Source organism: Crinia signifera, chromosome 9, assembly GCF_055691185.1.
Source record: "Crinia signifera chromosome 9, ASM5569118v1, whole genome shotgun sequence".
NCBI lineage: Eukaryota > Metazoa > Chordata > Amphibia > Anura > Myobatrachidae > Crinia > Crinia signifera.
Window position 1 is genome coordinate 33,070,765 of NC_139225.1, and position 72,089 is coordinate 33,142,853.

General features: G+C 46.0%; 2 protein-coding genes and 1 long non-coding RNA gene across 6 annotated transcripts; 1 reads left to right on the top strand and 2 right to left on the bottom strand.

The window, feature by feature from the left end:
• The first annotated feature begins 14,845 nt into the window (after positions 1–14,845).
• On the top strand, positions 14,846–60,347 carry LOC146035363 (uncharacterized). 4 transcript variants are annotated; one of them, XR_014460624.1, is made up of 4 exons: positions 14,846–14,924; positions 16,735–16,799; positions 26,031–26,301; positions 59,356–60,347. It is a non-coding gene; the product is annotated as an uncharacterized LOC146035363 (long non-coding RNA). The 4 variants fall into 4 exon arrangements; XR_014460623.1 differs by lacking the exon at positions 14,846–14,924 and adding an exon at positions 14,933–15,020; XR_014460625.1 differs by lacking the exon at positions 14,846–14,924 and adding an exon at positions 14,935–15,080.
• LOC146036447 (cyclin-dependent kinase 5 activator 1-like) lies at positions 35,354–36,178 on the bottom strand. The gene has a single exon (XM_083160445.1). The coding sequence runs from the start codon at positions 36,176–36,178 to the stop codon at positions 35,354–35,356; it is 825 nt and encodes a 274-aa protein (XP_083016571.1).
• LOC146036448 (cyclin-dependent kinase 5 activator 1-like) lies at positions 47,868–48,692 on the bottom strand. The gene has a single exon (XM_083160446.1). The coding sequence runs from the start codon at positions 48,690–48,692 to the stop codon at positions 47,868–47,870; it is 825 nt and encodes a 274-aa protein (XP_083016572.1).
• Positions 60,348–72,089: the final 11,742 nt, after the last annotated feature.

The window sequence follows — 72,089 nt, forward strand, 5'->3', positions numbered from 1 at the left end:
ATAATTGCATACAATGCCACAGGCACAATATTGTTACCCGACATGTAAAACCATTGACATGTTCAAAACAGCTCGCTGGTGAAGACAGCCTGGAGGAAAGAACACCCACAGAAAGGGCTACATGGTAAAAGGGACTATGGGCTGTTCGTGGTTGTGCGCATTCGTGCAGCGATCCATCAAGACTCTAACGCGCATGCGCAAGGCCAAACAGCAGCAAAAACTTTTTTTCTTAATCGCAATCCCCTCGCAGCTTGACTGGGAGTGTCTGGAACACGCAGGTTGTTGTCGGGGAGGGTGTGGGAGGTCAGTGCCGGCCTCGGCAGCCTGTAGGGTCAGAGTTCCGCACACACTGCACAGACTAGGAGAATAACCTGTGGTGAGCTGTGTATGTTCAGTCACACACTTCCACAGAGCGGGATTTCACTCTGGATATTTGGTCATTAGGTGGACCCATATCAGGTAGACATGCATTGGGTCTTCGACTGAAGGTCGACATGGCTTAGGTCGACACATGAAATAGGTTGACATGGCTAAGGTCGACAGGGTTGGAAGGTCAACACAAGCATTAGGTCAACAGTCAAAAGGGTGACACAAGTTTTTCACTTTTTTGTGCCGACATGTGCCGACAGGCAGTATATCATGCCTTAGGGAGAATACAATAGTGTGCTGAGCGCAGCACACTTTGATGGTGTCCATGTCGGCTATGTCGACATTCGGGGCAAAAACGTGAAACACTCATGTCAACCTTTTGACTGTTTACCTTGCCATTGTCAACCTTCCAACGCTGTTGACCTAATGGCCCATACCCTCACTTTGTTGGGGCGGCAACTATCTGATCGCAGGGCTCTACAACCCCCCCCCCAGTCCTGGGTTAATGTATGAGAACTGCACCGAGATTCACATGTTCTCTACCACAGGTATAACATATATGTATTACCTATTTCACCTGCTACATGCCTGTTTATCCATGACTAGTCTGACATTATTTTGTTACATTATTTTCTTTTTTTCACTACAAAACTAATGGGAGAAGAGATACAGTGTGTTCATTTCAAAGTGATAAATGAGATTCTTTTTTAAACCAAGTGATTGGCTACACTGAATAGTCATGGGATCGACGCCGAGCGTTACACGGTTCCTCAGGGCCGGCTATTAAAATCTAAAGATAGAAGACTCATATACATAAGGGCAGGTTCTACGTTTTACAACGTGTTCATGGAGGGGATCACCGGTTACATGTGCTCCCAATTGTGTAGAAGCAGAATCTCAGCTCTATTTCATGGATATATTCCCAGCCACGGTCCCTAGTGCAGGCACTTCATACTGGGGGGGGGGGGTTGGGGGGGCGCGCATTTTCTATATAGTACGCTGTATAGGGCTGCCTACATGCTGCACAATCAGATATGGAAAATGGGGAAAAAGGAAGGTTATTTTTTGCTTTTCACGCTAATTTTTCATGTTAGATACGATGGGCCAAATGTAATAGGTGTGAGAATCAGAAAGTGAGAGGTTTGGGGAAAGTTTTACAATTATTTTTTTTTTAAAGCGGCAATCATTTACACTGCAATCCAGGTTGATTTTGCCATGTAATTGATTGCTGCTTTAAGAAACAGGGAATGGAAAACAATTCTCCAACCACCCGCTAGCGCTACTATGGCAGCGGAATTGTTTAAAACACTGGGCTGCCCTCTGACTGGCTGAGCTCTCTCAGCCAGTCAGAGAGCAGCCCAGGGTTTTAAAAATTCTCCCACCACCACTGACCCCAGCTAGCATTATGCTAGTGCTACACTATACTCAGCCATTCCCTGCCCGCCCTCTTCCAGCACCCGATGTGCCATCACAAGATGGCATGCGACATCGGGTGCTGAAAGGGCATCCAAAGGTGCAATCAGATGCGATGGGACATCGAATCTGATCACATAAGTGTATAGGCACCATTGGGCTACGGTTAGGGTTAGACTAAAGCTGTGAATAGGATTAGGGTAATTCTGTGGTTAGCGTAATGCTGTGGTTAGGGTAATGCTGTGGTTATGAGAAGGGCCTAGGTTAGGGTAAAGCTGCGGCTAGGATTAGGGTAAATCAGGGTGCACACTGAGACAATGTGGTTGGTCCACAAATGATAAATCAATCGGAACAAATCATGCAGTGCGGATGCCAATGACGTCGTCCTGTCAGTCTTGTTGCACAGCTGACTGGGCAGTAGCGCTAGTGACTTCATATATGTAAATGAAGGACAAAGTGATAGGTCGCTCCATCCATCATTACTAGTTCTGGTGTGCACCCAGGATGAAATATGCCAGCCCACCGGGGCCACGTTACATAGTGTGCACCCAACATGAGGCGATGCGCCCCGTGCTTCTTGGACTAGATTGCATCTAGTTCAAAACGCATGCCCAATGCTAAAGCAGCGTGTGTTTTGAACTAGATGCGATCTAGTCTAAAAAGTATGTGCTGCAAATATTTTTTTGTACTTTGCGATATCATGTGCGCAGGAGCGTGCATCGCAAGCGCCAAAAACGTACCGTGTGTAAGCACCTTTAGGGCTGGAAGCAGAATTAAGAAATAATTTTTATAACATATCGGGGCCAGATGCATTAAACTTGAAAAAGTAAACAAGAGGGACAGTGATCAGCAACCAACCAATCAGCTCCTAACTCACATATCACAGGTTGGGTTGGAAGATGACATGGATGAGAGATTAAGAGAGTGAGAGATTTGGTAAGAAATCTCCAGTTTTTGAAGTTTTTGATATTATATGGTGTGGCGAGCGCAGTAATCCGCGTCCGCTCGCAGCGCTCGCCACACTATATAAAATCAGCTCCATGTGTAATGGATAGTGGGGTTATGAACAGGTAAAAAACGGATCCGATCGGCTCGGCCCATTTATCCTCTTTTTTACACAACATTTTTTACTTGACTTTATATAACAAATGTGAGCGACGCTGGCATCTTTAGCAGATATTTTGCACATATCTCTCAGAGTTGTTGGCACTCACAGGGTTAATAACGGTGTGGTTACAGGCTAAATGCTATTAGAACAATTATGTCATTTCAGGCTCATCCGCGGACAAAGGGCTTAGCAGAACTGTTTAATACAAAGAAAACAACCCAAAGCTGTTCATATGAAGAAACACAGATTGGAAGATCATTAGTGAGAGGAGATAACGACGACAGAGAAAATCACCAAGAATTACTTAAAATGCTACATGGAAACGTCATGCTGAACACATGCAAAGCACACGTAACGTCTATGTATGTATGTGCATCATTCATGCGCCCCGACGATTCCATGAGATTGACACGTGTGATATTCCTTTATGAGGGAGAACTCGTACATACAGCTACAGCAGGGAACCTCAAACTATTTTGCTCTGGGACCCCATCAGACAATAGGACCCCAGCAAGTTACTGCGGAAGTTCAACACATCGCATGTGTAGTCAGCAGACAGGACATGCATGGCGCAGAAGCATTGTGGAGGCACAAAATGATGGGAGGAGTCTAAAATAACAGACAATTCAACAGATTTTCCAGAAAAGTCATCAGCCTGATGGTCAGCAACATGGAGACGTGACCCCATGCTCAGCAGGTCGGGACCCACTTTGGGGTCAGGACCCACAGTTTGAGAACCTCTGAGCTACAGTAATGCATATCTCCCAATCTCCCAACTCTGCCAGGTCTGCAGGCGGGACGCTGCTGCTGCGCGCCGCAGGCGGCCGAAATTTTCGGAGGGGCTCTCCCGCGAGGCCACGCCCCCATTTTGCCGCTATGGGGGTATGACCCAGAGGCTCTGTGAGACTCTAGCCATGCCCCCAGCCCCCTGGCTGCCGGGAATAGACGCTGTGCGCATGCGCACAGTGTTTATTCCCCGCTGCTTAGCAGCTGACAGGGGGGACTCCCAACAGCCCCCCCCCACACCGTGGGACACTGCCGCCCGCGGGTGGGACAGCGGGACAGGCCCTGATAATCGGGACTGTCCCGCTAAAATCGGGACTGTTGGGAGGTATGATAATGTATCTATATAATTTTCCTCTAATATGAGCACAGCAGATATATATGGCATTAACTCAATTGTAAAGTGCAACAGAATATGCGCAGCGCTATATAAGTAACTGTAAATAAATAAACTCACTCATATTGGACACAATGCATGACTTTCTGCAGACCACCGGGTGAATCTCAGGGTCAGTTCCTTGGGCCTGGTCTCTCATATGTTGGCAGACAGCACAAGGGGCCTAATTGATTGCAGGGCAAATTTGTTCACAAAATAGGCAAAACCATGCTGCACTGCAGGTGGGGCGGATGTAAAACGTGTGCAAAGAGATTTTGATTTGGGTGGGGTGTGTTCAAACTGAAATCTTAATTGCGGTGTCAAAATAAAGCAGCCGGTATTTACTCTGCACAGAAACAAAATAACTCAAATCTCTACACGTTACATTTGCCCCATTTGCAGTGCAGCATGGTATTGTCCGTAATAAGGTCTGAATTGGGCCCATGGAGGGTGAAACAAATCAGTTTAACGACCATTGTAGGGCTGTGCTGTCAGCATTAATGCTTAGGGCACTTACTAACACCTTATTCATGACTTTTATACCCCTTTTTCCAGGGGGGGAGCAGTTCCACCCGGGAATTTCCCAAAATACACAGGTCCTTTTTCTGTGTGAATGGGTCGACCCGGATCTTAAACTCCCAGTCTCCTAACCCTGCAAAAAAACTGGGCCGGAGCCCCGGAGTTTAAGATCCGGATCGACCCTTTTACACAGGTGAAAACCCTGTGTACTAGAGCAGTGGTTCCCAACCCTGGTCCTTAACCCCTTCCTGACAGAGCTAGTTTTTGCGTTCCTGACAGAGCCATTTTTTTCAAATCTGACATGTCTCACTTAAGTGGGGATAACTTTTTTTTGCTTTTACTTATCCCAGTGGTTTTGAGATTGTTTTTTCGTGACACATTGTACTTCAAATTAGTGGTAAATTTGGGTCGATACAGTCTGTGTTTTTTTGTGAAAAATACCAAAATATCGTGAAAAAATGGAAAATTTAGCGATTTGCAAAATGTTAAATTTTCTGCTTGTGAGACAAATAATCTTACCACTCAAAATAGTGAATAACTAACATAGACCATATGTCTACTTTATGTTGACATCATTATTTCAACTTCCTTTTCATTTTTTGGGACACTAGGAGGCTTACAATATGAATAGCAAATTCTCAAATTTTCAAGAAAATTTCAAACACTGATTTTTTTAGGGACCAGTTCAGTTCTGATGTGACTTTGAGGGACTTGTATGTGAGACACCCCCATAAATGATGCCATTTCAAAAACTGCACCCCTCACAGTATTCAAAACAGCATTTTGGAAGTTTGTTAACCCTTTAGGTGTTTCACAGGAATTAAAACAAAGTGTAGGTGAAATTTCAAAATTTCTTTTTTTTTGCAGATTTGCAATTTTAATACATTTTTCTAAGGAACACAGTACATTTTACTAGAGAAATGTGACTAAAAATTGATTCCCCCAATTCTTTTGTTTTCATAAATATCCTATATGTGGCCCTAGTGTGCACGGTGACCAAACCACAGGCTTCATAATAGAAGGAGCACCTACTTGATTTTGGAGCCTCCTTTTTATGAGATTATTTTTTAGGCACCATGTAGGTTTCTAGGCACCATAAGATGCTAAAAGTTAGGAACCCCCCCACAAGTGACCCCATTTTGCAAACTACACCCCTCAGGGAATTCATCTAGGGGTATAGTGTACATTTCAAACCCCCAGGGGTTTCACCAATTGTGGTACAACTGGGCAGTGAAAATGAAAAATTATTTTTTTTACACAAAAATGCAGTTCTGGCTCCAAATTTGTCATTTTCAGAAGGTATGAAGGAGACAAAGCACCCCAAAATCTGTGCCCCAATTTCTCCCGAGTACGGCAATGCCTCACATGTGACCAAAAAATACCAGTTGGGTGCATGGCAGGACTCAGAAGGGAAGGAGTGATTTTTGGATTTTGCAGCTCAGATTCTGGTGGAATTTTGGTGGGTGCTATGTCGCATTAGCAAGACCCCCCAAGCACCAATACAGTGGAACCCCCCCACAAGTCACCCCATTTTGAAAACTACACCCCTCAGGGAATTCATCTAGGGGTATAGTGTACATTTCAAACCCCCAGGGGTTTCACCAATTTTGATACAAGTGGGCAGTGAAAATGAAAAATTACATTTTTTTACACAAAAATGCAGTTCTGGCTCAAAATTTGTCATTTTCAGAAGGTATGAAGGAGAAAAAGCACCCCAAAATCTGTGCCCCAATTTCTCCCGAGTACGGCAATGCCTCACATGTGACCAAAAAATACCAGTTGGGTGCATGGCAGGACTCAGAAGGGAAGGAGTGATTTTTGGATTTTGCAGCACAGATTCTGGTGGAATGAATGGTGGGTGCTATGTTGCACCAATACAGTGGAACCCCCCCACAAGTCACCCCATTTTGCAAAGTACACCCCTCAGGGAATTCATCTAGGGGTATAGTGTACATTTCAAACCCCCAGGGGTTTCACCAATTTTGATACAAGTGGGCAGTGAAAATGAAAAATTACATTTTTTTACACAAAAATGCAGTTCTGGCTCACAATTTTTCATTTTCAGAAGGTATGAAGGAGAAAAAGCACCCCAAAATATGTGCCCCAATTTCTCCCGAGTACGGCAATGCCTCACATGTGACCAAAAAATACCAGTTGGGTGCATGGCAGGACTCAGAACGGAAGGAGTGATTTTTGGATTTTGCGGCTCAGATTCTGGTGGAATTTTGGTGGGTGCTATGTCGCATTAGCAAGACCCCCCAAGCACCAATACAGTGGAACCCCCCCACAAGTCACCCCATTTTGCAAACTACACCCCTCAGGGAATTCATCTAGGGGTATAGTGTACATTTCAAACCCCCAGGGGTTTCACCAATTTTGATACAAGTGGGCAGTGAAAATGAAAAATTACATTTTTTTACACAAAAATGCAGTTCTGGCTCAAAATTTTTCATTTTCAGAAGGTATGAAGGAGAAAAAGCACCCCAAAATCTGTGCCCCAATTTCTCCCGAGTACGGCAATGCCTCACATGTGACCAAAAAATACCAGTTGGGTGCATGGCAGGACTCAGAACGGAAGGAGTGATTTTTGGATTTTGCAGCACAGATTCTGGTGGAATGAATGGTGGGTGCTATGTTGCACCAATACAGTGGAACCCCCCCACAAGTCACCCCATTTTGCAAAGTACACCCCTCAGGGAATTCATCTAGGGGTATAGTGTACATTTCAAACCCCCAGGGGTTTCACCAATTTTGATACAAGTGGGCAGTGAAAATGAAAAATTACATTTTTTTACACAAAAATGCAGTTCTGGCTCAAAATTTGTCATTTTCAGAAGGTATGAAGGAGACAAAGCACCCCAAAATCTGTGCCCCAATTTCTCCCGAGTACGGCAATGCCTCACATGTGACCAAAAAATACCAGTTGGGTGCATGGCAGGACTCAAAAGGGAAGGAGTGATTTTTGGATTTTGCAGCTCAGATTCTGGTGGAATTTTGGTGGGTGCTATGTCGCATTAGCAAGACCCCCCAAGCACCAATACAGTGGAACCCCCCCACAAGTCACCCCATTTTGCAAACTACACCCCTCAGGGAATTCATCTAGGGGTATAGTGTACATTTCAAACCCCCAGGGGTTTCACCAATTTTGATACAAGTGGGCAGTGAACATGAAAAATTACATTTTTTACACAAAAATGCAGTTCTGGCTCAAAATTTTTCATTTTCAGAAGGTATGAAGGAGAAAAAGCACCCCAAAATCTGTGCCCCAATTTCTCCCGAGTACGGCAATGCCTCACATGTGACCAAAAAATACCAGTTGGGTGCATGGCAGGACTCAAAAGGGAAGGAGTGATTTTTGGATTTTGCAGCTCAGATTCTGGTGGAATTTTGGTGGGTGCTATGTCGCATTAGCAAGACCCCCCAAGCACCAATACAGTAGAACCCCCCCACAAGTGACCCCATTTTGCAAACTACACCCCTCAGGGAATTCATCTAGGGGTATAATGTACATTTCAAACCCCCAGGGGTTTCACCAATTTTGATACAAGTGGGCAGTGAAAATGAAAAATTACATTTTTTACACAAAAATGCAGTTCTGGCTCAAAATTTTTCATTTTCAGAAGGTATGAAGGAGAAAAAGCACCCCAAAATCTGTGCCCCAATTTCTCCCGAGTACGGCAATGCCTCACATGTGACCAAAAAATACCAGTTGGGTGCATGGCAGGACTCAGAAGGGAAGGAGTGATTTTTGGATTTTGCAGCACAGATTCTGGTGGAATGAATGGTGGGTGCTATGTTGCACCAATACAGTGGAACCCCCCCACAAGTCACCTCATTTTGCAAACTACACCCCTCAGGGAATTAATCTAGGGGTATAGTGTACATTTCAAACCCCCAGGGGTTTCACCAATTTTGATACAAGTGGGCAGTGAAAATGAAAAATTACATTTTTTTACACAAAAATGCAGTTCTGGCTCAAAATTTTTCATTTTCACAAGGAATGAAGGAGACAAAGCACCCCAAAATCTGTGCCCCAATTTCTCCCGAGTACGGCAATGCCTCATGTGTGACCAAAAAGTGGCAGGACTCAGAAGGGAAGGAGTGATATTTGGATTTTGCAGCACAAATTCTGGTGGAATGATGGTGGGTGCTATGTCGCATTAGCAAGACCCCCCAAGCACCAATACAGTGGAACCCCCCACAAGTGACCCCATTTTGCAAACTACACCCCTCAGGGAATTCATCTAGGGGTATAATGTACATTTCAAACCCCCAGGGGTTTCACCAATTTTGATACAACTGGGCAAAATTACATTTTTTTACACAAAAATGCAGTTCTGGCTCAAAATTTTTCATTTTCACAAGGTTTGAAGGAGAAAAAGCACCCCAAAATATATGCCCCAATTTCTCCCGAGTATGGCAATGCCTCATATGTGACCAAAAAATACCAGTTGGGTGCATGGCAGGACTCAGAAGGGAAGGAGTGATTTTTGGATTTTGCGGCTCAGATTCAGGTGGAATGAATGGTGGGTGCTATGTGGCATTAGCAAGACCCCCGATGCACGGTGAATTGATGGACCTAATAATCCATAGATGTGTGGTATATTTTAAAACACTCCTTTATGCAAAGGCCGGGTTTGTCAGGGCAAGTTTCACAGTGGAAAATAGTTTCCTTTCTTATTCCCCTTTTATAACAAACTTTGCACCTTTTTTGTGTCCTGCCCTTTTTTGCAGTGGAGGGGATTTCGTTGGGAAAATGCTGCCCTGGTACAATACGGGGGCCAGTACTAGAAGTACTGGGGCCCTCTGCCTGCTGGTTCCCAAATATCAGGCCCTTTATGACTTCCTCTTGAAAGTGCATAAATGTCCCCCTCTGGCCGGTAGAACGGAATAGCACGTAAGCGTTATACAGTGCCATCTGGATGATATACACGGCCACCTTCTTGTACCAGATTTTTGTTTTCCGCAGGGCACTGTACGGCTTCAGTACCTGATCTGAAAGATCCACTCCGCCCATGTACCTATTGTAATCCAGGATACAATTAGGTTTTGAGGTGTGGGTACTGGTACCTCGTACAGGGACGGAGGTGGTACTGTCTCCGTGAATTGTTGTCAGTATAAGGACATCCCTCTTGTCCTTATATTTGACCAACAACATATTTTCAGTGCATATTCCCCTGCTTTCACCCCTTCTCATTACTTGGGCAATGTGCGTTTTTGGGAGGCCTCTTTGGTTCTTGCGCACAGTACCGCAAGCTGCTGTACCTCTTGAACCAAGGGCCTTAAACAGGGGGATGCTAGTGTAAAAGTTATCCACATAGAGGTGATAACCTTTATCCAGGAAGGGGTGCACTAAATCCCAGACAATTTTTCCACTAACACCTACGAGGGAGGGGGGGCATTCTGGCGGTTCAATACTTGAATCCTTCCCTTCATATACCCTAAACCTGTGGGTGTACCCTGAGGTGCTTTCACACAGTTTATACAATTTTATGCCATACCTTGCCCTCTTATTGGGAAGGTACTGGCGGAATTTAACCCTTCCTTTAAAATGTAAAAGGGACTCGTCCACACAAATGAATTGTTGGGGGATGTACATCTCCTCAAATTTGGCGCTGAAATGATCAATGACCGGCCTGACTTTGAATAGCCGGTCAAAGGTGGGATCATCTCTGGGTGGGCACTGTGCATTATCGCTGTAATGCAGAAATTTAAGGATCATCTCAAAACGAGTCCGGGTCATGGCCATACGGTAAAATGGGGTACTGTACAGAACATCTGTACTCCAATATTGCCTAATTTCTGGCTTTTTTACTATGCCCATATGAAACACCAGACCCCAAAACGCCATCATCTCTACTGCATCTACAGGGGTCCACCTAGCAAATGATGACGTGGGGTTTTGAGCAATAAACTGCTGGGCATATAAATTAGTTTGGTCCACCATTAAATTTATAAAATCATCAGAGAAAAATAATTTGAAGAAGTCAATTTCTCTGAGACCTGTGGAATCAAATTGGATTCCTGGGATGGCCAAAAACTCAGGAACCTGGGGCTCAAAATTGGCTGGTGGTGGGATCCATACGGGATCAATCATTGGGGGGGGGGGGTCTCAGCTGCTCTACGGGGGCGTCTTTGAGGGGGTCCCTCATCACTAGAGGAGGAAGATGAGGTTAACACAAATCCTTCAAATTCCCCGCTTGCATCACTGTCTGTGTCACTGTCAGAGGCAAGCATGGCATATGCCTCCTCCGCTGAGTACATTCTTCTGGATGACTGGGATGACATTTGGGATGACCTTTGGGATGCCATTTTTATTTTTGTGTTTGTGGTTGTGAAATGTTTCAACACGTGTATAGTGTAGGGGGGGGTACAAACTTTATTTCAACCAGGTAGTGTGTATGTAGTGCAGAAAAAAAAAAAAAAGGTCCTGCACCAAAAATTGAGCACAGATGTTAGTCAGTAACGACCGTCACTGAACAGCGCTCAAAGGCAACAGGAATTTATTAAAAAAAAAAAAAAAAAAAAGGTCCTGCACCAAAAATTGAGCACAGATGTTAGTCAGTAACGACCGTCACTGAACAGCGCTCAAAGGCAACAGGAATTTATAAAAAAAAAAAAAAAAAAAAATCAACCCTGTGCCGAAAAAGCTGATCAGTGATGTACGTCACTGATCAGCGCACAGTGGCCACAGGACACCCACAAAATCACAGTGTGTGTAAAAATACCCACAGCACCCTCAAAAAAAAAAAAAAAGGTGAGGGGCAGCAGGTGCACAACCTTTGGTGCAACTGGCAGGTATATATTTCCTGCAGACACAAAATATAGCACTCTATCACTCTCTGTCACTCTCTCTCTCTATCTCTCACTATCTATCACTCTATGACACTGCAGCACTGACAGGAATTTAAAAAACAAACCCCTGCACCCCCAAAAAAGTTGCTGATCACCTCAGATATAGTGATCAGCACAAAAGGCGGGGGCAGCAGACACAAAATTTAGCACTCTCTATCACTCTCTCTCTCTATCTCTCACTATCTATCACTCTATGACACTGCAGCAAACCCCTGCACCCCCAAAAAAGTTGCTAATCACCTCAGATATAGTGATCAGCACAAAAGGCGGGGGCAGCAGACACAAAATTTAGCACTCTCTATCACTCTCTCTCTCTATCTCTCTATCTCTCACTATCTATCACTCTATGACACTGCAGCAAACCCCTGCACCCCCAAAAAAGTTGCTGATCACCTCAGATATAGTGATCAGCACAAAAGGGGGGGCAGCAGTCAGTTATATAAAAAATATATATCACAATCTGTCACTATCTCTCTATCTCTCTCTCTCTATCTCTCTCTCTATCTATAACTCTATTACACTGCAGCAAAATATAGCACTCTCTGTCACTAGGCCTCTCTATCTCTCTCTATCTCTCTCTATCTCTCTCTATCTCTCTCTCTCTAGCTAACTGCAGCAGCACAACACAGCACAACACAGCACAACACAAGTAGCAAGATCCAGGCAGTGATCAGGTAAGTATTTTGCACGTTTTGCACGGATCAGGTCAGTATACTGCGGCAGCCAGGCACGGTGACCACACTGCACGCAATTCCAGACCGGAATGGCGTCTGCAGTGCAGTCACCGTTAGTTTAAACCCCCCTCCATGGCTGTGATTGGTCCGTCGGTCCGACGAACCAATCACGGCCTTTGGGGGCGGGCGGGGTGAGGTGGGGTGACACCAGTGTCACCCTTACACCCCACGGTGATTGGTGCTGTACTTTACAGCACCAATCACCTCCGATCCCATGTCACCGGCGAACGTTATTCGCCGGTGACACAGAAAACGCTGTAATTGGCTGTTCACACTGAACAGCCAATCACAGTGATCGGCGACGGGGGGGCGGCATCGCAGCCCCCCCCGGGCACGCAGGGACATGTCTGCTGTCAGGGACAGCAGACATTGTCCCTCTGTCACTGCGTCTCTAGACGCAGTGACAGTTTTCAGCCATGACGTATATATACGTCATGTGTCGGGAAGTACTTCCCGACCATGACGTATATATACGTCAAATGTCGGGAAGGGGTTAAGTACCCCCAACTGTGCATGTTTTGCAGGTCTCCACACAGACTCACAAGTGACATAATTAGCTCCACCTGTGGATCTTTTAAAATGTGCCTGAATAATCTGTGCACCTGCTGGTGACCTGGAAAACGTGTACTGTTGGGGGTACTTGAGGACCAGGGTTGGGAACCACTGTACTAGAGCAGTGGTTCCCAACCCTGGTCCTCAAGTACCCCCAACAGTGCACATTTTCCAGGTCACCCGGCAGGTGCACTCATTATTCAGGCACATTTGAAAAGATCCACAGGTGGAGCTAATTATAGCACTTGTGATTCTGTGTGGAGACCTGGAAAACATGCACTGTTGGGGGAACTTGAGGACCAGGGTTGGGAACCACTGTACTAGAGCAAATCTCCGGGTCTAAAGAGGTCTGACAGCGGCGACCGAATTACCCCCTGATGCATTATGCCACACACTGCAATGCCCATGATACTATGCTGCACATGGCAATGCCCCTGCACAATATGCTGCCCCTGATACATAATACATACCTCCCAACTTTGCCGGTGGACAAAGAGAAATGCCTGCGTCACCCGATACTTTTCAATGCTCATTGCCAAGGGGTCAATGCTTGTTGCCAAGGGGTCAATGCTTGCCGCTGCCGCCACCATGACTGCTTCACAGGTGTCAGGGGTGGAGCTATACTCAGTGTCCTGTACCCTTGGCGAGGAGAAAAAAACATCTATTCGTTATGCTTGCCATCGATGAAGGGAAACCCTCTGGTTCTCCCCCATCGATGGCAAAAATATTCTACATCGGTCATAAACCATCAATGATTTTAAATCCTCAATGCTCATCTACACTCATTATTTGCTCCTATTCACGATTGCAGGACTTTCTTTAGCTGCACACACTTGATTTAAAATCACCGATGGTCTATAACCAATGGTACTGTAACTACTTTTACCATCGATGGGGGAGAACCAGATGGTATGATACAGAGCTATTGAATATTTTAAATTTTTCACCCGGTGTTCCACTCTTTCACTGCCTGACTGACAGCCAGTTGCATTGAGGAGGTGGGCAGGGGGTGGAGCAAGGACAGTGTTCCTGAAAATGCAGGCGTGTCACCAAAGAAATGGACAACACATGAAATACTTGATGTGAGTTTTTCTCATTATCGACACCTGAGCAAGTGGATCTCCAATTAGTGTACCCCATACCCTCACATTGCCTGCCATGACATGGGCAGGTGTCCACTTGTGCGCGTCAACCTTTTGACTAGACACTGTTGGCCTATCATCCGGATATCAGCAACCGCATGGTATTGGACCATGTGGCATTCAAAAAACACCACTGCTTCTGGTAACACTTACACAAACTCAGCTGTGCGAATATGTCCAAATCCCGTCGTAACAGGTTCACCATCTAATGATTGTTACACTGGGCACCAGTCATTGCAGGAACCGTATAGCCCTGGACTTACTCAGCGGTGGCCTGGAGTGGACGTCACACACCCTCCCCTGTAGCGCTCAGGCATGCCGTTTTCCATGCCGCTCCCATCGGTTTCCTAGGCACACCTGCATTTTTCTCATCACTCCCAGTAAACGTCTGACTTCCACCCCCAGACATCTACTTCCTGTCATTCACCTTGCGAATGGCGTGCAAATAGAAAAAGTAATACGGCCTCACTCATGCGTACTGCGAGCGATATGCATGCGCAGTGTATCGATACAAATTCATAGCCGTGCAAACAGGTCTGAATCAGGCCTTTAGCGTGAAAGCTGTGACCCGAGTCGGACCCAGGTTTGCGATGTGAAAGCGGTATTATAGGGATGTATACAATATGTGTGTGAGTATATTTCAAGCAATAACTTCTGTTCTCTCTATATGACCAGGGTTTCAAGCATCACTTTATTGAGCAGTATATATGAACTAAACCCTCATTATATTACCATTATTGTTGTGAGTGCAGAACCTCTGCATCTATATAAATATCTATATATATAGATATATCTATATATCTATATATATATATGAGGGTGCAGTATAGGAAGCCTCCACAGGCAGGGATACAGGCCATGTGGCCGGGTCAGGGCTGCACATCTCCCTCCAGTGTATGATGTGAGATCTGTCACAGGAGCAGCAGTAGAGTTGACTGAGACGCACATCCCTCAGCGTCCACGCGGACTAATGACAGGGCCCCCACGCCACGTGACCTGCCTGCCCCTCCCCTATGCGGGTCGCGCCTCGCTGTGAGCCACCGCTGACCCCGCTGCTCTATAACGAGGCTTGAGTAAGTGAGTGCCATAGAGACTGGTGTCCCGGGGGTGAGGGCGTACGTCCTTCGCCGGGAGCGGACCGACCGACCAAGCAGCTGCTGGAGGAGGCGGTGTGTGTGACATGGTAGCCGTGTCTGACCGGGAAACTGACGCGTTGTTGCGGCGTGGGGGTACTAGCTACTAGCTAACTAGCATAGTCTCTCGTCAAATTAGGGATGGCCATCGGGGCGATTACCATCGATAACTGTAACCATTATGCTATGTAGTTGGTGGCCATCAATGGTTGTCCTCTGTGCCTTTAACATAAGTGGACATTAATGGCAGCATCCCATGAAATCGATGACCATCGATGGTGACACCAAAGCAAGGATCTGAAGTGACCTTGAATGGCAGCATACTATTTAGTGGGTGGCCATTTATGGTTGACTCCAGTGCCAATGGTGTAAATGACCATTGCTGACTGCACACTATGTACTGGGTGACCATCAATGGTTTCATCAACCGATGGCGATCACTTTTGTTTGGCTAAGTGGACCTTAGACAAGCAGAACTTGTGGTGGGGCTGCATGGGTGTCAGGGATAGAGCTATGCTCCACCAATTGATGGCAAATGTATTCTGCATCAACCATAAACCATGGATGGTTATGAAACATGATGGCCTTCCCTAGCGTGTAGTGTAGTCCCTTACTGGTAGGGTGGCCAATCCCGGGATCGGGATCGGCGGGATCCCGGGATTTGGCCCCCAAAACGCCGGGATTTCAATCCCGGGATTGGAGTTTCCAATCCCGGGATTTCTGGATTAGACTGCGCATGCGCGCAGTCTAATGCCGGGCAGCGTCTGAGCATCGCTCAGACGCTGCCCGACTTCTCCCGGCAGCACTGTGTGCAGCGAGACCTCTCAGCGTGAGATCAGGGGTCATGCTGCGCAGGCAGAGGACGCGCCCGGCATTGTAATGCCGTGCCGGACAGCGCGCCCACCCGCCCAGCCCAAGCACCCACCCAGCCAGCCAGCGCGCCCACTCGCCCAGCCCAAGCGCCCACAGCCAGCGCGAAGCCAGCACGCCAGCGGCATGGACGACCCGTCCCCCCACAACCGGCAATCATCAAATGTAAGTTTGTGGGGCAGTCTTTTAATTAGGAAAGCCAATCCCGGGATCCCAGGAATCCCGGGATTGAGCATTTTTCAATCCCGAATCCCGGGATTGAAAAAATGCCCCGGGATTGGCTTCCCTACTTACTGGTAAGGTGGCCCCTCAGAATTAAAAAATCCTATTTAAAAGACTGGTCAGCCGCTGATTGGCTGAAAGCTCTGTCAGCCAATCAGCGGCCTCCTATTCAATCAGCTTTTGAATAGGATTTTTCAATTCTCTCGCCAGACCCCGCCTGCTGCTCGCAAGACCGGCCCACCGCACCATATCAGATGCAATACATCGTGGGTGCCCCTGGTGGCTGCACATAAGATAAGATGCTTATAGGCATGCTATACGACCCCTGAGTCTGTTTCCATGTGCACGGGACCGCACATCGGATCCGATTTCTCTGCATGATCTGCCAGAATCGGGTGAAATTGGTCCCAAATCGTTTAGTGTATGGGGGCCTTAAGGGGGTATTAATCTTTGACGATGTTTTTAACAGTTGGAACATCTGCACTTTTCGCCGATTTTCCATTGACTTTACATTTGACCTGTCCAATTCAAATGCCAATTTTTGGACTGTTGGAAAAATCAACACCGTCGGAAAGCCTGTGGATCGGCGAATTTACTGAACGGTCCATGTGTTTTAGCCAAAAATGCTGCCGTTTACGACTATTTTCCCCCCATGCAGATTCGACTTATATCAAAGCTGAAACTGCATTGGCGTACAACCCACGGCAGCTTCTATTGGACCTAGTAAGTATCCAGTGAGTGCCAGGTTCAGTGGAGCTTGGCAATGACTATTTCAGGTATTACTGGTGAATTTTATTGTACACTGCTGCAGGCATGAAATAATTTCTGAAGTTTTTGCACAAAGTTACAGAGATTCTGGTACTACTTGTATCCTGCAGTTCTATCTACATACACTGGTACAGGACCATCATACCATATCAATACACTAGGTAGGTGCGAAGAACATTCTCTACCTGCCTACCTAGCCTTCAGCCAGAGCGTGAATGTCTGACAGCTTTGATTGATGGCTGGAGCTCTCCACCAACCACAGTGCTGACCGCTATCCACTGTAGGAAAGCTTGTGCAGAGACTGCAGAAAGAGCATGTTGTGGTTTTGTTAAATTGGTTGTAGGCGACCCAGGTAGGTAGGAGATCCAGTGCATTTCTTTCCTCAGAGCCTACAACTCTGTTTAAAGGGATGGCAATCATTGCCATTGCCATCGATGTCAAAAGTGCAACTGGCCATCGATAGTGGCATACTATGCAATGGATGACCATCAATGTTTTTATCTATCGATGGTAATCCACTTTCTTTGACTGATTGGCTTGTGGGCCAATCAAACCATAGGGGTTGGGACTTCAGGGCTATGCTTCCTTGTCCCGGCCCCCTTTATGCTTGACATCGATGGAGGGAAATTATCTGGTTCTCTCTTCCTCCCCCCCCCCCCCTTCCATTGATGGCAAAACTATTCTAGGTACTTGTGGACAATCACGGCTCCCACGATGTCCGTCGCATAGTAAAAAATCGCATCGCATGCAATTTTTAACAGAAATGCATCCAAATGCATTGAAATTAGTATCAAACATGTTCAATGGCCCCCAAATGTCATTTTTCAGGCTGTACCACCCCCACTATCAACGCGAACCCGAAGCGTGGCGAGCGCAGCGGTACGCGTCCTACGACCTTTTCATTCCCTCACTATCCACGTCGGCGTGGAGTTGAGAATAGAAAGCGTGGCGAGCGGACATGGATACCTTCACAGGTATACGCGTCCCCTCGCGGGCTTCACAGGTGTCCGCGTCCCCTCGCGGGGCTTGCCACGCTTTCTATTCTCAACTCCACGCTGACGTGGATTGTGGGGGTATGAAAAGGTCGTAGGACGCGTACCGCCGCCCCTCGCGGGCTCACTGCGCTCACCACGCTCGGGTTTGCGTTGATAGTGGGGGTGGTACAGCCTGAAAAATGACATTTGGGGGCCATTGAACATGTTTGATACAAATTTCAATGCATTTGGATGCATTTCTGTTAAAAATCGCATGCGATTTAAAAAAAAAAAATACATAAAAACGGCAAAAATCGCATGCCACTACATATGGCATGCGATGGGAGCCGTGAAAGTCCACAAGTACCCTATTCTACATTGACCATAAACCATTGATGATTTAGAATCATCGATGGTCGATGGCCATCCCTAGCTTTAAAGCTAGGGACTGTAGTCATCAATTTGCTCTTCTCATATCTGTGCATACTATACATTACATATAAGCTTAAACGCATCAAGCATGAGTGACAACATAAAATGAAGAACATTGACAAAAAGATTAACACACTTCCTTTTACATAGGCTTATCTCTTACCTGCTAATCTCAACTCATCATAGCGCTAATGCTTATCATTATAGCTGCCTACACTTTCTTGCTAACAGCAATTTTGAGGTCAATTGACAAACAAATTCTGACTTGTTTTAGGAAAACAAGTCAGAATGTAAAATGTTTCGGAATAAAGGAGAATGTTATTTAATAGACAATTTTGCACATTTATTTTTCTTATATCCTCCTATGGGTAACTTTCATAATGAGATGAGTGTTGTAAGAGAGAAATAACACCTATATGAAATATTTCTGATGTAGTTAACATCTAAGCCTATGTGAATTGATTTTCATTTTACTCTTGGATCAAAAAGGGTTCATTAATGTCGTTTCCATTCACCAACATGACGTCTGATGTGAAAATAAGCAGCGTTTTAGTCACAAACAAAATTAAATGAAAACTAGACAAATTGTATTTAGAAACCAGGTTATTTTTATTGTATGCACCTTAGAATTGTGTTTGCTCCAGACTCGTCAATCAAATCTGGGAGCCAGTCAGTCAAATCTAGGAGGGGCCAGCCAATCAGTAGAATATAGCTAGCCAGAGACCGTAAAAACTAAGAAAAGCTAATCAGTCATATATAGGAGGTCAGTCCAATCTAGGAGGGGCCACTCAGTCAATTTTAGGAGAAGCCAGACAATCAAATCTAGGAGAGGCCACTCCGTCAAGTCTAGGAAGGCCCCCATACACTAGCCGATTTTGGTCAGATTTCAGCCAGATCAGTCGGATCTGGCCGAAATCGGACCAAAATCGGCTAGTTTTGATGTCCCCTCAGATCCGATGCGCGGTCCCGTGCGCATCAGATCTGCGTCGGGTGGTCGGACCTGCTGCACGTCCGACCACCCGACTTGGGACCTAGTGGGGCGGCGCGGCGGTAGAGGGAGCGGGGGGGGCTAGGGACGCTGCGGGGGACACAGGCGGCATAGAGCCGGGCAGGGGGAGCCGGTGGGAGCTGTCAGTACGGAAAAAAAAAAAAGCCCATACAATGAATGGGCGGCCTGTGATTGGCTGAGCGCTCTCTCAGCCAGTCAGCAATTGGCTGAGAGAGCGCTCAGCCAATCACAGGCTGCCCATTCATACATAGCAGCAGCGGGGACGGGCAGCGCAGTGGCGGCTATTATATTTTTAAAATACTTGTCAAATGACCGGCCGCTCTCTGATTGGCTGAGAGCTCTCCGGCCAATCAGAGAGCGGCCGGTCATTTGACAAATATTTTGAAAATCTAATAGCCGCCACTACGCGTCCCGTCCCCGCTGCTGCTATGTGTAAGTACACTGCCTGGCCAGGTCAGCAGCGCTCACCGCACCCGCCGCCCGCCCCCACCACCGCTGGCCGCCGCTGCCCGCCCCCACCACCGCCGCCGCTGCCCGCCCCCACTACTCCTCACCGCCCTGCAGCTCCCCGGGTTTTTTTTTTACATGGGATAAATCGCATGCGATTTATCCCATGTAAAAAATGGCACATCAAGTGCCAAATTGTATGTGAGCCTCCCGGGGAGCTGCCGGGCGGCTCGCAGGTAAATTGGGTCCGACTTGTCCCTAGGACAAGTCGGCCTAATGTATGGGGGCCTTAGGAGGAACCAGCCAATCAAATCTAAGAGGAGCCAATCAGTCAAATCTAGGATAAGCCAGTCAGTCAAGTCTAGGAAGAGCCAGCCAATCAAATATAGTAGGAGCCAGTCGGTAGAATCTAGCTAGCCAGAGACAGTTTAAACTAAGGGTGCCGGACGGGGTCCCGACAGTCATTTACCTGACGTCGGGATCCCGACTGTTAAAACACCTACAGACGGATTCCCGACGGCCACCGGCTATTCTCCCTCGTGGGGGTAGATACCTTGATGTGATTAAACACACCTGTTATCCTGTGAGTGTGATACACCATACTATGAAACATTTTAAGAAAAACAAAGATACCTTGATAGCTAGTCTTATAGTCTTTAAGATTGAAAGTGTGAGTTGTGGTACGTATTCCTCTTGGCACATTGGTGATGGTCTTTATATATGTATCAGGAGAACCTAAAGAAACCTATATTGAAGGGTTTTTACCCTTTTTTCATGTGAGTGGGGTACTTTCTATCCCTCACATAGAAACAACTGTCCATTTCCTTTTTACAACTATATTATACTTTGCAAAATTTTCCCTTTTTTCCTTTCACGTTGAACATATTAATGGAGAATTTCAAGGAGGGGGATGCATACCAACATATGGAAATAGACTCATTATACTTACCATCCATAAAGATACCGTGATGCGATTAAACACACTTGTTATCCCATGATTGTGGTATGCCATTCTATGAAACTTTTTGAGAAAAACAAAGGTACCTTTTTATATATATATATATATATATATATATATATATATAATTACGGATGGTGTAATGGTTAGCATTACTGCCTCACAGCACTGAGGTCATGGGTTCAATACCCACCATGGCCCTAACTGTGCGTAGTTTGTATATTCTCCCCGTACTTTCGTGGGTTTCCTCCAGGTACTCTGGTTTCCTCCCACAATCCAAAAATATACTGGTAGGTTAATTGGCTCCCAAAAAATTAACCCTAGAATGTCTGTGTGTGCATGTACATGTGGTAGGGAATATAGATTGTAAGCTCCACTGGGGCAGAGACTGATGTGAATGGTCAAAATATTCTCTGTAAAGTGCTGCGGAATCTGTGTGCGCTATATAAGAAACTGCTAATAAATAATAAATAATGTTACCACATTTCCCATATAAATAAACACTACTATAAGAGAAGGCATTAAAAACATCTTTAATAACCCCCTACCTTGTAGTTGATGGGTGATGGTTTTTCCATTATGAAAAAACTGGTCTATGGAATCCATGTCTGATATGTTTATTTCAAACTGTATGTATGTATGAATGTATTTAAGATTAAAAGTGTGAGTTGGGGTACACATTCTTTTTGGCACATTGGTGATGGTCTCTAGACACATAACCGGAGAACCTAAAGAACCCTTTATACTGTACACTGGTTTTTACATTGATTCATGGGGTGCCGGATGGGTTCCCGACAGTCATTTACCCGACGTCGGCATCCCGACTGTCAAAACGCCGGCAGCCGGGTGACCGACGGCCACCCGCTATTTTCCCTCGTGGGGGTCCATGACCCCCATAGAGGGAGAATAGAATAGGTGGCTCACGTAGCGAGCCCGCAAGGGGCTTTTTTGCACTCTCCATGCTGTCTGACTCCGGGCAGTCGGGATCCCAACGTCGGGATAATGACTGTCGGGATCCCGACTGTCGGAGTCCCATACCACACCCGATTCATGCAAGTGAGGTGTGCTCTATCCCTCCCATAGATACAATTGTCTGATTCCTTTTTGACAACAATACTACACATTACTAAATTTTCCCTTCACGTTGAACACATTGGAGAATCCCAAAACAGGTAGGATGGAACGCATATTAATGTAGAAAAAGATACCTTTATGGGATTCGATCATCATACTTACTATGAGTATAGTATGCAGCCCTTGATTGCTGGACCGTAAAATTTCCCTTACACTTAAAGATACCTTTATGAGTTTTACACAGAAAAATTACATGTGAGTTAGGGTACGACTCGGTCACCCCTATCACTATATTAAGAAGTTTTCATCACAAGTTTAAATACAGAGTAATTTTTTTAAACGTTATATATTTTGACGCATTTACTAATTCACAACTGTACTATACATTTGTGCCTATCCTTTTCTGTTTTATATTCCACGGAGAGAACCCATTGTCACGGAAAAGTGAATCTTCACAATTCTTGAATATCTTCATCTCTTTCCACACAAAAGAATGTATTGTATATTCCAACATTTCCTTTACTTGTTCTAGTACTAGAGGAATAGTAAGCTTTCTTTTAACAAACCAACCCACTGACTATTACAACCAACAGCGTACGATACCCAAATCAGCTAAGACCCATCCCAACCTTCACTGGTAATGGATAAGAGCATAAAAGCCTGGATAATTGTGAGAGCGCACAGTCTGTACGGAACGGTTATCAATAGAGCTGGCTGGGCGTGATATTCAGCCCAGCAATCTTTATGGAAAAATGATTAGAGCACGAACAACACAAAACCTGGTTCTACATCCAAGTAAATGATTCCACAAATAGACTCGCACATAGTGGCCACAAATACACAAGTTCACTGGAGTGCGTATGCGTGATCGCAGGAAATTGCATTTTTAGTGCTGGCCGGGGTGGCAATGCCGTGAGAGGGGGCAGCAAACAAGCATTTTGTGGGAGCGGTCTGGACAACGCAGGAGGGGGCACCGCGATGGCTACGTGACGTCACAAACATGTCTGGCTTTGCAGCTAGGGGGCAGCCGGTACTTTGCAAGGGCTTTGTTGTTTTGCGAACGCTCACACATTAGCAGTGTGCCTGCAAAAATTTTGCACGTGGGGCCCAGCGTGCAGGCCTTGTTCTGCGCTGGGCCCCCTCTTCCAGCACCCTGGTGCCAACAGTTGTAGTTTAGTGAATCCTTGCTTAACTACAACATACGCTGAATCAGACCCATCATTTGGTCTGTCTGATACTCTCAGAGCCCAACTTAAGTGTATCCCCTTTAACTCACAGATCTTCTCTGGGTTACGTGTGTTACAATTGTTACTAGACGGAGCAGATGGATGTTATACCTGAAAGGAATGTACATTTGCTTTCATCACCTAAGAAGACTGCTGGAGTAATTCGGAAAGAGCAGTACACCTTCCTTTCTACTCTGACATGTCCACACGGCTCTAGTGCAGTTTAAAAAGCAGCATGTTTTTGGGCGTGGGTGCGTTAGAAGTCTGTGGTTAAGCTGTGAGTTCAACATGAATGCAACGTGAACTCAGGATTTCCTTTGAAGTTTGACACCAGGGATTTTCCCCGCCTACTAGGGGGGGCTGAGATAGAGGAAGAAAAAAAAACCTTTAAACTTCTCCTAGTACTATGTAACTAGGAAGAAGTTTCAGAAGAAAATTGCCTGTGTTTGAACATGGCTCATGTTCCTCTAACCTTAGTCTTTTTGTTTGAGAGAATATGTCGGACATGAAGGGAATGCCTGAGCGGAATTAATACGAGTGCAGGGGAAATGAATAAAAACAAGAAATGATGGGTCTTAGCAGCTGTTCTTGAGGGGTGTGTTAAAAAACCTCTAAAAAGTAGAGGCCAAATAGAAAAGAATGAGCAGCGCTGGGTTTCAATGAAGGCGTTACTGACACATGAAACACTTATTAAAACATAGGTTCTAATTCAACACCGATTTCTAGCGGCTGCCGCCAGTCCGAACACAGCCTCCGCCGAAACCCCTCAGTTCCATGCGAGGGGATGTATATGAGAAAACATCCTCGCATGCCTCTGCTAGCAGGAGAATCATTCGATGGTCGCCGACCATCGAATGATTCTCCTGCCATCGCAATTAAGTCAGTCTCACCTGACTTTTATTTACGAGCGCCCGAATAAAGACGGGATGGGCGGTTGATGTCCTCCGACGTAAGACGCCCACCCACGGCAGACATCGGCATGCGCCCGTACTCATGGGAACGCCCAGTGTTTTCATTGAGACGCCCATAAAAGGCTGGGCATTTTCATGGGTGAGCCCTGGTTTTGCTCTCGGCCCTCCCTCCCCGCAGCGATCGGCCCGGCGAGGGCTTAACTCACCGAAACCATTCACTGAGTTTGCACAGGACCAGAAATGTGCATGCACAAACCAAGACCATCGGGGCTGATTTTGGCTCACTTGAAAACAAATTTCAATTGACCCCATAGTGTACACTGTATGCGGACAACGGGTAGACAGCAAAAAGGTTGACACCATTAGGTCGACATGCAAAAAGGTTGTCACAAGCATTAGGTCGATAGTCAAAAGGTCGACATGAGGTTTTTCATTATTTTACGGAGCCAACATGTGCCGACAGGCGGTATTTCATGCCCTATCATCCACTAGGGCATGGTGGGAGAATAAAATAGTGTGCCAAGCGTAGCGAGCCATGCTAGGGGACACGGTGCTACGTTTTAGTGTCCATGTTGACTGTGTTGACATATGGAACAACATTTTTTTTTAAAACCCCATGTCGACCTTTTGACCGTTGACCTTCCCCATGTCGATCTAATGCTTGTGTCGATCTTTTTGCATATCGACCTTTTTGTATGTCAACATTCTTGTTTGCCGACCTAATGGTTGTCCAGCTTTTTGCTGTATGCCCGTTGTCCCACACCCATGTACACTTTGAAAACAATTCATAAGATCATGGATAAAAAGGAGCGCTCAATGGAATAGTGGCTCAAAATGGGGGGAGAGGGGCACACCTTTTTATTTCGCTGATAGATGCTTAGATCAGTACTCAAATGGTGCGATCAAGCTCTTTGTGCCAAGTATGGAACGATATAGGGGCAAGGTAGAAGGGCCCAATGGTAAAAAGTTCTGGTCTATGGGGGATAGTAATTACCCAATTGGTAGGTACAGCCATCTGGTTTGGTCCATGTAAATTAGAAAGCAGTCCTCACATGAGCTGAACAATGGAGATGTTGAATGAAGCTGGCTGTGGTGGCTCAACGCGTTTCGTTGTGTTGGCTTACACCTTCCTCAGCAGAAGTGTAGGGGAAATGTTTTACAGATATATGCAAGTGTCTTAAACCATGATAGGAATGCATGGTCTTCAAAAGCATATTAAATGTTAAATAATGCTTTGAAGTGTGATCAGTGCAGGTGCATAAACGTCTGAAAGCAAGGTGGAGTCACTAGAATAACATCGTACATGCCAAAAAAAGTGCTATTTGGAATCACTGATAATCACAAAGCTTACATAAATGTATGTTTAATATGAAGTGTGGGTTTGGTTTCTGGATGTCAGAAGGCACCCTAAAGTGAGCAATTTCACTGTAGACTACACACTTACCTGAGTGAGTTATACCCCTTTTAGACATAGGACCTGAGAATTTCCCTGTTCAGACCCAGGATTTTCTCTTCTGCAAAATCATGGGTTTTTGTTCGAGATCCCCTTTCACACTACTTCACAGACCCAGGAAAATCCTAGGTTCAGACAGAAAATGTTTTTTTCCAGTGTTTAAGGCAGTCTTATTATAAGAGGATGGTTTGCAGGCACACAATAATGATGTCATGCAATGTGGGGGCAGGTCTAAATGGACTGGGTGTGGTTTAAATTCCAAGTATCATATACTGTACCAATAATAATACCATGCCAGTTTTCCTTTTTGTTTTGTAAAATTTGAGGGCAATTTTGAGTCCGTTCTTGCCCCTGCCGAAGTGAGAAGGTATAGATGAAACGTAATCAAAAGCTGCCGAAAAAGCCTGTGATTGAATATGTATCGCTGAATCATTGCTTTTTTTTTCACCTGGTGACAAAAGCGACAATGATTGAATACCCCCCATAGAATGAATTACAGGTAGTAGAAGGATTCTCTTGCACGACCTGGAAAAAATGTTTTTTAACTATCACTATTACTACTTAAAAATGCAAGGTGTCGCCTGATTGGCTGCCCATCTATAAAGAAGGCAGGCTTGTCAATCTCAACTTGTAAACTCTGCAGAGCGGTCCAATTGCTAACGAGGATTTTGTTTCTTATTCCTTTTGACCATAATGAATCAGGAAAGCTCTGCTGCAATATCGCAGCCCCAGCGATTATCGAAAGAACACGGATTGTAATGCGCATGTATGAGGTGTCCCTGCAATGAAAACCAGCTTGGCTAAGTAATACTGACCGTACACAGGATAATTGAAAGGCGGCCAAAGTTTGGAGGAGGGACCTGGATGTTTTCAGGAAGTGTCCGGAGAAAACACAGGCGGATCCTGGCATTTAATGGGAGGACCTCTGAAGTCAGCTCTGGCCCCGCTCTCCCAAGCTTCATCCCAGTGCCAAGTAAGTCTATGGCCATTCAGCCAGTGCACACGGTGTGTGGGGGGGTTATTAGATGGCAAAGCTGTGATGGAATTCACAGCCAAACACATGGAAGGGATTACACTCTGGTGGGGCGGTGGCTAACTGATCGCAGGGCTCTAAGTAGCAGCCCAGCAATCAGATCTGAATTACCCCCTGTGAATGGAACACTTACTGGTTCAGGAAGATTAGGCCAAGAATGGTGGAGAGTTTAGAACCCTACAAAACGCTGGTTATCACACAGAAGGATATGGAGGCCAAAATTGGCATGTTTGCATAATCCCATTCTATGACATAAAACAGGACCTTTTATTTTGGAATAGAAAAGATTCTAGAAACAATGATAATGCCAGTTGACAACCCATCGGTGTAAGGTGACCGGACCAGAATCACATTGGTTAAGAAAATAAAATCGAATTATGGGAGATAACTTATTAGGTGAAACGTTGCTCCAGGGCCGGTCTGGGACCAGAAATCGGCCCTGGCCCACCTAAAGTAGGCGGGACTCTTGCACGGCGAAGCCACGCGTCAAAAAGGGGGCGTGGTCTCCTGGAAACACACAAACACGTATACCAGGACACAGCCACATACAAATAGAACACATTTGTACACACAGCCACACTCACATACATGTTTACACATAGCTACACACACTTGTGTATGCACATAGATACACACGTGGCTATATAAACACAGCCACATATGTACATACACCCACATTTGTACACACAGCCACACATACATATATATACACATAGCTACACACATGCCTATATACACACAACACACCCAAACACGTGTATACACACATGGGGCCTTATTCTGCTCGGTATGGTGGGACCGTATACGGGCGGATCGGTTTTTTTTTTCATCTGCGCATGCGTAGCTTTCGCAATGCGCAGGTGCGGCGACCTCACACCGCTCACGGACCGGTCTCTCCGTGCGAAAAAACCTGTCCGCAAGAGTACGGTCATTGTGGGCGGCATGGGGGCGTTTTTAGGGGAGCGGGACGGAATAATGAGAAAAACTGGGCGTACACGGGGGTTTGCACCAAAAATGTACGGTGCTACAACCGCTCGATCGGCGAACGCACCGTGCATTTTGGGCCAAAAACAGGCGGATGCCAAAGATACCTCCAGACCCCCCCTAGAGATACCGTATGAGAGCGGACGCCTGGGTCTGCTAATTAACGCTGATTATTACACCTGAATGTAATAAGCAATGCTGCAGCCTATTAAGTGAAAACCATGATTTCACTACCTGCAAGCCACACACAGCCCTCAAACACATTGGAAGCATATCTTTCTACACTTCTCTACATGTAAAGGTTGTTTTAATTTTAGGTAAGATTCATTCTAAGACCTGCTTATATATGTCAAGGTAGTTATTTTATAACCATCTACACCCATTCAGAAAGTGTTTTTGTATACTTTAAAAAGCAGGACAATCAATTCATAGAAGTCGACATGTGTCAACTTTTTCACTGTAACACTAACATAACTTTATTTAAAAGTAAAACCAATGTGGGGACACATAGATAGTGATTAAAATGCAACATTAGAACATAATAAATATACATGTAATGAGGGTTAAAATGTTGTTTTATTAGGGTGTTTATTATGGTACACAATTGAGTTAATAGAAAACAATTATTGAATAACAGTTAGAATAATTAATTAATTGTCTTAATTATAGTTGAAAGGGAAGATTTGCAGTGCCATATATTTGAAGGGTATGCTACTGTGCACGGATGTACGCTCACTCTCACGATCGGTGACACACGCTGAGTTTTCCATTGAAAAAAGCCAACACCCGTCCATGAACTGTGGCGTACCCTCCAATATAGGGAAGATGTCGGTTTGAAAACAGACGAGACCCGTCCGTATACGGTGGCGTACGCTCTGTTGTACGCCAGTTAACGGTGTCTAAGAGGAGACCCGTCCGTATATGGTGGCGTACGCTCAAGTTTACGCCACTCCACATTGTTGGTGTTTGTGACCGTCCGTATGTGGCTGTTCTGTGGGCGGACTTACGCTCACCGTCCGCGTACGGGAAACGTACGGTGAAACGGACTGTACGTACGTTGCACCGACCTAACCAGAATAAGGCCCTTGGTGTGTATATTATGTCCATATTAGTCTAAATATGAAAAAAAGCCCCATATGGACATAAACACAGGAACTGCCCCCCTCTCACCTATGAGACCTCGGTCCAGTCAGAAGGGCACAGAGGGCTGGGGGAAGTGGAGAGCTGGATGGGTTGCAGGTCTGTCAGGAGGCAGGGGCATTACCTGACACTGCGACAAGCCCTGCCTCCTCCTCACACTGAGTCGGGGATTCCAGAGCAGTGCAGCTCTACACTCCCCTCTCCCGCGCCGCTCAGTCGCATCATGACGCAACAATGCAAAGTGCCCACTCGAGCTGGAAAAATTTGGCCCTTCTGGCATTTGCCAGATGGCCAGTCCGGCCTACGTTGCTCTGAAATGCTTCCAGTTATAATCGTCTTGTCCCAGTCACACAGGTCATCCCAGTTCTACACCCAAAGGAATCAGAAATTGGTTAGTTAGCATAGAAAACAAGGTGGAAATGATGTTATTTATACCGGTGCCAGGCCACAATTGACAAACCACGGGCAAAGTGTGCAGATAACGGATAGGGGAACATACTCGTATGTCTACAAAAAGAAATCCTCTACCACTTCACAGCCATTTCTTCATGTCAAGTGGTGCCTGTGTCAAGTGGGGAACCCATATAATTAAGATATCTATGCTGCCAAGCCCTCAAAGAATAAGCAATGTTTTTGTAAGTTTAGAATTAGAGAAACAAGGAACTGTTCTTCGTTTACAATGGTCACTATTAAAGTACTCTTCTCCATCAACGATGAGTGCCCCAGTTGAAATGTCCTATTATCTATTATTCAATGCTTCATTAATACTCTCTTTATAAAGAGAACAAATTAATTAGACGTATGTTCAAAGGGGGGAGGGGGGGGTGATCGTTTTCTTGTAAGATTCAAAAACTTTGAAGAATCTTTTTAGTATCGCTTTCTGGTACTTGTGTAGTTTCATGGCGCCACTGCCCCGCGGACGATTTGCATATGATTTGCATGTGATTTGCCACACCCCCACTATCCACGTCAGCTCGAAGCGTGGCGAGGGGACGCAGCACGTGTCCTCCCGACCTGTTCATACCCCCACTATCCACGTCGGCCTTGAGTTTACGCAAGCCACCGAGCCCAAAGTGCGGCAAGCGGACGTGGAGAACGAGCCCGAAGTGTGGCGAGCGCACGCGGTTTACTTGACGTGTATTGCGCGGGGTTTACTGCGCTCGCCACGCTTTGTTCTCGTTAGCTTGCGCTCTCCACACTTTATAAAATCAACTATACGCCGACGTGGATAGTGGGGGTATGAACAGGTTGAGAGAACGCGTACTGCCTACCCTCACGGGGCACGCTGCGCTTGCCAGGCTTCGGGCTGACGTGGATAGTGGGGGTGTGCTAAACCCCAGGGGTTAATGGAGAGAATTGAGAGAGAACTATGAGAAACAGGCTAGAACCAGGTTAGAAAGAGATCTGTGAGAGAGAGAGAGGCACATGCTTGTCTGGTTAGAGAGTCTCCTCTCCGGGAGAATCCCCCCCAAGAGAGGTCCGGCCACTACACAAAGTGGATCAGGAAAGCAAGATATAAAAATCAGGTTCACAGTCACTATTGTATTCTCTCACCACGCCTTGGTGGATGGTAGGGCATGAAATACCGCCTGTCGGCACATGTCGGCTTAAAAAAAAAAAGAGAAAAAAACCATGTTGACCTAATGCTTGTGTCAACCTAATGACCTTTCGACCTAACCCATGATGACCTTCATGCATGTTGACCTAGTGGTGTCGACCTAATGCTTGTTGACCTAGTTACTGGAGACCTAGGGGGTTATTCTAGTCCATTCTTTCTGACAAAATCCTTCTTAGATGGACAAAACCATGTGCACTGCGGGTGGGGCAGATGTAACTTGTGCAGAGAGAATTAGATTTGGGTGGGGTTTTTCTTCAAAGTGAGATCTATATTGAAGTGTAAAATCATGCAGTCAGTATTTTCCCTGCACAGAAACAAAATAACTCACCCAAATCTAATTCTCTCTGCACATGTTACATCTGCCCCCCTGCAGTGCACATGGTTTTGTCCATCTAAGAAGGATTTTGTCAGAAAGAATGAACTAGAATAAACCCCCTAGTGACCGTATCCCAAGTCGGGTACCTCAGCTACTATAAAGGAAAACAGCAAGGAACATGCATATCAATTGCATTTATACTTGCATTCAATAGGTAATGGGAGATCACTCCGGTGGGCTGAATGTTTAACATTAATTAATGTTTTAATTCCTTCAGCTGTCTTTGACAATCAGCTAGAATTGCATTACAAGTTTCCCTGCATCATTATTGCACACATTTTGTAAGTTATTTTTTCTTCTCCAAGTAAATCATAGTAATAATTAAAGGGAAAATATTGTCGGGAGGGCTTAGAATAGATTTCTTCCGAGCATTGCTTGTTCCCTATTGACTCTGTGTCTTCACCACAGCGAGTCCTTAGACAGGAATCGATACATCTATGAAATACTTCCAGAAAGATAAGGTTCACCTAAACGTAGGAGCATGGCTGTTTAGGTTTCATGGTAGAGAAGATGGACAGCAGGAGGTTAACCACACGGTTTAAGATCCTTGACAGAGGCATCACCTGTGTATATGTACAGTGCAGTATTTTTCTGCAACCGCACATGCACTGGTGTACAACCTCATTCAGCAGTTTCCAGTCACATGCTATCTTTGCACCAACCTTCCAGGACTTATAAGACCATGGCTACAGAGGCGTAACTAATATTGTGGCGCCCCCCCGCCAAAAAATTACCTTACCTCTCCGCATGCCGCCGCCGGCCCCACATTCAGTCCGGCACCGCAGATAGCCTCCGGGCTCCGTCTCCTGCAGTAATGAAAAATGACACGACTAATAATTTGTTGGATTGTCTGTTATTTTAGACTCCTCCCATCATTTTGTGCCTTCACAATGCTGCCATGTATGTGCTGTCTGTTGCCTACACGTGTGACGTGATGACCTTCTGCAGTAACTTTCTGGGGTCCTGTCATTATTTATATTGTCTGATGGGGTCCCAGAGCAAAATAGTTTGAGGACCCTTGAATTATTGGGTCTGACCAAGGGGCAGTTATTGGGAAACTACTGCTGCATGCAGAAAGGTGTGCATTTGTATCAATTGAAATATAAGACTTCTAAAATGTGGGTCTTACACCAGCCTGGTCCTAAAGCATTAATAGATTCTGCCTTTGACTCTTTCAGGTGGTTCCTGTAACTTATAAGTAGGTGCAGACTGATTTTTTTGAGGGCAGTTACCAAACTTAGGAAGTAGGCATACGGGCGGGCGTTGGCAGGCCCGGCGGCAGGGGGGTCAAAGGGGACAGCTGACCCGGGCTTGGAGATCAGAGGGGCCCCAAATTCTGCTGCCCATCCGTACACTCAGGTGCCCGGCAATTGATTACTGGGGGGCGGCTGGAACTTAATCCCCCCTAACAAGAATTTTTGTGGCCGCGGAACAGCTGGGACTCGGGAGGGGAGAAGAGAGGCTTACAACTGCAATGGCGAGGCTGACTGGGGATGGACTGTTGGGGCACGCAGCTCCCGGACGCCGCTTACACACACTGACATGAGCTGGTGCTGCTGCAGAAGGCTGAAGTAGGCCTTCCGCAGTAGCACCGCCTCATGTCAGTGTGTGTGTAAGTGGTGGCCGGGAGCTGCGTGTTCCGAAAGGCTGTCCCCAGGCAGCTCCGCCTCCTGCCACTGCAGCTGGGAGTTCTCCTCTCTTCTCCCCGCCCCTGCCACACAGCACATGCTCCAATCCACAGCTGATGTACAGGTTGAGTCATATGCAGCTCATGCACATCAACACTTTTTGCTGTAGTAGAGTAACTGGTTGGAAACTAGATGTGTGGCATGTAGGCCACGTTTAGTGAGAGCATGTAGATAGAACTGTGGGCTGTGCTGACTGGATCAGATGAATGTCTGGCACAAATGACTTAGTTGCTGCATGTGTACACTAATAGTTGAAACCAAACATATGGATAGCTGTGAATGGTCCCATAAATATGTGCAGTTTCTTTGAGCACACAAGGTGGGTGTAATAACACCTGATTTGGATACAACTCTGAAGCAGATTTTGTGTGTTTCTTGCATAAGTGTTGTCCTTAATGCTGCAAAAATGCTTGTTAGGGGGGGAATTAAGTGCCATACACCCACAGCAATCGAACCAGGCAGATGCACAGACTAACCCTGAGCAACAAGCATGTAAATTCCCCCTAGCAACGAGTATTTACCCCTCCCCCTTCCCAGGGCCGTCTTAACATTAGGAAGGGCCCCTGGGCAACCTAGTTCACTGGACACCCCCCCCCCCCCAAATTAGTTTGCCCAGGAGCCCACAGTCACCTCCCCAACCCTCACCTCTCTGGCTCCGTGCGGCAGCCAGTCAGCTTCCGGCGGCCGGGGATCCGATCATCTTCGCTGGGGGATCCGGGCAGCGGGATCAGGGCAGCGGCGGTAGCTAGGAGCCTGCCCTGAAGTGGCAAAGCGCTATTAACTGGCGGGGTGGGAAGCGCTGTTGCATTTGAAAAGACTGGCCAGACGCTGATTGGCTGAATTCAGCCAATCAGCGTTCGGCCAGTCTTTTCAAATGCAGCAGCGCTTCCCGCCCCACCGGCAAATAGCGCTAATGGGAAAGATGGTGGCCGGGTGGCGGGGATCCGACCATCCTCGCTGGGGAAGGGGATCAGGGCGGCGGTGGCGGTAGCTAGGAGCCCGAAGCGGCGAAGCACTATTTGTCGGCGGGGGCGGGAAGCGCTGTTGAATTTGAAAAGACTGGCCGGATGCTGATTGGCTGAATTCAGCCAATCAGCATTCAGCCAGTCATTTTAAATGCAGCAGCGCTTCTCGCCCCCCCTGCCGGCAAATAGCGCTTTGCCGCTTCGGGCTCCTAGCTACCGCCACCGATGCCCTGATCCCCCTGCCGGATCACCCAGGGAGGGTGATCAGAACCCCGGCACACGGACCCCCGAAATTAAATTCACTGCTAGCTAGGAGGTGAAGCGCTATTTGCCGGCGGGGTGGGAAGCGCTGTTGCCTTTTCAAAGACTGGCCGGATGCTGATTTTCTGAATTCAGCCAATCAGCGTCCGGCCAGTCTATTCAAATGCAACAGTGCTTCCCGCCCCGCCGGCAAATAGAGCTTCGCCGAATCAGGCTTCTAGCTACCGCCACCGCCCTGATCCCCCTGCCCGGATCCCCCAGCGAGGGTGAGCGGATTCCCGGACCCCGGCCACCATCTTTCCCATTGGGCTGGGCCGGGGGCCCCTAGGTCCTAGGGCCCCCGGGCAACTGCCCATCGTGCCCAATGGGAAAGACGGCACTGCCCCTTCCTAGGCAATGAGCATTTAATACCCCATGCCAACTAGCATGCTTTCCCCTGGGAACAAGCATTTAACTCCTCTGGCAACAAGCATGTAATCCTCCCTGGCAAGGAACATAAAACCCAGGCAAGGAGCATGTAACCCCCTGGCACCGAGAATGTAACCTTCAAGAAACCTCTGGCAATGACAATATATAACAATGAGCATGCAACGCTTGGCAAAGAGCATGTAGGTAAGTGGCACTTTTATGTGGCATAATATGACAGGGGCTTTATGGGGTGTGCCCTGATGTGTATGGTATGTAATGGGCATTACGGTGTGTGGCATAATATTTAATGGGCATTATGGTGTGTGGTGTAATGTGTAATGGGCATTATGGCATGTGGTATAGTGTCTAATGGACATTACGGTGTGTGGCATAATGTGTAGTAGGCATTACAGTATGTGGCATAATGTGTAGTAGCTGTCAGTTAAGAAGTGAGACTGTCTGCACTGGGGGCATCCATTATACTATATGGGAATTCTTGCCACCAATATGCCCACCATCTCTCCCTGCTCAACACAACTACTAGTTCTTAAGGGGCCCCCTGAAATATCAATGTATGGGGCCCCAAGATTTCTGTTGCCGGCCCTGGGCGTTGGGAGGGCAGAGTTTACCTGTTCGCTAGGCTGCATATGTTCACAAATGGTCTGAATCAGTCCCCAAGTCTGGGAAAATAACTGAAGCATTGAGTAAATCCTTCGAAGATCTGAAAGTTACTAATAGTTGTGTTTTAAGAGTGATGCCAAACCTTTCAAATATGTGAAGATGTAACAGTTTTATTGTTCATGTACAGAGATAGATTTGTCATGTTCCTAAGGTGCCATCATTGGAGATCCATCTTTTCCAATGACGTCTTGATAAGGGAGTCCCGATTATCGGAGGACCTCAGCTGGCCAGCAAGTGGATGGGTCTCTTTGTCTCAGGTTCCCAAGCCTGTATGTGGGTCTCTTTGTCTCAGGTTCCCAAGCCTGTATGTGGGTCTCTTTGTCTCAGGTTCCCAAGCCTGTATGTGGGTCTCTTTGTCTCAGGTTCCCAAGCCTGTATGTGGGTCTCTTTGTCTCAGGTTCCCAAGCCTGTATGTGGGTCTCTTTGTCTCAGGTTCCCAAGCCTGTATGTGGGTCTCTTTGTCTCAGGTTCCCAAGCCTGTATGTGGGTCTCTTTGTCTCAGGTTCCCAAGCCTGTATGTGGGTCTCTTTGTCTCAGGTTCCCAAGCCTGTATGTGGGTCTCTTTTTCTCAGGTTCCCAAGCCTGTATGTGGGTCTCTTTGTCTCAGGTTCCCAAGCCTGTATGTGGGTCTCTTTGTCTCAGGTTCCCAAGCCTGTATGTGGGTCTCTTTGTCTCAGGTTCCCAAGCCTGTATGTGGGTCTCTTTGTCTCAGGTTCCCAAGCCTGTATGTGGGTCTCTTTGTCTAAGGTTCCCAAGCCTGTATGTGGGTCTCTTTGTCTCAGGTTCCCAAGCCTGTATGTGGGTCTCTTTGTCTCAGGTTCCCAAGCCTGTATGTGGGTCTCTTTTTGGTTCCCAAGCCAGAGCTGTTGCTTTAATTCATGGCAACAGAAATGATATTATCCTGCTGTCCATCTTCAGCTAAGAGATCCTCAAAGAGCTGGATGAAGTATTCAGGATCAGTAATGAAGCGGAGCATCTTTGCACTCATTAGCATGGTAATGGACAGGCAACGGCTCCAAAAGGCTTGACTCGAGCTGCAGACTAGGAAGTATCTCATTGGGTAAGCGAGCTCATTACCCATGTATGAATAGGCTATGTACAGACATGATGACAGCCATACTATTTGTTCCTGCGCAGTGTCTAGCTCAGATGACATCACTTCGCGGCAAAGCATGTAGAGAAAAATGACATTGGCCGGATTGAGGAAGCCGTCGTGCTGGCAGACTCCAATGAGGGAATTGTCTATAATGGTCAGCCAATTAGTATAATGTATTGGTAATACCGGCTCCTTACACCTGCGACAGAGGAACTCTGCAAGGCAGTCCAGCAACTCACTGGTGGATACCTGCACCATCTTGGTGGGTTTTGGTGGCGAGATGTCTTGCTTTTCTTCAGCAGGCTCATAGACAGGCTTATTGGCATAGGTATCTTGTGAGACCTGTGTGTGAGTTGTTAAGTCAGCACATGAGATGGAATCCTTCAGGCTCTCACTGACGAGGTGGGTAACATTGACCTGGCCATTTTTGCGCTGTCTTCGTGTGGTCATAAATCTTCTTAAGCGCCAGATGAGTGAGTGGCTCTCGGCAGACCTTCCAGTCTTGTTGTCCTGTATAGCCGGGCACTGGGCACCACTTGATGTATCTTCATCTGGACGGTTTGCCTTGCGGCAGCACGGGAAAGTCAAGCAATTCCACATTCTTATCCAATAATAACAGTCTGTTTCCAGCACGTTATGAAAGATGCTTCTTGGGTCAGTCCTAGTCAGCAAATGAGTCCAGTAGAATGTAGAGTTTTCTCTGCTGACACTGAGCATTATGACATCACATGCTGACTGTGATGCTTTATTTATGCTAATGAGCTGCTGACAACATCTAGGCATTTCAAACCGTGGTGAAATATAGAATTTATTATTTAAAGCTCTATAAGGGAGGAAATGTGTGTTGAAAACAACTGATCGAAAAGAAGACGAGATATTTTGAATCATTTGAAAGATAATTAGTTGAAAATAAAACATTAAAAAAATATATATTTTTTTTTTCCTTCAGCAGTGTACCCTATCCCGCTCCTCATAGTCTTTCTGTGATTTAAGAAGAAAATTTGACTTTTTATTTTTAACCCTTTTGAGTGCCAAGTGAATTTGTCAAAATAGGTTTTAAAATTGTGTTTTTAAAATGTTCGGTTGGACAAATTTAAATAATTGAAAGATGTTAAATACATTCTGGTGCTTTGCTGAACAGGGTCACTTTGTGGCATAACAGTCTCTACTGATGGAGGAAAAGCTGTGTACACACTGAGCGAAATATCAAATGGCCGATATATCGCAAACCCATTAGCGAGTGTGTGCCACCGATATGTCTGGGAATTATGTAATTTATCAGCATATTGCATCAGCCCTGCAGCACAGAAAATGGATGCTACAGATATAACAAAGCATCTGGCTGTGTGTATGGACGTCTGGGACCTGCAGTGACTGATAACTCATATAGGCGGGTGAATGTAAATGCATGCCCAGTTGTAGGGCTGCCATCAAGGGCACATCCTGGAGCGCTTCTAGAGAGCAGGCTTCTCCTTCACCTCTGGACGCTGGTGGCCATTTAAAATGCAGCACCGTCTGGTGAGCCAATCAGAGCTCATGTACCAGCAGACACTATTTTAAATGGACTACAGTGTCCGGAGGTGGAGGAGAACACTGGGCTCCTATAGAAGTACTTCAGGAGCAATGAGATTCAGCGGGAGCAGTGCAGTGAGTTGATGACTCAGAGCTCTACTTGGAGTTTCATCCCACAGACTGCAGCCTACATAGACTGCAAAATGAACAGTCTAGTAAACAAGAGCTCTTACAGCTACACTGCAGCAATGAAGCAAGAAGAGGCAGCTTTCATACATTAGTTTATGTTCTTTGCTTCAATGCCATGGCCGGATTGAAGGAGGCGCGGTTGTCCCAGGTACCCCACACATTAGGGGCCCCCACACTCTCCCCCTGAATTGCATGAGACACTGGTACTGAAATCGGAGCTCAGCATGATTCAGCTGTTAATCCGATTTCCCCATTACACAACCACTTGCTGCTCGCCGAGGTGCTGCTGAAGTCATTGTCAGCATCTCGCGGGATTTCAGTCACTTCCGCGGCCGCTGGGATTTCTGTGACGTCTAGGAGCTGAGTGATGAGGTGCCACTTCAGCTCCTGCCTCAGCGGAACCCGCAGTCTGTGACTGGCTCGCAGCAGCCTTGAGCTGTGTGAATCATTGGATAGACGGCAACTGGGTTGACATGGGGTTATGTCGACAGTCATTAGGTCAACATGGGGAAGGTCGACAGCCAAAAGGTCCACATTGGGTTTTTCATTGGGGGGGGGGGGGCAAATCTCGGCACACTATTTTATTCTCCCACCATGCCTATTGGATGGTAGGCCATGAAATATCGCCTGTCGGCACATGTCGGGTAAAAATAGAAGTGAAAAACCCCATGTTGACCTTTTCAATGTCGACCCAATGCTTGTGTCGACCTAATGGCTCTGTCGACCTAACCTCATGTCGATCGTCAGTCATGTTGATGGAGTGGTGTCGACCTAATGCTTGTATACCTAGTGACCGTATCCCCTGGCACCGGACATATCAATTATTGTGAATTATTCATAAACAATTGTATTATTCTTTGTATTACACAAGATATTTGAAACATTAGGTTGCATTTTGTGATTTTCATTTTGGTTTTCAAAAACTATGGGCACTATAATAGGGTACGATTTTGTAGAACGTGCGATTACTTTGCTCAAAAACAGCCAAAATCTTATGTTGACAAAATTGTACATGCAATTTGCGGTAAGAATGTTCTGCTGCGACCAAAAAATAGTACTTCAGGAATCGCATCCCAATGTTTTCTCATTGAAAACATCAAAATCACATATGTAATAAGGTGTGATTTTTTTAAATCGCACCCTAAACAATATCGAAAATTGCAGGAAAAATAGACCTGGTTCTGGCAGGCGAATTTGATAAAACCATGTACAGATCAGTGAGTTCTGTGCATGGGTCTGTTTAAAAAAGTGTTTTGAAGCATAACCAGCCCTGTGCTCTTTGAGCCAGTCTAGGTTTGGGAAATACAAGGGAAAAAATAGTTGAGGTCCCATCCAACATGTTTATAAGTTTGTCAAATGCCTGTATCGTAATTTATAATTGAGATGACAACTGCCAGTCCCTTTCAAAGTATCAGATAATGGGGAAGATTAAAAAGGGTTTGTTAAGTCCCATACACACTCGGCGACTTTGAGCTGAAAGTCGCTCAAAACAGCAGGTTTGAGTGTGAATGGCCCGGCACTGAGTGGTGAGCACTGCTGCGCGCTCCCGCATCATCGCCGGGAAAGCCGTTCATTCGCTGGATATACCAGCAGATGAGCGGCTTTCAGGACGGCTGTGCATAGCACTCTGCTATGCAACGCCGTCCTCCCCCCCTCCATCGGCGCCGGAGTGTGTATGCACTGAGTGGCTTTCCCCGCAGCGATGATTGGCATCATCGCTGTCCATACACGCTGGGCATAGTCGGCCAGTGTGTATGGACCTTAAGTATCCAGGCTGTCCAAGAGTTACTTAGTTGAGTAGTTGACCAGCCACAGTTTCCACATGCAATGCCAAGTGTCTCCTCTTGGATGTATCTGGATTGATGGTGATAGTGTTGCTGTACCTTTAGTGGTCCTTCTTTCCTCATCAGCAATAATTCTCTTTCTTTAGCAACATAATAGAAAATGTAACAGTAATAGTAGAAGTAAAAAAAAAAAAAAAAAATACCTCAACAGCAACACACAGTAGCCAATACTCCAGTATTCTCCAAATTAGAATTTTCTAACAACCCCAATTGCAAATTGTCCACCCCCACTACAAATTGTTCCATTGATACCCTAAAAAAACGCACGCGCAGTTAAGAAATGCAGTCCCAATTAGTTCTCCTTATCCTTGTACGGTAACGAGGTGGACGTTTTGGTTTTGTATTCTTGGGGAACATAAAACAAGAGAAAAAAATGGTATGGTGTAGTAGGCACGGAGAGTGTAATATAAAAGGTACTGGATAATGTCTTTCACCAATCATATTGTTTATTTATTATTATTTATTAACAGTTTCTTATATAGCGCATACAGATTCCGCAGCACTTTACAGAGTATAGTTGAACATTCACATCAGTCCCTGCCCCAGTGGAGCTTACAATCTATATTCCCTACCACATGTACACGCACACACATAGGGTTAATTTTTGTTGGGAGCCAATTAGCCTACCAGTATATTTTTGGATTGTGGGAGGAAACCGGAGTACCCGGAGGAAACCCATGAGTACGGGTAGAATGTACAAACTCCGCAGAGTTAGAGCCATGGTGGATATTGAACCCATGACCTCAGCGCTGTGAGGCAGTGATACTAACAATTACACCATCCGTACTGCCCATATCATATAGAGATGAATGAAAATCAACATACCATACTCACAGTTAAATGGAGCAGGCTTTACATATAAACCTTTTTTTAGGGACCACTCACTCCAAGGTATCTGATTGCTATTTTATACCGATAGACCACCCAACAGTATGTAATCAGGGGTGTGTGTGTGTACTCAACTTACAGTTTGTCATAATCACATAAAGGTTTCTTTCTTTTATCACTTTTGGGACGTCTCTGTCTTTTTCAATTATTCATTTGGCTACCCATGGGGTATTGGGGTAAGCTGGAAAAAATTAAGGTCTATGCCAGAATAATTGTTAATTTTGTGGAACTGTGGAACGCATAGTCGTTCCTCCGGGTGTTGTCTGTGGAACACAGCTCCATCTGTGGAACACACCACAATCCTCCTGGAAGCATGCCATCAAAACCATAAGTTTGTAAGGAATGGCATCTTTCTCTTAACTCATGGAGTAAAACATTTATATTTCTAAATTTCTTTTCTTGTACTGGTGTGTGTGTATATATGTATATTCATTCTGGAAAAGGTGCAGGAGAGTTCACTTGTGTTCACCAAATTCTGGTACACTCCCCCCTTTTTCCAGCGCCCAGTCTTGCTCTAGGGCCCTTACTGAAGGCCTATCAACATCTGAATTTTTTCCGAATTCTTTCTGATACTTACAAAGAATTTTAAAGATTGGTTTTTAACAACATACCGCACACTCCCGTGTACCCCTGAGGAAGTCTCTTCGGAGACGAAACGCGTCGGGTTGTTTCCATGCGGTTCACAAGAATTTGAATTTGTAAATGTCATACATTTGTATTTTAAATAAATGCTATTGAATTATTACTCTATCAATTTGCTTGAAACCTGAGCACAAAATAAGGTGGTGGGAATTCCTACAGCGCCCTCTACATCTTTTCAAATGCAATTGGGGTTAAAGGGACATACCTTTGGAGTTTACCTTACTGTTATTATGTGTAAATGAAAACCCTAAAGTGGTTTCCAAACATTTTTGAATCATGGCACCCCTGAGTATCTGAATGTTTTCACGGCACCCCTAGGGCAAAGGTTTCTCATTGAGAAAATCAGAACAAATAGTACATTGAGTAAATTGTGTTTGTTTCTCATCCTTAGGGTCAGTTATGTGGTAATGTACGTAATTTACTTATATTTGTCTATTACATTGGTCATAAATAATTTGTATTGGTCATGTACTACCAATCCAGGGCACCCCAGGCACACAGTTTGGGAACCACTGCCTTAAAGTAATACATGGGGCTTGATCCGCTTTATTATATGACTGTGTTCTCCATTCTTTGTTTCCATTGATACCTTGCCTGGGTAGAAAGTATCGGAGACCAGACTTGCCAAAGTGGCACTGCCGTGCTCCATTTCTTGCTGGCCATCGGCGTGTTTGCCGTTGATAGTTACCATCAATGGTCAAGTGACCATTGATGGATGAACACTTATGCAATAGATAACCATCAATGGTTTCAACAACCAATGGTCATCCTTATTCTTTCATTGTCTGGCCCATGTGCCAATGAGGATGTGGAGGTGGGACTTTGTGGTTTTTGTGGGGTGGGGCTATGCTCAGTAAACTGGCACCTTGTAGAAAATAAAAGAACCATTGGGTGGCTCTGTACCATTGATGGTGGGAAAGCAACTGGTTCACTCCCATCAATGGCAGAAGTATTCACCATCGGCCACAAACTATTGAGGATTTGGAATCATCGTTGGTCATTGGCCATCCCTACGCCCTATTAGGTGTGACGTGTACCTTTCATGAGCATACCACCACTTCTAGGTTTAGGCAGCAGGGATATAAGGGATTGGCTTAGGCACTCAGAAGATGGTAGGGTTAGAATGTGGGTTTAGGTGCCAGGGTATGGAGTTTTGGGTTAGGCACTAGTGGGGAGAGTTAGGGTCAGACTGTGGGGGGAGTTAGGCTTAGTCTGCTACAAGGGAGGGATAGCGTAGGGGGAAAGTGTTCGGTTCCAACAGAGCCCCTGTCGGCATTCTCTGTATCACGATGCCGAGGTTGCCCTTTTGACGGGTGTGGTATAATTACCCGACAGTCAGGATTCCGACAGTCATTAGTCAGACGTCGGAATCCCGACTGCACAGCGTGGGGAGCACAATGAAGCCCCTTGCGGGCTCGCTGCGCTCGCCACCTATTTTATTCTTCCTCTATGGGAGTCGTGGACCCCCACGAGGGAGCAGTCGGGATTCCAACGTCGGAGTAATGACTGCCGGAATCCCGACTGTCGGGGAGCCGTCCGGCACCCCTTTTGACGGTCAGCATCATGACCACCAGCAGGTGAGTGGTGTAAGGCTTTTTTTCTTATTTTTTTTCCAACTTTTTCATCATTTACCATCGATTTGACCTACAATTGTGAATTGTAACCTTGCCCACAGCGTGGCAAGATAAGTGAGCCCGTGAGGGTACACATTTCCTCTAATTTGACTTTCAAATGGTTAAACATACAAATTACACTGATCCATATTTATGTCGATATATCAACCACTTCCAACCTTTTCACTATGTTGACCTTTCCAACCAATCGACCATGTCGAGTGTCTAACTTTTTGACCTTTTGACTCAGTTGACCTAATACATTTCGACAATATTGGGTCGACCTATTGACTATAATCAACCCAATTCTGGATGAACTATCGATCCACGCCCATGTATGAGATGAGATATTTCTGCCATTTACATGAATTACCATTCAGGGAAACACTTTCATTAACTGGACGTCTTCCTTGTGACCGGAGGTTGTAGAATATATACTCGTACAAACGAACTCTCACGTAAGTATCCATGTACCGCTGTCCTATGTTGGACAATAGGTCTGTAGAAATCTAGGTGCTAAGGGGGATGGAAATGTAATAAAAGAGGATGGGTTGAGCTTTTGGGTATGGGACATAGGGTTGACACTATGAAGGTCAACATACATTTCGACCACTAAATGTCAACATGGCTTAGGTCGACACCTGAAATAGGTCAACATGACTAAGGTCGACAGTGTTGGAAGGTCGACACAAGCATTAGGTCGACAATAGGAAGGTTTTTAGTCACAAATGTCAACGTAAGTCAACATGGACACCGTATCAGTGTGCCGCGTCCCCTCGCATGGCTCGTTGCGCACGCTTTGCTTTGGGCACGGTGCCTTGCAGCGTTCGGCACCCTATTATATTCTCCCTCCACGCCCTAGTGGCTGGTAGGGTATGAAATGCCGCCTGTCGGAACAAGTCGGCGAAATAAAACGTGAAAAACTCAGTCAACCTTTTGACTGTCGACCTTCCCAATTGTTGACCTAGTGCTTGTGTCAGCCCTCCCGACCCTGTCGACCTTAGCCTCGTCGTTTTATGTGTCAACCTAAACCCCGTCAACCTTTAGTTGTCGACCTAATGTATGAGCTTCATAGTGGCGACCTAGCGAACGTAACCATAACAACCAACTATTATTTATAGAATGTACTTGATAAAATGAAAACGAGAAACTGTTTGGTTGCTATGGGCAACTGCACTTGTCCTCCTTTAGAACGTTTGATGCAGAAAGATAAGGTTCACCTAAACGTAGGAGCATGGCTGTTTAGGTTTCATGGTAGAGAAGATGGACAACATGAGGTTAACCACACAGTTTAAGATCCTTGACAGAGGCATCACCTGTGTATATGTACAGTGCAGTATTTTTCTGCAACCGCACATGCACTGGTGTACAACCTCATTCAGCAGTTTCCAGTCACATGCTATGTTTGCACCAGCCTTCCAGGACTTATAAGACCATGGCTACAATGTTTCCTTATACATCTTTGAGTGTTGCCCACCTGTTTTGTAGTATCAGTTCACCAATGCTTCACTCTGACTGGCAGTCACCCAAGGCAGTCCCATTGGGAAGTGTTCCCTCCCTCCGGGACGCCTCTCTATGGGTTTCTGAATCCGGGGTCTGTGCATGCACAGTACCGACATCGGTACTGCACATGTGCTGGTCCCGGTACCTGTCACCTGTATTGTATATGTGCCAGGACATTGATTTCCCTCCAATGGGCTGTTGGCGCGCAGCCCATAGAAGCTAGCCGCATGTGCAGTCATCATAGTACAGGTGCTGGGAATGTGAACGCTGCACCGGTCAGTAGGCAAGTCAAGTCAGTCAAGTCAGTACATGGTTAATCCAATATGGAGGCACACAGAAGAGTAGCGAAAAAGAGCAAGAGGTCAGAAGTCAATTTATATTTGCAAGATTAGAGAAGAATCACCTAGCATTGACTGCTAGACACATCTCAGATCCATATTGCCCAGCCAATTAGTCAAAGTAAGTGGCATGAATTCCAAATGAGCACTTACAGTGACAAGATACATCTCCCAAGTTGAATATCTAGGGATGCATAAACCTATATCTACATATTTCGGCAGGAAAGTTGCAATTGGTGGGTCTTGAAAGGGGTGGAGTTTTGACCTAAAGTGGACATTTCTAATTAGAAAGTTTTGCAAGATGACATTATTGAAATATTGCAATGGTTCTCAAACCGACCTTCTCAGCATAGGGTCACGACTCCATGTTGCTGACCATCAGGCTGATGACTCTTCTAATCTCAGTGATTCAAGATATCTGAATAATTTGTTGGATTGTCTGTTATTTTAGACTCCTCCCATCATGTTGTGCCTCCACAATGCTGCCATGTATGTGCTGTCTGTTGCCTACACGTGTGACGTGATGACCTTCTGCAGTAACTTTCTGGGGTCCTGTAATTATTTATATTGTCTGATGGGGTCCCAGAGCAAAATAGTTTGAGGACCCTTCAATTATTGGGTCTGACCAAGGGGCAGTTATTGGGAAACTACTGCTGCATGCAGAAAGGTGTGCATTTGTATCAATTGAAATATAAGACTTCTAAAATGTGGGTCTTACACCAGCCTGGTCCTAAAGCATTAGTAGATTCTACCTTTGACTCTTTCAGGTGGTTCCTGTAACTTATAAGTAGGTGCAGACTGATTTTTTTGAGGGCAGTTACCAAACTTGGGAAGTAGGCATACGGGCGGGCGTTGGCAGGCCCGGCGGCAGGGGGGTCAAAGGGGACAGCTGACCCGGGCCTGGAGATCAGAGGGGCCCCAAATTCTTCTGCCCATCCGTACACTCAGGTGCCCGGCAATTGATTACTGGGGGGCGGCTGGAACTTAATCCCCCCTAACAAGAATTTTTGTGGCCGCGGAACAGCTGGGACTCGGGAGAGGAGAAGAGAGGCTTACAACTGCAATGGCGAGGCTGACTGGGGATGGACTGTTGGGGCACGCAGCTCCCGGACGCCGCTTACACACACTGACATGAGCTGGTGCTGCTGCAGAAGGCTGAAGTAGGCCTTCCGCAGTAGCACCGCCTCATGTCAGTGTGTGTGTAAGTGGCGGCCGGGAGCTGCATGTTCCGAAAGGCTGTCCCCAGGCAGCTCCGCCTCCTGCCACTGCAGCTGGGAGTTCTCCTCTCTTCTCCCCGCCCCTGCCACACAGCACATGCTCCAATCCACAGCTGATGTACAGGTTGAGTCATATGCAGCTCATGCACATCAACACTTTTTGCTGTAGTAGAGTAACTGGTTGGAAACTAGATGTGTGGCATTTAGGCCACGTTTAGTGAGAGCATGTAGATAGAACTGTGGGCTGTGCTGACTGGATCAGATGAATGTCTTGCACAAATGACTTAGTTGCTGCATGTGTACACTAATAGTTGAAACCAAACATATGGATAGCTGTGAATGGTCCCATAAATATGTGCAGTTTCTTTGAGCACACAAGGTGGGTGTAATAACACCTGATTTGGATGCAACTCTGAAGCAGAGCAGATTTTGTGTGTTTCTTGCGGGTGTGGTATAAAACCCCGACAGTCGGGATTCCGACTGCACAGCGTGGGGAGCGCAATGAAGCCCCTAGCGGGCTCGCTGCGCTCGCCACGCTGCGGGCACGGTGGCGAGCGGCACTCGCCACCTATTTTATTCTCCCTCTATGGGGGTCGTGGACCCCCACGAGGGAGCAGTCGGGATTCCGACGTCGGAGTACTGACTGTCGGAATCTCGACTGTCGGGGAGCCGTCCGGCACCCGTTTCTTGCATAAGTGTTGTCCTTAATGCTGCAAAAATGCTTGTTAGGGGGGGAATTAAGTGCCATACGCCCACAGCAATCGAACCAGGCAGATGCACAGACTAACCCTGAGCAACAAGCATGTAAATTCCCCCTAGCAACGAGTATTTACCCCTCCCCCCTTCCTAGGCAATGAGCATTTAATACCCCATGCCAACTAGCATGCTTTCCCCTGGGAACAAGCATTTAAGTCCTCTGGCAACAAGCATGTAATCCTCCCTGGCAAGGAACATACAACCCAGGCAAGGAGCATGTAATCCCCTGGCACCGAGAATGTAACCTTCAAGAAACCTCTGGCAATGACAATATATAACAATGAGCATGCAACGCTTGGCAAAGAGCATGTAGGTAAGTGGCACTTATGTGGCATAATATGACAGGGGATTTATGGGGTGTGCCCTGATGTGTAACATTATGGTGTGTGGCATATTATGTAATGGGCATTATGATGTGTGGTATAATATGTAATGGGCATTACGGTGTGTGGTATAATATGTAATGGGCATTATGGTGTGTGGCATAATATTTAATGGGCATTATGGTGTGTGGTGTAATGTGTAATGGGCATTATGGCATGTGGTATAGTGTCTAATGGACATTACGGTGTGTGGCATAATGTGTAGTAGGCATTACAGTATGTGGCATAATGTGTAGTAGCTGTCAGTTAAGAAGTGAGACTGTCTGCACTGGGGGCATCCATTATACTATATGGGAATTCTTGCCACCAATATGCCCACCATCCCTCCCTGCTCCACACAACTACTAGTTCTTAAGAGGGTGGGGGCCCCCTGAAATATCAATGTATGGGGCCCCAAGATTTCTGTTGCCGGCCCTGGGTGTTGGGAGGGCAGAGTTTACCTGTTCGCTAGGCTGCAAATGTTCACAAATGGTCTGAATCAGTCCCCAAGTCTGGGAAAATAACTGAAGCATTGAGTAAATCCTTCGAAGATCTGAAAGTTACTAATAGTTGTGTTTTAAGAGTGATGCCAAACCTTTCAAATATGTGAAGATGTAACAGTTTTATTGTTCATGTACAGAGATAGATTTGTCATGTTTCTAAGGTGCCATCATTGGAGATCCATCTTTTCCAATGACGTCTTGATAAGGGAGTCCCGATTATCGGAGGACCTCAGCTGGCCAGCAAGTGGGATGGGATGGGTCTCTTTGTCTCAGGTTCCCAAGCCTGTATGTGGGTCTCTTTGTCTCAGGTTCCCAAGCCTGCGTGTGGGTCTCTTTGTCTCAGGTTCCCAAGCCTGTATGTGGGTCTCTTTGTCTAAGGTTCCCAAGCCTGTATGTGGGTCTCTTTGTCTAAGGTTCCCAAGCCCGTATGTGGGTCTCTTTGTCTAAGGTTCCCAAGCCTGTATGTGGGTCTCTTTGTCTAAGGTTCCCAAGCCTGTATGTGGGTCTCTTTGTCTAAGGTTCCCAAGCCTGTATGTGGGTCTCTTTGTCTCAGGTTCCCAAGCCTGTATGTGGGTCTCTTTGTCTCAGGTTCCCAAGCCTGTTTGTGGGTCTCTTTGTCTCAGGTTCCCAAGCCTGTATGTGGGTCTCTTTGTCTCAGGTTCCCAAGCCTGTATGTGGGTCTCTTTGTCTCAGGTTCCCAAGCCTGTATGTGGGTCTCTTTGTCTAAGGTTCCCAAGCCTGTATGTGGGTCTCTTTGTCTCAGGTTCCCAAGCCTGTATGTGGGTCTCATTGTCTCAGGTTCCCAAGCCTGTTTGTGGGTCTCTTTGTCTCAGGTTCCCAAGCCTGTATGTGGGTCTCTTTGTCTAAGGTTCCCAAGCCTGTATGTGGGTCTCTTTTTGGTTCCCAAGCCAGAGCTGTTGCTTTAATTCATGGCAACAGAAATGATTTGATCCTGCTGTCCATCTTCAGCTAAGAGATCCTCAAAGAGCTGGATGAAGTATTCAGCATCAGTAATGAAGCGGAGCATCTTTGCACTCATTAGCATGGTAATGGACAGGCAACGGCTCCAAAAGGCTTGACTCGAGCTGCAGACTAGGAAGTATCTCATTGGGTAAGCGAGCTCATTGCCCATGTATGAATAGGCTATGTACAGACATGTTGACAGCCATACTATTTGTTCCTGCGCAGTGTCTAGCTCAGATGACATCACTTCGCGGCAAAGCATGTAGAGAAAAATGACATTGTCCAGATTGAGGAAGCCGTCGTTCTGGCAGACTCCAATGAGGGAATTGTCTATAATGGTCAGCCAATTAGTATAATGTATTGGTAATACCGGCTCCTTACACCTGCGACAGAGGAACTCTGCAAGACATGCCAGCAACTCGCTGGTGGATACCTGCACCATCTTGGTGGGTTTTGGTGGCGAGATGTCTTGCTTTTCTTCAGCAGGCTCATAGACAGGCTTATTGGCATAGGTATCTTGTGAGACCTGTGTGTGAGTTGTTAAGTCAGCACATGAGATGGAATCCTTCAGGCTCTCACTGACGAGGTGGGTAACATTGACCCGGCCATTTTTGCGCTGTCTTCGTGTGGTCATAAATCTTCTTAAGCGCCAGATGAGTGAGTGGCTCTCGGCAGACCTTCCAGTCTTGTTGTCCTGTATAGCCGGGCACTGGGCACCACTTGATGTTTCTTCATCTGGACGGTTTGCCTTGCGGCAGCACGGGAAAGTCAAGCAATTCCACATTCTTATCCAATAATAACAGTCTGTTTCCAGCACGTTATGAAAGATGCTTCTTGGGTCAGTCCTAGTCAGCAAATTAGTCCAGTAGAATGTAGAGTTTTCTCTGCTGACACTGAGCATTGTGACATCACATGCTGACTGTGATGCTTTATTTATGCTAATGAGCTGCTGACAACATCTAGGCATTTCAAACCATGGTGAAATATAGAATTTATTATTTAAAGCTCTATAAGGGAGGAAATGTGTGTTTAAAACAACTGATCGAAAAGAAGACGAGATATTTTGAATCATTTGAAAGATAATTAGTTGAAAATAAAACATTAAAAAATATATATATTTTTTTTCCTTCAGCAGTGTACCCTATCCCGCTCCTCATAGTCTTTCTGTGATTTAAGAAGAAAATTTGACTTTTTATTTTTAACCCTTTTGAGTGCCAAGTGAATTTGTCAAAATAGGTTTTAAAATTGTGTTTTTAAAATGTTCGGTTGGACAAATTTAAATAATTGAAAGATGTTAAATACATTCTGGTGCGTTCCTGAACAGGGTCACTTTGTGGCAGAACAGTCTCTACTGATGGAGGAAAAGCTGTGTACACACTGAGCGAAATATCAAATGGCCGATATATCGCAAACCCATTAGCGAGTGTGTACCACCGATATGTCTGGGAATTATGTAATTTATCAGCATATTGCATCAGCCCTGCAGCACAGAAAATGGATGCTACAGATATAACAAAGCATCTGGCTGTGTGTATGGACTTCTGGGACCTGCAGTGACTGATAACCCATATAGGCGGGTGAATGTAAATGCATGCCCAGTTGTAGGGCTGCCATCAAGGGCACATCCTGGAGCGCTTCTAGAGAGCAGGCTTCTCCTTCACCTCTGGACGCTGGTGGCCATTTAAAATGCAGCACCGTCTGGTGAGCCAATCAGAGCTCATGTACCAGCAGACACTATTTTAAATGAACTACAGTGTCCGGAGGTGGAGGAGAACACTGGGCTGCTATAGAAGTACTTCAGGAGCAATGAGATTCAGCGGGAGCAGTGCAGTGAGTTGATGACTCAGAGCTCTACTTGGAGTTTCATCCCACAGACTGCAGCCTACATAGACTGCAAAATGAACAGTCTAGTAAACAAGAGCTCTTACAGCTACACTGCAGCAATGAAGCAAGAAGAGGCAGCTTTTATACATTAGTTTATGTTCTTCGCTTCAATGCCATGGCCGGATTGAAGGAGGCGCGGTTGTCCCAGGTACCCCACACATTAGGGGCCCCCACACTCTCCCCCTGAATTGCATGAGACACTGGTACTGAAATCAGACCTCAGCATGATTCAGCTGTTAATCCGATTTCCCCATTACACAACCACTTGCTGCTCGTCGAGGTGCTGCTGAAGTCATTGTCAGCATCTCGCGGGATTTCAGTCACTTCCGCGGCCGCTGGGATTTCTCTGACGTCTAAAAGCTGAGTGATGAGGCGCCACTTCAGCTCCTGCCTCAGCGGCACCCGCAGTCTGTGACTGGCTCGCAGCAGCCTTGAGCTGTGTGAATCATTGGATAGACGGCAACTGGGTTGACATGGGGTTATGTCGACAGTCATTAGGTCAACATGGGGAAGGTCGACAGCCAAAAGGTCCACATTGGGTTTTTTCATTGGGGGGGGGGGGGCAAAGCTCGGCACACTATTTTATTCTCCCACCATGCCTATAGGATGGTAGGGCATGAAATATCGCCTGTCGACACATGTCGGGTAAAAATAGAAGTGAAAAACCCCATGTTGACCTTTTCACTGTCGACCCAATGCTTGTGTCGACCTAATGGCTCTGTCGACCTAACCGCATGTGGATCGTCAGTCATGTTGATGGAGTGGTGTCGACCTAATGCTTGTAGACCTAGTGACCGTATCCCCTGGTGCCGGACATATCAATTATTGTGAATTATTCATAAACAATTGTATTATTCTTTGTATTACGCAAGATATTTGAAACATTAGGTTTCATTTTGTGATTTTCATTTTGGTTTTCAAAAACTATGGGCAAGATGTAATAGGGTACAATTTTGTAGAACGTGCGATTATTTTGCTCAAAAACAGCCAAAATCTTATGTTGACAAAATTGCACATGCAATTTGCGGTAAAAATGTTCTGCTGCGACCAAAAAAATAGTACTTCAGGAATCGCATCCCAATGTTTTCTCATTGAAAACATCAAAATCACATATGTAATAAGGTGTGATTTTTTTAAATCGCACCCTAAACAATATCAAAAATTGAAGGAAAAATAGACCTGGTTCTGGCAGGCGAATTTGATAGAACCATGTACAGATCAGTGAGTTCTGTGCATGGGTCTGTTCAAAAAAGTGTTTTGAAGCATAACCAGCCCTGGGCTCTTTGATCCAGTCCAGGTTTGAGAAATACAAGGGAAAAAATAGTTGAGGTCCCATCCAACATGTTTATAAGTTTGTCAAATGCCTGTATCGTGACTAATTTATAATTGAGATGACCACTACCAGTCCCTTTCAAAGCATCAGATAATGGGGAAGATTAAAAAGGGTTTGTTAAGTCCCATACACACTCGGCAACTTTGAGCTGAAAGTCGCTCAAAACAGTAGGTTTGAGTGTGAATGGCCCGGCACTGAGTGGTGAGCACTGCTGCGCGCTCCCGCATCATCGTCGGGAAAGCCGTTCATCTGCTGGATATACCAGCAGATGAGCGGTTTTCAGGGACGGCTTTGCATAGTGCTCTGCTATGCAACGCCGTCCTCCCCCCCTCCATCGGCGCCGGAGTGTGTATGCACTGAGTGGCTTTCCCCGCAGCGATGATTGGCATCATCGCTGTCCATACACGCTGGGCATAGTCGGCCAGTGTGTATGGACCTTAAGTATCCAGGCTGTCCAAGAGTTACTTAGTTGAGTAGTTGACCAGCCACAGTTTCCACATGCAATGCCAAGTGTCTCCTCTTGGATGTATCTGGATTGATGGTGATAGTGTTGCTGTACCTTTAGTGGTTCTTCTTTCCTCATCAGCAATAATTCTCTTTCTTTAGCAACATAATAGAAAATGTAACAGTAATAGTAGAAGTAAAAAACAAACAAAACCTCAACAGCAATACTCCAGTATTCTCCAAATTAGAATTTTCTAACAACCCCAATTGCAAATTGTCCACCCCCACTACAAATTGTTCCATTGATACCTTTAAAAAACGCATGCGCAGTTAAGAAATGCAGTCCCAATTAGTTCTCCTTATCCTTGTACGGTAACGAGGTGGACGTTTTGGTTTTGTATTCTTGGGGAACATAAAACAAGAGAAAAAAATGGTATGGTGTAGTAGGTACGGAGAGTGTAACATAAAAGGTACTGGATAATGTCTTTCACCAATCATATTGTTTATTTATTATTATTTATTAACAGTTTCTTATATAGCGCATACAGATTCCGCAGCGCTTTACAGAGTATAGTTGAACATTCACATCAGTCCCTGCCCCAGTGGAGCTTACAATCTATATTCCCTACCACATGTACACGCACACACAGACATTCTAGGGTTCATTTTTGTTGGGAGCCAATTAACCTACCAGTATATTTTTGGATTGTGGGAGAAAACCGGAGCACCCAGAGTAAACCCACACAAGTACGGGTAGAATGTACAAACTCCGCACAGTTAGAGCCATGGTGGGAATCGAACCCATGACCTCAGCGCTGTGAGGCAGTAATGCTAACAATTACACCATCCGTACTGCCCATATCATATAGAGATGAATGAAAATCAACATACCATACTCACAGTTAAATGGAGCAGGCTTTACATATAAACCTATTTTTATGGACCACTCACTCCAAGGTATCCGATTGCTATTTTATACCAATAGACCACCCAACAGTGTGTAATCAGGGGTTTGTGTGTACCCAACTTACAGTTTGTCATAATCACATAAAGGTTTCTTTCTTTTATCACTTTTGGGACGTCTCTGTCTTTTTCAATTATTCCTTTGGCTACCCATGGGGTATTGGGGTAAGCTGGAAAAAATTAAGGTCTAGCCAGAATAATTGTTAATTTGTGGAATGCATGGTCGTTCCTCCGGGTGTTGTCTGTGGAACACACCTCCATCTGTGGAACACACCACGATCCTCCTGGAAGCATGCCATCAAAACCATAAGTCCGTAGGGTATGGCATCTTTCTCTTAACTCATGGAGTAAAACATTTATATTTCTATATTTCTTTTCTTGTACTGGTGTGTATATATATATATATATATATATGTATATATATATATATATATATATATATATATATATATATATAAATAAAAAGGGATTTATGGGGGAACTAAAATGGTTGTTCGTTCCATCTGGTAGAATCCTTAAAGATGCATTTAGTATTTAAATGCAATTGGGGTTAAAGGGACATACATTTGGAGTTTACCTTACTGTTATTATGTGTAAATGAAAAGCCTAAAGTGGTTTCCAAACATTTTTGAATCATGGCACCCCTGAGTATCTGAATGTTTTTCACGGCACCCCTAGGGCAAAGGTTTCTCATTGAGAAAATCAGAACAAATAGTAAATTGTGTTTATTTCTCATCCTTAGGGTCAGTTATGTGGTAATGTACGTAATTCACTTCTATTTGCCTATTACATTGGTCATAAATAATTTGTATTGGTCATGTACTACCAATCCAGGGCACCATGGCACACAGTTTGGGAACCACTGCCTAAAGGTGCCCATACACGTTACAATTATTGTATACAATATTGTATACAATATCGCATCTCATCGCATATCGGTTTTGCGATGAGATCAGATGAGATGTGCAGCACATACTTTTTGTACTAGATCTCATCTGATCTGATCTCATCGCAAAACCGATATGCGATGAGATGCGATATTGTATACAATATTGTATACAATAATTGTAACGTGTATGGGCACCTTTAAAGTAATACATGGGGCTTGATCCGCTTTTTTATATGACTGTGTTCTCCATTCTTTGTTTCCATTGATACCTTGCCTGGGTAGAAAGTATCGGAGACCAGACTTGCCAAAGTGGCACTGCCGTGCTCCATTTCTTGCTGGCCATCGGCGTGTTTGCCGTTGATGGTTACCATCAATGGTCAAGTGACCATTGATGGATGAACACTTATACAATAGATAACCATCAATGGTTTCAACAACCAATGGTCATCCTTATTCTTTCATTGTCTGGCCCATGTGCCAAGGAGGATGTGGAGGTGGGACTTTGTGGTTTTTGTGGGGTGGGGCTATGCTCAGTAAACTGGCACCTTGTAGAAAATAAAAGAACCATTGGGTGGCTCTGTACCATTGATGGTGGGAAAGCAACTGGTTCACTCCCATCAATGGCAGAAGTATTCACCATCGGCCACAAACTATTGAGGATTTGGAATCATCGTTGGTCATTGGCCATCCCTACGCCCTATTAGGTGTGACGTGTACCTTTCATGAGCATACCACCACTTCTAGGTTTAGGCAGCAGGGATATAAGGGATTGGCTTAGGCACTTAGAAGGTGGTAGGGTTAGAATGTGGGTTTAGGTGCCAGGGTATGGAGTTTTGGGGTAGGCACTAGTGGGGAGAGTTAGGGTCAGACTGTGGGGGGAGTTAGGCTTAGTCTGCTACAAGGGAGGGATAGCATAGGGGGAAGCGTTCGGTTCCAACAGAGCCCCTGTCGGCATTCTCTGTATCACGATGCCGAGGTTGTCCTTTTGACGGGTGTGGTATAATCACCCAACAGTCAGGATCCCGACAGTCATTAGTCAGACGTCGGAATCCCGACTGCACAGCGCGTGGAGCACAATGAAGCCCCTTGCGGGCTCGCTGCGCTCGCCACCTATTTTATTCTTCCTCTATGGGGGTCGTGGACCCCCACGAGGGAGCAGTCGGGATTCCAACGTCGGAGTAATGACTGTCGGAATCCCGACTGTCGGGGAGCCGTCCGGCACCCCTTTTGACGGTCAACATCATGACCACCAGCAGGTGAGTGGTGTAAGGCTTTTTTTTCTTAATTTTTTTTCAACTTTTTCATCATTTACCATCGATTTGACCTACAATTGTGAATTGTAACCTTGCCCACAGCGTGGCAAGATAAGTGAGCCCGTGAGGGTACACATTTCCTCTAATTTGACTTTCAAATGGTTAAACATACAAATTACACTGATCCATATTTATGTCGATATATCAACCACTTCCATGTCAACCAATCGACCTTGTCGAGTGTCTAACTTTTTGACCTTTTGACCCAGTTGACCTAATACATTTCGACGGGATGCAGTTAAAATTCCGACGGTCGGGATCCCGGCATTCAGAATCCCGACGCCGGAATCCCGACCGCCGGAATGCCGACACATTCTCCCTCCTGCGGTGTCCACGACACCCCTGGAGGGAGAATAAATTAGTGTGCCGAGCGTAGCGAGGCACCGGGCCCACTGCGTGGCGAGCCCAGCGAGCCCGCAAGGGGGGGGGCGATCCACGTCCCCCCCTTGTCGGCATTTCGGCTGTCGGGATTCCGGCGTCGGGATTCTGAACGCCGGGATCCCGACCGCCGGGATTCAATACTGAATCCCATTTCGACAATATTGGGTCGACCTATTGACTATAATCAACCCAATTCTGGATGAACTATCGATCCACGCCCATGTATGAGATGAGATATTTCTGCTATCTCTTATATATTTGGCTACATCTGTCACTCAAAGTGTGTCTGAAGCTGTAACGCTGGGTGGAGCCTCTGACTCACATGACAGAGAACCAGCCCAGTAAGCCCACGGTGCTCTGTTTGTGGACTTCCATCTTAATTTATGATTGTCATCACCTGTTTTAAACAGGGTAATTGATAAGAAAGGTGTTTAAGCACAGGTGATGGTAATCCATAAATTAAGAAGAAAGTCCAGAAACAAAGCAATGTATCCCTCCTGGAGAGGGTCATGTTGGGAGGTATGGAGGTGGGGGGCGCTCACCTGGTGTGTCTGGTGAGTAGCTCCCCCTCCCCATTCACGGCAACCCCACGATTAAATGGCACATGTAAAACACTGACATGGCTATGGTCGACAATGAAAAAGGTTGACATGAGTTTTTGAAGATTTATTTTTCACTTTTTCAATGTTTTCATATTCATTCTCATGTGTCGACATGGACACCAATGAAGTGCCACACTTATGTCAACATTTACATGTGTTGACCTTTCTGTGTTGATTTTTTCTTGTGGCGATTCGCGGCACCCCCTGGCGACCCCCCTCCTGCGATTCGCAGCACACCCCCCGCAATTCGCGGCGACTCCCGCGATTTGCGGCCCCACCCCGTGACACCCCGTTACCCCCCTCCCACGATTTGCACCAACTCCCCGGGCCCCCCCTCCTGCGATTCGCAGTACCCCCCACCCCCGCGACCCCCCCCCACCGCGATTCCCCCCCACCGCGATTCCCCCCCCTGACCCCCCCTCCTGTCATTGCGGCAACCCCCCGCCCCCGCGACTCACCCTCCCACGATTCACTGCAACCCCCCTGCGTCCCCCCCTCCCACGATTCGCGGCACCCACACCCCCCCCGCGACCCCCCCCTCCCGCAATTCACGTCATCCACCCACGACCCCTCCTCCCGTGATTCGCGGACACCCCTCACCTCCTCCCTCCCCCCCACCCCCGCTCGCGATTCATGGTAACCCCAGGATTAAATGGCACATGCAAAACACTGACACGGCTATGGTCGACAATGAAAAAGGTTGACATGAGTTTTTGAAGATTTATTTTTCTTTTTTTGAATGTTTTCATATTCATTCTCATGTGTCGACATGGACACCAATGAAGTGCCACACTTATGTCAACATTTACTGTACATGTGTTGACCTTTCTGTGTTGATTTTTTCTTGTAGCTATTTTTTTCCAGTGACAACTATGTGCATGTCAACCTACACATCATCAACCAATTATTTGTATAATATATAGCACCTGTTCTGTTTTACTGTAGGTGTTTTAAGTCAGATCCTTTACTGCTACTATTAGTGTTTATGTAAATGCATTCTGTATGACTGCAACATCCTACCATCCTTCTACAAGAATATATAACCAACTAGGTGATTCATTGCGCCCCGTGCCCCCCCTCCCGCAATTCACGGACCCCCCGCACACCCCCCCTCCCGCAATTCGCAACCCCCCCCCTCCCGCATCCATGCTTTGCGGACCCCCACCCTCTCCCGCGATTCGCGGACACCTGCACCCCTCCCTCCCTTGATTCATGGCACCCCCCGCACCCCTCCCACAATTCACGGCACCCCTAAGCCCCTCTTTAGTCCCCCGTATACTCACACACCCCTATCACTACCCAGCTTCCTGCTTTCCTGAACTGTAACTTCCACCACTGGGGAGTCGCTGACGCTGTTTTGCCCACATGCCCCTATCATGCCTCATAGCCCAGCCTCCTGCTCTCATGTACCCTAACTCCCGCCCAGTAGGAGGAGACACTGACTAAGGGCCACCATCCTGTACTCCTGTACTGCCACACTGGACCCTCACCCACTGGCAGAAGCTGCACAGTATCTCCCACCCTCCTCTTTAGTCCCCCTTATGCCCACACACCCCTATCACTACCCAGCCTCCTGTTTTTCTGTGTCGTGACCTCCGCCAGTGGGGAGCCGCTGACTCAAAAACACCCTACTATACTATTGCACACACGAACACACCTAAAAAACATGAACACACAGCCCCCCCCCCACACCCACAAATGTCACTGTACCATCCACACTATCAATGTACATCTTTCTCTGTAACCGCTTTTTAATTACACAAAACAATACACACCCCCTTCCACATCATATGCTCTCTATTTAACACATTTCACCTATAACTCAAGTTGCAATACAGGCATCTTTCTCATATACAAATGTTCACAAATTAAGGGGGCGCAGCCCCTTACGACGGTGTGAAGAGCGCCCGTAGGGCGCGATGAATCACCTAGTTTACATGAATTACCATTCAGGGAAACACTTTCATAAACTGGACGTCTTCCTTGTGACCGGAGATTGTAGAATATATACTCGTACAAACGAACTCTCACGTAAGTACCTGTGTACCGCTTTCCTATGTTGGACAATAGGTCTGTAGAAATCTAGGTGCTAAGGGGGGGGAATGTAATAAAAGAGGATGGGTTGAGCTTTTGGGTATGGGACATAGGGTTGACACTATGAAGGTCAACATACATTTCGACCACTAAATGTCAACATGGCTTAGGTCGACACCTGAAATAGGTCAACATGACTAAGTTCGACAGGGTTGGAAGGTCGACACAAGCATTAGGTCGACAATAGGAAGGTTTTTAGTCACAAATTTCAACGTAAGTCGACATGGACACCGTATCAGTGTGCCGCGTCCCCTTGCATGGCTCGTTGCGCACGCTTTGCTTTGGGCACGGTGCCTTGCAGCGTTCGGCACCCTATTATATTCTCCCTCCACGCCCTAGTGGCTGGTAGGGTATGAAATGCCGCCTGTCGGAACAAGTTGGCTAAATAAAACGTGAAAAACTCAGTCAACCTTTTGACTGTCGACCTTCCCAATTTTTGACCTAGTGCTTGTGTCGGCCCTCCCGACCTTAGCCTCGTCGACCTATTTTATGTGTCGACCTAAACCCCGTCAACCTTTAGTTGTAGACCTAATGTATGACCTTCATAGTGGCGACCTAGCGAACGTAACCATAACAACCAACTATTATTTATAGAATGTACTTGATAAAATGAAAACTAGAAACTGTTTGGTTGCTATGGGCAACTGCACTTGTCCTCCTTTAGAACGTTTGATGCATGCCCCCTAATAAGTTGTCTGTTGTGGAATGAACCCACAAAACTGCGCAAGGAGAAATATCTCCTTTATCACAAACCAGTTCCATCTACTTAATTACTGTTTTTAGCAGATTTGCATGCTAGAAGCTAGCAAGTTTCCACTGAAACGATTTTATTAAAACTGAGCTTTAACCCTGATCTACCTGTACGTTCAGTGTTCTATCCGTGCCCCTGTTGTGACTGAGTGCTCTGATTGGTTAGCGTTTCCATGACTACTGAAGGTCCTGGGGGGAGCTAAGGACGGCTATTGGTTAGAAGAGCTAGCTGCATCGACAGACTCCAACCTGCGTCCCTCTGGATCAGCCAGGAACTTGAGCAGAAGGCAGCGTATGAACGGGAGGAAAAGACAATGACGATCAGAATGAGTGCAAAAGCAAAAACAAAGATGTACACATAAATATAAAACAACATTCTATTAAAAATATCAGATGGGAAAACATTTCCTTTAGCATGCATAGCATATAGCATTACACTGTTATAAGAAATGCATGTACTGTGTCAACAGAACTTTCTATTTTCTTTTAGGCTGTTTAACAATCAAGTTTAGGGCTCATTCCCTGTTATTTAAGCACGATGCAAACGCTAACACATAAAAACTGCATTAAGAACGGAGAAATGGATTCTTTTTGGCTTCATGCCACAATTGTTTAAAGTTTTATTGCTGCACTTAAAATTTGGAGCGGACATTACCTATTTGTCATACATTAATGTGATATGCAACTTGCCAGTACAAAATATTGCATTAGTATCTTAATAAGTAAAGCGCAGCATATTGAATGCACATGGAAATGCATTAACATGCCTTTGAAGCTCACGTTTGTTTTCACAGTGCATCTGTACAAGGCAGCAAGTCATGATTGCAGTTTATCGCATTGCAGAGTTGGTGTAAACAAATCAGCTGGGCCCCGGCAGAATGGAGGAGGTGGGGCCACCGGGTGGGCCTCCGGAAAGGGTAGGGGCCACCAAAGGTGAAAAAAATAAATAAAACGAGATGGATAGAGATGCTAGGCTACCGCTGCAGCTGTCTCTCTCCCCAGCTCAGCACACGCCACTGAGCTGCCCTGTCATCTCTCGCTCCACTGCCCGCTCCCAGCAATGGGAGAGGGGGAGGGGCACTCGAGCCCCTCCATCAGAACCGGGCCTAGGTAAAAAGTGTCCGCCCGCCCCCCCTCGATGACACTAGGTGTAAACCTGGGCTTAGGTTGTTCCAAAAAACAAGTGTATATAAAATAGTATCTCCAGGGCCTGATTAAGGGTTCCAGCCGCCCTAGGCTAATACGGAAGTCCACCCCACCCCATACATAGATTGAACTTTTTCTTACCCACAAGCTCATTACCAGGGGTTACATGCTCGCTGTGAGGAGTTTCTTGATTGTTGCCACAGGATTTCTTGCTTGTTAGGGTGTCACATTATCATTGCTCAGATCGCACCAGCACTCCCAGAATCCGCAATTCCGGATAGCGTTGGGCGCGCTGCCTTCCCCTGACAGATGCTAGAGTTCTAGTGGGACTCAATGTGCCCAATTCAAATCTGTAGGAAAACCCAACGGTCTACGTATACATCTGATGGTGTGACTTCTGCGCAGTCACAAGACCCATCAGCCGCAGCATGACTGTTCGGTTTGGAGGGTACAGCAACCTTCACTCTTCTTCAAAACAGAAGCTTGCACAGGCTGACCGTTACCTAAAAACACTGCGATTTGTGACCGATGGTCGTGATGGTGGTCCAAGGCTGTTTCCTTTTACGCATCTATCCTACTGTGGATCCAACCATGAAGTGCAGGGGGGATCGCTAAGCACATATATACAGTACATACATGTTATCATGTATGTAAAATATGTGTTAGATCGATCCGCCGGTGATCACTGACTACAGTACACTGTTAAAGCTGCCCCCGGAAACTAGCCAATTGGAGTCCAGGGGCTGGCTTATCAGTGTGATGGCTTATGCTGATTGTGCGCCGTTTGTGCAGAGGAGTAGCTAGGTGACATAGTGCCCGGAGCAATGGTATGTTTCAGTGACCCCCCCTTGCATTTTTCCTTTTTATAGTAATGCTCCTTACACATTATGCCACACAAACTGTAATGACCATTACAGAGTATGCCACATGCTGTAATGCCCGTTACACATTATGACCCACACCGTAATGCCAAGTACACATGCCACAAACTGTAACGCTTAAGTTACTTTATGCCACACACCATAATGCTAAATTCACTTTTATGCCACACACCGTAATGCTTCAGGGTTATGCTTTACGCGCAATGATGTAATTATAAATTTTGCACTCCCCATGACATTTTAGTGCCACTTACACATAATGCACCCTGTAGTACTACTTTCACGCATAAAGCCCCCTGTAGTGTTACTTACACATATAATGCCCCCCAGCAGTGCCCCAGTACACACATAATGGTCCCAGTAGTGCCACTTACACATATAATGCCCCCCTTGTAGTGCCACTACCTTACACACATAATGCCACCACTAGTGTTTGCAAATATAATTTCCCCCTGTAGTGCCGCTGCCTTTACTCACATAATGCCCCCACTAGTGCCGCTTACACATATAATGCCACCACTAGTGCTGCTTAAACACATAATGCCCCCTGAAGTGCTGCTTACCTACACATGCTGGTTGCCAATGGGGGTTTCATGCTTGTTGCCAGGGGGGATTGCACTGATACTGTATATATTTATTTGTTCTCTTTGTGGGCAAGTGCAGTGCAAATGATTGCGATTTACACTACACATACTGGACAAGTACAGAACATTGTCAGGCCCCTAGTGTTTTATATTTTATAATAGAAATTGTGCCACGTTTTAACTCATTTCATTAATTATATTTCCATAATACATGTATGCTAAGTACTCAAAAATTACCCATAACTTTTTTAAATAAACCAAATCTCTGCTCATTAATATTTTTAAAATGTGATTACAAAGGATGACCCATATGGGAATTGGGTAGTAATATCTATCTAGAAGTGTTTCATAATTAGTGACATATGCATGACATCATAGAAAGCCCCTAAGCCCCATACACTACGGGAAAGTAAAAGATATCTCTCAGAAGAGAGATTTTCTTGTCTAGTGTTCCCGCACATCGTTAATGATTTCCTCCCTCTTCTGTTCAGTACAGATGAGGGAGGACCTCATTGAAGACTTCTATGCTGCGGCATGGCCCTTGTTCTCCCGTCCGCCATCGTTCACTCCCGCCGTCATCAGCAAGGGTGTATGCACTAGCCGACGATGGCACTACGCAAGGTCCCCCCCGCCACACACATTTCCTAGTGCAGGGGTTCTAAAACTTAGTCCTCAGGACCCCACACAGTTCATGGGTTCCAGATCACCTGGAAGGTGCACAGGTGCATTCATTACTCATTGACACATTTTATAAGGTCTCAGTTGCGATTCTGTGAGGAGACCTGCAAAACACGCACTGTGCGGTGTCCTGAAGACCAAGTTTAAGAACCTGTGGCCTAGTGTGTATCCGGATTTAGGGGATAACTCACAAGTTGGCAGGGATGGGAAGGAGAAGCTGATGACCATGTTTCCAAAGTTAACTGAAGAAAATCTAAAAGAAGACTTATTTATTGGCCTCCAAATAATCTATTTAATAAATGTGACATGATAGAATCTAGGTTCTCAAAGTCGGTCCTCATGACCCCACACAGTGCATGTTTTCCATGTCTCCTCACAGAATCAAGTGAACTAAATAGCTCCACCTGTGGACCTTTTAAAATATGTCAGACCGCACTGAGTGCACCTGTCTGGTGACCTGGAAAACGTGAACTGTGTGGAGTCCTGAGGACCGAGTTTGAGAACCACTGTGATTGAGAAAATCAGATTTTGCCATTAAATTCATCATCCTTAATTAGGTGAAAACTCATATTCACATGCAGTACAGTAGGCCTTGGACAAAGCAATCCACTGGGGCCCCTACACACCAATGTGTATGGGCACCTTTAGACGTCAGATACCTCCTCCAGCCATCCACTAATCAGCATGCTGACAGCCATTCACTGTCTGGCTGCATGCTGGGCGGAGGGTAGAGAATGGCCCTTATTCTGGTTAACTTGCTCGGCACGAATTCGCCCTAAAAACCGATGTTTTGCGTATGCGCATGTGCATATACGCTGGGAGCGATTGAACTCACCGTGAAATCTGTTCGCCGAGCACACGCTCCCTGCCTTCCGAGTGGGGGGTGGAGAGGGGCGTGGGGTGCTGACCAGGGGCATTAGCATATGCCCAGCATTCATGGTCGTGGTGCACGTGCAGGGGGCGGGCAGCTGACATAACCGGATGTCAGCTGCCCGCCCATATCACTCTCTGGACCACCCGTACATATGTGTGTGCCTTTCCCATCATTCGATGGGGGAGGTTCCCACTGGCATGCAAATGGATGTTTATAGAAAACATCTATTTGAGTGATGAAGGAACGAACCCGGCGTATGAATGGGGGCGGGCGTACCACCATTCGCCGGGCAGGGTCTGGATGATTCGCAAGGGAGCAAATTCGCACCCGAACGAGCCAACCAGAATAAGGCCCAATCTTCAGAGTGTTTCCAGGGAAACAAAAATATCAGCTCTGGGATCAACATATTTGGAAGGTATCCGGCCAATAGGCAGTCATACTCAGATACTCAGTCGACATGCACAAGGGCCATTTATACAAAAGGTCGACATGCAAAAGGGACAACATGGCAGTGGTCGCCACATCAAAAGGTGGGCATACATTTTGGGGATTTTTCTCTTTTTTTTTTTTTTGACCTTTTCATTCTTTACCATCCACGCGGACTCTGATTGGTAGGGCTGCCTTCAGAAACTGTGGGGCCCAGGACTGGCATAAAAAGGGAGGACCACCTTTCTTCTGGAAACCTCCAGTACCCGCACTACTCTACCTTTATAAAAAAGGGAGGCCCCCTTTCTGTCTGGGCCGATTGTGGACGGTAAATCGCAAGAGTGGAGCGAGGCACCTGGGTCGACCATTTCCATGTCGATAATTTTGATCATGAAGACATTGTGCACAGGGCGGGATTTCACTCTGTCTGAGCAGAGGCTCATCTGATCGCAGGGCTAAATCACGCCGCAGCTATCAGGACTGAATAACCCCCTATGTTACAGTGCTAGGAAGGAAAGCCGCAGCACATGTCTTAGACTGTCACCCAGGGAATGTGGTAGATTCCGCTGTCTGTGGGCATTTGGGAGCAGTGTGAATTAATTATACCATTTAAGCTGTAAATGTCCCTCATTATTATGCGGAATTATCAGGGCTGGATTTATTAAATTGGTGGCTGGAGGCAAACGTTATACATAGGATTTTTCTGTAGCCTTGCTGGTGCAATCATAGAGAACGTACTGACATCAACCCCGACATCTCACATCCTCCACGGTTAAATCATGTCGCTCAAATGAATATATATTGGAACCTGCGCCAATTTGCAGCAATGGAAAGCAGACACAGCGCCGTGTATTGAACCGCATGTAGTACATAAATAATATATATTAAATGTAGCAACTGCCCATAGTGTAAATATTTGGCAGCTGTTTAATATACAAGAAACAAAACCATTAATGAGCGTTAATGCCTGCTTGGGTTGGTTGGATGGCGTCACATGACACCTGCACCCCCGCCCCCAATTCTGCCATCAACGTGCAGTATAAAAGTAAGTGCTGCCTTACTTTTATGTGCGAAGAGAGGACATATCTCTGTTCGGGCGCATGCAAGCGCATACCTCCTAACTGTCCCACATATCACTGGAACTTCCCATTTTTTTTGTGACGTTCCTGCATCCCTCCTGGGGCTAGCAGTGTCCCGCGGCAGGGGGGGCAGTACGGACTCCCCCCCCCCCCCCTGTCATCCGTTAATAGACACTGGGCGAGATTTAGTGAAGTGCGATTTTTTTTTAAATGTGCGATTTTGCTCAAAATCGCACTATATCGCATTTTTTATAAATCGTATTTTTGCTGTGATGAAAATGTGCGAATTTGATAAAATGTGCGATTTTGTATTTAAAAAAATGGGGGGAAAATTGCGTGAGGTCCCCGCTCCTAAGCATAACCAGCCCCGGGCTCATTGAGCCAGTCCTGGTTCCAAATATACAGGGGACAAAAAATCTGGGGGTCCCCCGTATTTTGAAACCAACACTGGGCTCCAACAGCCCGCGGTGTCATGCCACAGCCGGGGGACACTTTTTACATAAGGTCAACCGGTCATACCATGAGCACCATGGCTGGTCAGCCTTGGACTGGGAAACTGGGGGAGTGGGGACCGCCCCAGGCTTCACCCGTCCAGGGCTGAAGCCCAGGCTGTCATCACGTCTGCGGGCTTTGGACGACGGCGTGATAGGGTGAAAACAATCATACATAACATTGCTTTATACAGGTGAACTACAAGTACCAGCAGGCCTCCCCCGCATCCTGGGACTTGGCGAACCACAAGTTGCAGCATGCAAGGCATTAATGGGCATGCCCCTATTGAGTCATTATTAGACTCTATTCCCCCTTCCCCCCCTGGATTGAGCTTTGTCACTGGGTTTATCCCTCATATTCACAAAGGTATCGGATCAAAGGTTACAGCAAGAAAGAAAGATTTATCAGCATAGACATCTGTTCTGCGCTGGAACGTCTATCGGGACTACTGAGACCTGATCACCCAACTAATGCTTAGCATGAACCTTGCCTTCCAAAAGCATGCCGTGATATACCGCGGCTGATTGATTTCCCCTCTGCGTCAGTATTGGCATTGTAGATGTCGACATTCTAAACATGTCGACATTATGGTGTTGACATAGCAGAAGTCTATACTCTGCATGTTGACATAACATTCCCAACCGTTTGTTTACACTGTGCAAAACTGTAATCCTGAACTTCACACAAGCGAACAGAAGCGAAATCAGAGGATATCAATAGGTATATAAAGTAGGTAAAACATTTCTCATCAGTTTCAAATAGGAGCCTGCAAATTAGGCGAGTTCTTCAGAACAGGAATTGTAGGCAGGTAGGGATATAATTCTAAGCTATAAAAAGTTAGTGCATGCAATAATATTGCCGGACGGTATAATACAGGAATTCTGGTGGTTTCCAGTTAACACTTCTCCAACAGTGCAGCAGCCCCAGCCGGGAAAGGATTTATCTGTTGTGTACATTGCAGACAGACAGCAGGTAGAGTTCAGCTTATGTGAGACAAGTCTGCGCAGGTGGGGTATGTGCTCTGTCCTCATACACCTGAGTCTGATGACTTTACCACTTAACAGCTTCCTGCGGGGGAACACATTTTACAGCTCTGTTTCACTATTTATGTGAAATAACGATGTCTGGCTGAGCAAATAACACCATATAAAGTATACAGCATCTCAAATAATGTCATATAAGTGTTTCCATGTATAAACAAACTGTCAATTTGTAAAAAAAAAAAATATATATAAACACTGACAAAAAATATAAAGTCTCGTTATAATATATAACATCTTAAAAAACCATGTGTTGTTATAGTCATGTAAATAACAAAGTACACGTGGAAAGGAATGAATAAAGTCAAACATTGCAATGATTAATCATAGGCTTACTAGATCATCCCTTTAAACCACATACCCTCCAAAATCTGAAGGATGGAAATCGGTACACACCAGAAAGGGGGTGTGACCATGAGTAAAGTGGGTGTGTCCACTGGTAATGGGGCGTGGCCATCCCTCTTTCCGTATGTTTACAGGCTGGGCATTTAAAATAAAATAACCAGCTGATTGCTGTGATGTGTGTGCCACATCACTGCTGGTGGCAGGCCTTTGACAGGGGGTGGGACAGAGCCCTAGTCACGGTTGGCAGATGTAGTAAGAGCAGGGGAGCTGGCGGCGCACCACAGGAGGCTTCAGCACACGGAGGGAGCCTGGGACCAGGAGCCAGGAGGAGGATGCGGCGCACATGAGAGTCAGTGAGACAGATGACATGTATGAAAATCGGTACATTCGGTACAATTATAATTTGCCGGTACAGACTGTTAAAAACCGGTACTGTACCGGCAAATTCGGTACAGTTGGAGGGTATGAAACCAGGGTAACCTGTGTAAATCATGAGTGTCCCACTGTACTGGACGCTGTGAAAAGCCAGACACGCCCAGAAAATGTCCGGTCACCGCACGCAAATGCCGACTTCCTGTCAATAAACTTGCGTACGGTCACTGATTACAAAAAATGAGCAGGATTTTATCGCAGGACAGCCTTGCACATGCTTACTATGATCCTTACGCACACGCAGTCTATCGATAATCACCCAACCTTCAAATTCGCAGCCGTGCATTCCGGTCTGAATAACCGCCAAAATACGGTTCCCAAACAGGCGTATGTTCAACTCAGCATCGGGGCACTGCGTAACAAAATTGCTGGAGCAATTAAGTACAATATTAATGACCAGATGTACTAAGCTTGAAAAGTGATACAATGGAGAGTGATAAACTGCCAGCCAATCAGCTCCTACCTGCCATGTCAAAGGCTGTGTTTGAAAAATGACAGGTATGAGTTGATTGGTTGTTGGTTTATCACTCTACTGTACACGTTATCACTTTTCAAGACTTAGTAAATCTCGCCATTAATTACACCTCCCAATAGTGGTTATTATCCAACGAGGGTTAACGTGACTGTGTTCATAGAGCAAGGGGATATTGTCACCTTGCATCTAATGTTTACCATATAAAATGCTCTGTGACAAACAGCTAAACGGTTAACGTGATTTGCTGCATGGATTGTTGTGTGTATTGACTGGCCTCGGTGTCCTCTGGCAATAATGCACAATGAACGGGACTTTCCAAAGCAGCAATCTTTTCTCATAAACGATGGATTCGGCCACATGTTTTTGTTAGACATAGGACCTCCTAAATACTGAAGGATCAGCTTTATTGTAACCTCTTGGAACGTTGCTTCTTTCAAGGAAAAGTGGGGCAAATTTATTAAGCCTGTGAAGTGATAAAGTGTAAGGTGATAACGCAGCAGCCAATCAGCTCTGTCATTTTTTCAAACCCAGCCTGTAACTTGTCAGTTGGGAGCTGATTGGTTGGTGCATTTTTGCCTTCCACTTTATCACTTCAGCAGGCTCTGATTCTAGCTATCATTTTCAAAACGGGATGTAATAGAGTCCGGGATCACCGGTAGTGTGGGATGCCAGCCGAGCTTAGGGGGAGATTCTCTAAAAATCTTCGCCGCCCATCGCAATTATAATTATCGCATATGTTCTAACATATGCGATAATTATAGCAAAGGACGGATTCGGCATGAAAAGCCGGCGGTCGGGATCCCGGCGGTCAAAATCCCGAATGCCGAAATCCCGACAAGGGGGGGACGTGGATCGCCCCCCCCCCCCCTTGCGGGCTCGCTGCGCTCGCCACGCAGCGGGCCCGGTGCCTCGCTACACTCGGCACACTAATTTATTCTCCCTCCGAGGGTGTCGTGGACACCCACGGGGGGAGAAAGTGTCGGGATTTTGAACGCCGGGATCCCGACCGCCGGGATTTAAACTGCATCCCCAAAGGACAGCTCTTGCGTTAGGAGCTGTCCTTGGCGGCTCCCCCCTCCCTCCCACACCCGGCGCTGCTGCTGCTGCGGGCTCTCCTCCTCCCTGCACCCCGAAGAGGATCAGTGCAGGGAGGAGGTCACAGGTCCGGGCAGCACAGCTCTGTGCTGCCTGGACACAGGTGAGGGGGCGATGCGGCGGTCTGTGCATGGCGGCGGTGGGGCAGCGGAGGGTTGCGGTAGAAGTCCATTGGCTTCTATGGGGCATCGCCAGATTTTTATGGCGATGCCCCCCGCCACGGTAACCCGGCAGGGGATGCTTACAGCATCCCAAAATGCGTTAAAACCCCCCAAAACAGGGTTTTTACCACATTTCTAGCTTAGAGAATCTCCCCCTGAATCTTAGGTAGATCTGCCTCTGCAAGCACCCCACAAGATGGGCACAGGTGCTGTTGGGGCAGCTGCCCTGCCACCTCTTTGACATTGCAACTGAAGCGAAAGTAGCACTCATTATCCGCCCTCAGTGCAGCCCTTGCTGTCAGAGTTGAATTGTAGCAATGAATATTGACTAATGGTGCCCATACATGGTGCGATGGCTGCACGAGTTTTGAACTTTTTAGTTCAAAATTAATTCTATGTAGTTCAATTCACACCATGGCCCTTATTCTGGTTCACTCACAAAGGTAAATTCCTTCTCAAATGGACAAAACCATGCTGCACTGCGGGAGGGGGGAGGGGCAGATGTAACATGTGCAGAGAATTAGATTTGGGTGGGTTCTTTTGTTTCTGTTCAGGGAAAATATTGACTGCTTTACTTTTACACTGCAATATAGATCTCACGTTGAAGTAAAACCCCACCCAAATCTAACTCTTTCTGCACATGTTACATCTGCCGCCCCCCCCCCCCCCTGCAGTGCAGCATGGTTTTGTCCAATTGAGAAGGAATTTGCCTTTGCGAGTGAACCAGAACAAGTGCTCATGTTTCTATATGGTTTACGATACGATGCGATGCACGCTCCCGCGCATTGCATAGCGCAAAGTACAAAAAGTATGTGCTGGTATCGCATCTACTTGAAATCGCACGCTGTTGTAGCATATCGCTTGTGATTTGAACTAGATGCGACTCGATCTAGTACAAAATGCACAACGCACATAGGGCCTAATTCACGTTGGCTTCCCCCCCACACTGCCGAATCTCCTCAGTACCACCATGCATCCAAAGTGGGAGAGAAATTATTCGTTGGTCGCTGATCATCAAATTATAGCTCCGCCCTACAGAAACAAACTGATTTGGTGGCGAAGAGGGGGCGGGCTCTAAGGTCTAGTGACGTCAGTGATCCCCAGCAGGCATCAACCCGCCTGCGTTCCCAGGAGAATGCCCAGCATTTTCATGGGGACGCCCATAAAACTCTGGTCATTCCCCTGGTCCGGCCAGGAGTCCGGCCCTCACTACCCGCAACAAACGGCCCGGCACAAACATCGACCATCGGGCCGAATTGGGTTTGCAACGAGCGATCCTGAATCAGCCCCATAGCTGACTGTGTGTGGGAATCTGCCTTTATGTGTTTCCCTCGTTAATCCCAGTATGTCATCTGGTGTCTGGGTTTTCTGTATTTGTCTGTGGTAGAGGAATTAGGGGGGAATGTACTAAGATGTGATTTCTGTTTCACATGGGATGTTGCTATTTAGCACCTACTAAAAAATAATAGATAGTATCTGGTTGCCCTTAGCAACATCCCTTGTGAAATAGCACTCCCATCATAGTAAATTTCTCCCATTAGCCTGCAAGCGCAAATGGTTTAGGACAGGTACTGATAGGCTAAAATAAATGTATCTGATTGGTTATGGGTCATAGGGTAGACATTTCTTAGGTCGACAGTCACTAGGTAGACACATAAAATAGGTCGAAGTGGTCATTAGGTCGACACAAGCATTATGTCAACATGGATCTGAGTCTGGACAATGCAGGCAGGGGCCACAGATGCTGTGTGACGACCCTTTTGATGCTATCGCCATTTTGTGCTAGTCGACCTTAAGCGTGGTTGACGGGTTCACCTTCTGACCCAATAAATGTCCACCTTTAAGTGTCGACCTACTGTCTAGAAACTGTACACACTGGAACCCGCAAAGTGATGCCTAAAAGTCTGCAGAGCCTCTTTCTTTTTTAATTCCCTTTAAATATTAAAAGGAAGCATGAAGCACTGCCCTGCCCAGTGCCAGTCACAGAGGGCATGCGTTGGTACAGCGACAGCATACCCTATCTGTGTGCACAAATACTCGTGCACTGCCCTTGGCAAGTGACCCACATTGTATGTTCTCACACACATGCATTAGTTTAAGCAATCATTCTACATAAACACTGATAGGCATTAGCATCTATAGATCACAGGTCTGCTGCGCGGAAAAGATTTACACATTAAGCATTACATACAGTATATAGCATTCTCCATACATACTCATACATACTTACATTAATTAAGTGTAAGAAATAGTAATACAAGGTGACAGGCAACCTTTACACTTACCCTAGTGTCAGGGCAGTTCGTTTTTTTACTCAGTGTGCGTGTGTGTGTGTGTATATATAGATATATATATCTCTATATATATATATATATATATATATATATATATATATATATGTTTTAAATTTTAATTTATTTATTATATGGCTCAACAAGGATTCTGCAGCGACGAACAATACATAAATGTGCAAAAACAAGAAAACATCAACTTAAATCCCTACTGAGCAATATTGCTAAATTTATTACTCAGTGTGTATGCACACACCCAGTGACGGCCGATGGGCGATCATTTATTGACCCCCTCTGTGCATGTACAGATGAGAGAGCGGATCGTTAACGAGGACCAGCATGGCCCTCTGCTCACAACTGCCGTTGTTCGTTACCCACCGGCATCGGCAAGTGCGTATATGATATCAGCAGCCGTGGTAATAATTACTAGGTGTGTATGTGCCTTATTAGGACATGGGGTAAGTACAGACATGTACATCAGGGGACAGGGCACTGAAGCAACTATTAGGGTGGCATAGACCTAGGGTTAGGTGCTGCTACATGGAGTAAGGAATAAAAATACTCTCTCTATATATATATATATATATTAGTGCTTTACATGGTAATGCGTTATTATCGCGTTAACGCTGTTATAAGGCGCAGGGTCTCTAATACTGATAGAGACTCTGCACCTCAGCTGCAACGATCCCCCCCGCAATAAAAAGATTTAACTCTCCCTGCGCAACAAGCATTTACCTTCCCTGGGCAATGAGTATGGAACCCCCTATGGCAACAAGCATGTAATTCCCCTTGGCAACAAGCATGTAATCCCCCCTGGCAATGAGCAGTGAACTCCTGGCAACGAGCATGGAACCCCCTACAGCAACGAGTATGTAATCCCCCTCGGCAACAACCATGTATTCTCCCCCATCAACGAGCACAGAACCCCTGGCAATGAGAATGTAGGTAAGTGGCACTTATGTGTCTAACAATGCGATTAATCACAGAAAAATCATGCGAATAATCGCAATAACAAAAAATTATTGTTGCCCAGCACTAACATATATATATATATATATATATATATATAAAATATATATACACACACGAAGAAAAGCACATGATGAAGTGTATACACTTTTTGCTATAACCGTTTTGCTCTTCTATGCAAAATAATAATTGCATTTTTAGAGTATTATTAGAACATAGCGATAGTGTGACTGGGTTTTATATAGCACGATGCCTTTAACCTCCTCAGCCTCTGTAGCTGGAGCTGCTGCCTCCTCTCTCCGCCCACTTTTCTCCCCTGCTGCTGCGCTCGCTTCCCTCGTGTTTTAATTGTTATAAATACTGCAAGGCTGTAGAAACTGATTTGGGTATACAATGACACCTTGTGTTATTAGAGAGCACAGGACACATCTAACAGCCGGATACTGCTCTGTGTCTCAGCTCAGCAGTACGTTACCATCATTTGCTTGTCATTTGTCCAAATAGGTTTTTTTCTTTCTTTTTTTTTGTAATAACTAGGAATTGGGGGAATGATTAATCAT

Coding starts and splice junctions, on each gene's coding strand:
- LOC146036447 (XM_083160445.1), bottom strand. CDS start 36,178: ATGTGGAATTGCTTGACTTTCCCGTGCTGCCGCAAGGCAAACCGTCCA.
- LOC146036448 (XM_083160446.1), bottom strand. CDS start 48,692: ATGTGGAATTGCTTGACTTTCCCGTGCTGCCGCAAGGCAAACCGTCCA.